Source organism: Camelus bactrianus, chromosome 4, assembly GCF_048773025.1.
Source record: "Camelus bactrianus isolate YW-2024 breed Bactrian camel chromosome 4, ASM4877302v1, whole genome shotgun sequence".
NCBI classification, from domain to species: domain Eukaryota; kingdom Metazoa; phylum Chordata; class Mammalia; order Artiodactyla; family Camelidae; genus Camelus; species Camelus bactrianus.
In genome coordinates, this window is record NC_133542.1 from 52,237,096 (window position 1) to 52,309,184 (window position 72,089).

The window sequence follows — 72,089 nt, forward strand, 5'->3', positions numbered from 1 at the left end:
AGAACCTCCTCTCAAATCTAGATTGTTTGACTCCAGATTCCACATAAATTTATTTGCTTACTTATTTTTAGTTGAAGATTCCACAAAAGTTTAATTAAGATTTTCCTTCACATAAGTAAATTAGTGATCAGCAGTGTCTAATGGCTAATACTTGATTTTCAATCAATAGCCCAAAATCTAGACTTCTAAATCTAACAGAGAATCAACATTAAAGGAACCTCCAAATTATCTTCAACCTTCTGTATTGTTTCTGGAAGCTGAGAGCTCAATATAAAGCAGTGGTTTTAACCTTGGTTGAATAATGGAATCAACTATGGAACTTAAAAACATAATCCTGATGTAGAGGCTGAATCCTTGGCTTAGTTAGCACCCAAACCTAAGGGTTATCTTTATTCTTCCCAAGTGATCCTGATATACAGCTTAAGTGTGAGCACCACTCCTGGATATTTGGTTTTATACAGGATCATCTCTGCCTTTTCATTAAAATTTAGAAAGTGGTTCTCAGCTTTCCATTCCTTGACTGTACCCAGGAACATACCTCCAACCTTAGCTCTCTAACTAAATGTTAACCAGAAGTAGCTGATCATTTTGTGATTTCTAAATTACTCCTGGCTAATTCACTCTTGTTTACTAATATTATTTATAATAATCTAGCTTCTCTAACCATTTTTTATGAATACCTGTTCTGATTTAGCGACAAATTTTATAAACTGAATGGTTCAGTCCTTGGAGTCCACTCCTCTTTTCACATGATTCACCTATTTAGCTTTGGCAGTCTTCTGGACTTAACTCCTTGGTTAGTGGACTCAGTGTGTATATCTGGACTCTGCTTCAATTTTGGACTCTGCTCTTGGATTAAGAAGTCTGGCCAGCTCTGTAGGTGCTGGTAAGAGGTCATGCTCAAATTTGATTTATTTCCTCTATAGAAAGAGAAATCAGTCATCACTGTAAAAATCATCAAAGGTATTGAAATGTCTGTGAGTCTGTTTCTGTTTCATAAATAAGTTCTTTTTTATATTCTACATGTAAGTGATATCATATGATATTTTTCTTTCTCTTTCTGGCACTTCACTTAGAATGACAGTCTCCAGGTCCATCCATGTTGCTGCAAATGGCATTATTTTATTATTTTTTATGGTTGAGTAGTATTCCATTGTACAAATATACCACAACTTCTTTATCCAGTCATCTTGCAATGAACACTTAGGTTGTTTCTGGGAAGGGGTAAATTAGGAGTTTGAGATTTGCGAATACTACCTAATATACACAAAATAGATAAACAAGTTTATTCTGTATAGCACAGGGAACTATATTCAATATCTTGTAGTAACTTATGGTGAAAAAGAATATGAAAACGAATATATGTATGTTCATCTATGACTGAAGCATTATGCTGTACACCAGAAATTGACACAACATTGTAAACTGACTATACTTCAGTAAAAAATACATATACAAAATGTAAAAAACAAACAAAAAAAGAGTGTTGAGGGTCTTTGGTGTTGTTGAGATGACCTGCTGTTGCTTCAGTGTCCTTCACCTACTCACCCTTACTGTATTGTGTAAACCTCTAATTTCCTGTGTTAGAACTCTTTCTACTACAAACATTTACTGTAACTTTTGCTTTCCTGCCTGAATCCTGACTGGTTCGATTATTTCTTCATTTCTATAATTGAGATATTGAGAAAAATTTTATTTAATGTTATAAAAGTAACCACTAATTAAATAAGGCTACACTTCTAAATTATGGAGGAGTGGGGATCAGAGGAGATGGGAAAGTGTTGGACAAAATTCATATATTTAAATACATATATTTAAATGCTACACAAACGTAATGAAGCAGAGAAGATGGCTAAAAAATATGAGGCTAATGCCCAAAAGAAGGACATCATAGATTAAAATCTTAGTATTAGACAGCTAAACACATGTCAAAATTTATTTGATAAGACTAATTAGTTTATTATATAATGCGGGAGTAAAAATCTTCAGTGATACCAAGTATCATTCCAAGTATTAGTTAATGTCATTAAAGAAGAACACAAAGTAAAATAAATGCATATATCTTAGGCATTATGCTATATGTAATATGTTTAATATAATATGTAATATTATTTTATATATTAATTATTATGTCTTATAAATATCAGAAGGCAAATGTATCATTATTTGGGGGAAGCATAGGGACTTGTATACCTGGAAATGTTAGATACATAAGAACACATTTTTAAAATGTAAGAGCTCATTAAGTTTAATAGTTACAAATAAATATGCAGCCAGTCATTTACCTATAAAGAAACAGTGGCATAAATATAATATAAAAATAGACTATAAAAAAAATGATATTATATATCCATATATTTTGCATAATGCGTATATTATATAACATATAAACGTATAATAGAAGAAATGATTCCATTCATGATAGCATAATGACAATAACATCAACACAACATAGTGGTATTATTAAATAAGTGTAATTCTCATATAAAGAAAATTGTAACTGTGCCACATTACTAAAACCTTGAATAATAGACATAAGCCTGATTTCTGATTATGAAAGGATATTAACTCTACCTTGCAATTTTTTTGAAATTTTAATTTAAACACATAAAATAATAAGCACAACAGAATTATTTTGAAATTAAAAGAATGTTAAATGTATTTGGAATTTAAAAACATAAATAGCCAGGACAATCCTGGAAGTTGTGGTACATAGAAAAAATTACAGTAATATTGATTGTAGACAGGAGAATAAATTTATACAATATTCTGTGAAGGCAATTTGGCAATATGTGTCAGTTTTTAAATGTAATTTAACCAATCTGGTAGTGGGGATTTATCCTTTAAAATTTTTTTTCATAAGTACACACACACACACACACACACACACGCACACTGCAATGTTATTCGAATCTGGAAGCAGTGGTTACAACAGATAGGTTTATCTATACAGTGAAATCACATTTAATTGTTAAAAGAAATAACTTGGTAGATGCATTAGCATTGACATGGGAAGTACCAGTATATTAAGAAGAAACAAGTTGCAGAGGTTAATTCTGGAGTGAATCGTTTCTTATTCAACTACATAATTTTATGTGTTTATTACATGTGTATGTTAAGAATTTGGAAGTAGATACATTATACTATTAACAGCGGATGTTTCTGCCTTTTACTTTCAACTATAGACTTTTCTGTATTATCAGAAATTTTCAACTATGCTTTACTTTTGTAAAAAAGTAAAGAAAAATCAAGCCATTTTTTAAGAAAGGTATAAGTTGTCTGTTAGTTTTTTCAGTTGATTAAAGGAAAAATTTTATATATCTCAGTTTTATTGAAGCTCAAGGTAGAGAAAATAGGAGAATACAATTACACAGGTACTTATATATACTATTGCTTTGTTTACCTTGTATAGTGTATTGAGATGGAGAACTATGGCTACAATGAAAATGAATCCTGTGAGCCAGTCATTTTGTGGATAGATTTATTTTTATGGTTTTCTTCCTGTTTGTCTGAAGGGGAAAAAGACATAACATGAGAATGGGAACAATAAAATATCTCATTCTGTACCTTCTTCTATTGACAGGTATAAGTAATACCTTATGTTTACATATCACCTATTTTAGAGAGTGAAGTATGTTTATGGGCACCTATTCATCATCAGAAGATTCCTGTGCCTGCATGCAGGGATCCACAAGCTGACCATCCAAATAAATTCAGTCAAACAATTATATAATGACAGCTATTTTTTTCAAAATCCTTTGTCAATTAGATCCAGTTAATTTATTTTCTCATTTCATTAATTGGTTGCCTGGTTTGATATTATGACCAAGTTTTAATATTGTGCAAAGTTGGGCTAAAGTAGAGTGAAACTGGCATAATCTCTCTATTTTTCAAAATATCTTTGGCATATTTAAGAATAATGAGTCACATTGATCCCCTAGTACAGGAAATTGTCCATAATTCCTCATTGTACAAAACCTGTTTGCCACACTTTTTAATTGAGATTTATGACCTTCTGGAAAATTTACTTTAGAAAAAACAGCAAAGTCTTAATCTCCCAGTCATTCTTTCATTTAATACTTAATAGAACCTACCGTAAACTTTGGACATGCAAAGATGAACACAGTCTTTCAAGGAATACAGTCTGTTGGATATACAAAGAGTATAATAAGATGAAAGTGAACATGAATTGGTAGTTCTAAGAAAAGTAACTACTAAATCAATAATAAGCTGAACAGAAAGGATAGAAAATGCATTGTAGTAAGCAGGACAGGTATCTTTTGGAAGAATAGTTAAATAGCCTGACAAAATCAGTATCTGTTGGTTGGAACACAAGTCAAGTAAGATGAGGTGACAGAGGATGCTGATGCTTAGTGGGTACTTTTGTATACAGTGTTTAACCAGTATCCTTAGGAGAGTTATTGAAACAAGGGAGTGGCTCATTCAAGTTTTGCACAGATTTGAGTAAAGAGAGTGGAATATTGTTAGTATCACTGAATAGTGTGACCAGATTGAAAATCATAAACCATTACCTTTAGTAATGTACATTTCTCAGAATTAATCCTGTGCAAGGCAGAGTGATAGAGGTTGAAATCACTGGCTGTGTACCCTAATCTCTTGGCTTTGCTGGGTACCAGCAAACTGTATGTCCAGTTCACATGATCACTAGGCAAGTCATTGTTTTATTCTCTCTGCGTCTTAGGTTGTTCATCTATGAAAATATTAGTAACAATAGTGCTTTGTAGGGTTATTATAAGGATTTAATCAGTGTATGTAGAACAGTGTAATATCTCAGTAAATGTTAACAGTATTATCTTTCTTCTCTAATTCTGCATTTCTAAAAGTGGTTTAGTCATATATCTTTCTTTATAGTAAATCCAACACTTTCTTGTCAGGGAGCTCCCTACACTGTCATGCTGCTTTTTTATATTCTTTTTCTTCACTCTCTTAAAAATGCTTTGTGATCCTGCGGTTAGTATTTTGTTAGTCTTCCACCTCATGTAAAAGTCTCATACTGCTAAAACTGAGTACTTTTTTCCTTCTGACTAGTGTAAGTGCTTGAGGAAAAGTGTGGTTAAAGCAAAACTGTTTTAGCTGAAACCATATTACAGTGGATCCTTGTTAGACCACAAGGGTGTCTTGGAGACTCATGAGGACCAGAGGGAGAGGGTTCTGACCCTAGGGACCCAGATAGTGTCAAATCTTAGCCCACATGATCTCAGCCAAAGGATGAGTTTATTCCTGTCCTTACTTCAGTTTCAGTCTAGACTGACTCAAGAATCAGTATAAATAAAGGACTTAGCGGAGAATCAGGGTTTACATTTAGGATGAGGTGGGTTGGGGGAGTGAGTAGGATCTTTAACCATTAGCTCGCTTACTCATTCAGACAAAAACTATTAAGTGCCTAGTGGGATTTTTTCACCCCCATCTTTGACAATAGGAATACAGAGAAGAAGCTGGACCAGTTTTGCCTTAAGATCTGTAGCTAGTAGGAAAAACAGGAAAACGAACAATTATAGATCAGTGCTGTAAGTGCTGAGATGGGGAAAATTCCCTGTTGTAAAGTCTCAGAAGACAGCCACACGACATGACAGCGTTTTGTACAGGTAACATCTGTTGCTGAAGTAGAGCTAATTATTCTCTGCTCTTTCTTTCCTTTTGCTGTGTTTGGGTGGGCCAGGACACTGCAAGGGTGAAGAGCAGAGCCTTGAAGATGTCTTTTGCTCCTGATTAAATGAGAGACTAAAAGTGAAACCTTCAGGGTAGTCACCTGCACACCCTTTGGACTGCTTAGATGAATGATAATGGATAAATTGAAAGCTTTAATACTTGCCTATGGTTTCAGTTTCATAAAATCCTGTCTTCTTATTAGGGATACTGACATATTCAAATTTCCAGTTAGGGCCCAAATGGAATATTGTAAGGAAAGAATAAGAAATGAAAACTCTATGTAGATTATTAAGCTAGCTTGCTAATATATATAATAAAGTTATTGTGCATATAGGGAGCCATTACAGGTGAAATATCATTATGGTGAATAATTTTAACAAAACTTTTCTTGTATATCTGTAGATTAATTATTCTCCTTTTACACTCCAATTGGGATTCTGCGTCTTCATTTTTTTTATTAGCTCCTTACAAAAGGAAAAACACAGGAAAGAATTGCATGACAAACATTTAGTTTCAGTTAAAAACTTACATGGATAGAATTCTGGTTTAATAATAATAGCTACTTTTGATATTTGCCAGATTCTATGAGGGAATCTAGTATGTATATTAGCCATTTTAATAAACACAACAACCTCATCCATCTATTTGGGAAACAATAGTTGTAAATATAGGAGGACATCAACAAACAAAACAGACCTCTGAGCAGCCAAAATAAATACTAAAATATAATGAATTGAATTTCATATCATTTGTTATAGGAACAAGGACTCCTTCCCTGCAAGAATTCCTATGTTTTTATAATATATTTATATATTCCTATATTTATATATCTTAATAACTGTTTTGTAAAATGTTCATTGGCTGAAAATCTGGAGAACTTATTTTATAAATGTTGCTTCCTTCCAGGAACTGAGGGACACTCTATTTAAGAGTTAATTTTGCACACAAAGAGATTAGTTTTAAATCAGTCATTCTGAGATGCAATTCATATATAATGTTAAACAAACATCCTACTATGCTATAGCAATTATTGCCCTATAGCCTCTAAATCTAAAGTCGTAAATTTTTGACAGTATTTTTGCCCAATACCTATTATTCTACTAATTTAACTCCAGTTAGGAAAAAAATCATGTTTTTCATTATTTACTTTAAATCTTTTTTTGTAAGAAATTTAAAAAAAAGAAAATTAGAATAATTCAATAAATACACATATCCTAGGATTGGTAATTTCTCATATATTGTCATATTTGCTTTATATTTTAAATTAATAAATGTAAGTATTACAGATAAAGTTGAATTATCTTTTGTCTTCATCTCTAGTACTGTCACTCACCTCCCACTACAAGGGGTGTATTTTGTTTAATTTACATAACATATGATATAGAAATTATTAATCTATACCTTGCTTTTTTCACACTCACTGTTTTTATTTTTTAAAAATATATTCACATTCAGTATATAGTTCTAGCTCAATCTTTTATCTACAATGTAGAATTCCATTTCATGAATATATCATATTTTATTTATCTATCCATTTGATGAAGGGTATTTGGGCCGATTTTTTTTTTCTGCCTTCTAAACTCTGGTAAAAGGAAATTTCTCTCTCTGCACTTGTGAAAACTTTTTCTAGGGAATCACATAAACAGAATTATTGGGTTTATGATTGTGCATTTGTAATTTACCAAGTACTGCAAAATTGTACTCTAAAATAATTTTTACCAATTTATACTCTCACCAGTAGAGTATAAGAATTTCCATTCTCCACAGTCTCACCAGCACTTTTTATTGTCAGGTTTTTTTGTTGTTGTTATTACCAAACTGATGGGTAAATAAGGGTATCTATAAGTCCATTTATATCTTAATAATTTTAAACAATTAAAAGAAATACTAAAACAAAATACTATTCTGAATCTCCTCCATTAGTGAAATAATTGGAATATGTCAGAGAGGATCTATGTGAATATATATCCTAGGAAGAATGAAACCTGTTTTTGCCAGAGAACTTTTATTATTCTGCTATTCTAGACTCTTTTTTGGAAATGCATGTTGCTGGGAAAAAAAAACATTAAAATGCAAATTTTTTTTACCTGAGGTAACCCTGAACAAATGAAGGCCAGATTAACTATAGACTTTGGTAAACATTAGTTTAAATTTATGAAATTGTTTATATGTAAGAAATAAGTATACTGGACAGCCCTACTCAAGCAAGCTCCCTTTGCAATACAGTGCTCCTAAAATAAGTAGAATAGTGCAGTAATGTCACAAAAATAGCAGTGCTGATCAAGAGAAAAAATGCGATGTCAAAAATAGATTGAATTACATATAAAAATTTAATAGAATAAAATAAACATTAAAAGCTTTGCATAAATTTAAGAGTTTATTTAATTAATAGCACTGGAAAAACTACTAGCTTCTCTACTCTCATTATCTTTCATTTTCCTCATGCACCCTATATTCTAAGTGTACTAAATTCTTCTGCAAACCTCCCAAGAACTTTTAACAACTCAGTACCATTGTGCACATTGATCTTACCTGTGTGGTAGGGACTGCTGAGTTTTCTCTTCTTTGGCACATAGATACTATTTCCCTCCTTCCCACATAGTTGAATATTCATTGACACTGAATTGCAGACAATAGAATGTGAGCAAAAGAGACATTCCATTTCTAGTTTTCACCCACAAACTATCACATACATGGTCTTTCTTGCTTTTCCTTTTCCGTCTGACTGGAATCATCAAGACCTCTCTTGAAGAATATCTACGTGGCACACTTTGATAGCCTCCCCAAATATATAAAATCAGATCTTCAGAGTATTTAAAGAATACTTAACTGCACATGATTGATTATAACATTGGACACTATTTGTTGCCTACCCGATTTCCATTTGCCTATTCCTTACTTAGTGTATCCCCCAAATAACATGCCCATATCCCTAGTTCCATAGGTGAATTCCCAAATGAATGCCCTCCCCACCAACCAGGAACACCAGAATTAAATAGTGATATAATTGAAAAACAAATGCCTTTTTGGCTTGAGCCGTTATATTTTTGGATCTATCTTGTTATAGCTAGCATTTCTCTAAGTAATACAATGTAAAAGCCCATCCCTCCATGTTGCATCAAAGAATTCAACTTTAACAGGAAGTTTCTGAGAGTCTTTACTGACTTTCACAAGCATAAATATTTAGTATCTTTCTCTAATGAGTTTTCAAATTCTATTTATACCTCTTTTAGAATGTTTCCCATTTTAGAATATTATTATGTGTTTATCTGCCTGACTCTCCATTTAAATCTGTGAGTACTTGAGAGAAGTAAACTTTTTCTATTAATTTTTACATCCGTGTTACAAAACACTGAGTTTGGTGTATGGTAAATACAATTTAAATAAAATCAACAAATAAATAAATAAATATCAGTATGGGTGGAAATAACAGAATATATCATACCATGGGAAGGACTAAATGATTAAATACCATGTAACCTTGGGTGCTCCAAGAAGCAGAATTAGAAGAAGTGTAAGAAATTTATTGGGGAAAAGTCCTATGAAGGATAAAGTGGGAGGGGACAGGAGTAGTCAGGAAAAGATTTCAGACCCCAAATGCAGGTCGGATACCTGTGAAAGGAGAAAGGGAAGAAAGGAGAAAATTGGTTAGGAATGGTTTCATTCTATAGTGAAGTTCTGAAAAAGTTTCAGTCAGGTCATTGGTGCTCCTGAGCAAAGCTTGCCTGCTGAAAAATTTCAACCCTAGGTAGGAATGGTACAACACTAGTACCTCCAGTATACTGGCTCAGTAATGGACTTGGAGTAGCCTGAGGGAAAGTGATAGTGGGTCCAAAGGGGTGGCAATCAGTTGTTAGTCAGCTAAGCTCTCAAAGCAGATTCTATAAGAAATCTGAGTGACACATTTTCATAGAAACCATGAAAATAAAATATCAAAACTTGAAACTAGCAAAGAAAAGAAATGATAGGTAATTTACCTATGAATGGTTATTATTAATAGTAGGCATTATTTCTCGTCTAATTCCATATTTTTATTTCCTGAATCCCATTAGTTGCATAATTATATACCTGTCTTTAGAGGAAGATACTATTTAGATTCACCCAGGATGATAATCCTATTTGTTTCACGAGTACCTCATTTAAAATAAATAAAGTGATCTAATTCTGGCAAATGATATAGAGGAGGTCTATTGGTGATTTTCTGACAAAGGTTTGTTTTCTCCCAAGAAATACATAGTGAATGAGTTGGCTCCTTTTCTTCTGGAATTTACTGCCTCTGGATGTGATGCCTAGAACTGATGTCAGTTTGAGACAACATGCTAGGGAGGGAGAAGTCACGATTATCACAGAGAAGCCAAAGTAGAGACCTGACCTTACACATCTGGTGCCTTTCTTATTTCTGGAGCTTTGGACCTTTTGGACTGTTAAGGAAGATACATGATTTCTTTATTATTTAAGCAAGTTTCATTTGTATCTATTATCTGATACTGAAAGTATCTTATCTGTTTAAATCATTTTATACATATATTTTAAATTATATGAAAACTAAAAAGCACCAATGGAGTATATACAATGTGAATACCACAAACTAAAAATAAGAATAATGACATTTCAAAAAGCACATGTAGAAAAGATGCATATGGGTACTCTTCCGACTACTGCAAGTAATCAAAGAAATGGAGTTATAGAGGCATAATTTAACTTTGATAAATTTTTCAAAACATGATATTCCATATTGGTATAAAGCTTCAGGGAAACTAAATAATTAAACATAATTTTAAAGCAGTCTAAACTAGGAGTTTATGGAAAATAAATTTGCAATAGATATTAAGAGTTTTAAAATGATCACAAACCTTAAGTCCAGTCATTTAAATTATAGATGTTTATCTTAAGGAAATAATTATAAAATAATGTAATCTCCCTGTAATGATGATCATTGTGACTTTTTTCTTAATGATGGGAAGATATTTAGCTACAGCATGATTACCTAACAATGATGAATGACTAATTAAAAGATGTTCTTTAACCATATAAAGAACTTTATATGGCTTTCCCATATAAAGCCCACTAATATAAGTTACATGTGACACTTGTTAAAAATGCACACTCCAGATCTCATTTCAGACTTACTGAATCAGAAGCTCTTGGGGAGTTACCAAGAATCTACATGTTTAACAATCATCTCAGGTGATTCTAATGATCAAATATTAGGTGGGAAATTGTGCTCACTTTTAAAATTATAACTATGAAGACCATACACAAGTATGAAAAAAATGTCATTTTATTGAAAGAAAAACATCTAAATATATAAAATATATTTTGTGCATTATAATTAGATATATCTATAAGTTTATAAATATATGGATAAATGCAGGTTGAAAAGAATTTGTTAAATGTGTATACATTACAAACTGTTTTTAAAATTTTACAATGTTAACACTTTTCTTTAAAGAAAGATATGACTGTAAATGATAATATATAACTGTTCTATATGTATATGGATAATTTATAAATCTAAATTATAAATATATAGAGAGATATGTATATTTTATATATATATTTACCCAAATTAGATTTGGCCATAAAAGTCTCTTCACTGTATTATACGAAGTTTTATTCATTATTATACTCACAGTTCTGATCGTTAGTTCTCAAGAACGAACATAAATAACGTTCAGAATGGAAAAAGCATTTAAAGGAAGATATCAAAGTCTGCTAGAAAAAGTGACTAATAAAATGTTCATTTATTATGAACGAGTGTAATATAAATTGTGAAACTGAAACATTTATCTGCTCACAAGCCATAAAAAATGTTACACTTTTGATAAACTAGAAAGCAATATATTTGCCACCTTTTGGATTATTTTAAACCATGATAAGGCGTTGCAGAAAGAACCAGTAATACTTACACTTATTATCTAAAAAAAATTCTTTAAATGGGTTTTGTTAATTTTTTTTGTGTGAAGCTGGATGTTACCAAGAATCAATCAGTCAAAAAATCATTATTTCAATCATTTATATAGTAATTGAGTTATAATCTTTTTCTGGTTCTGTCAGTATTACTGATGGATGGGTTTGTCTTGCAATCATTTCTCATTAATGTCTATTGTCAAGTTCCCTTCATTCCTTTGTTTTAAGATGGTGATACTTCAACAAAAATAGCGCAAATGAATAACAGTCATATCTTCATTTCAGGTTTTCACTGAAACCAGAAATTACCTCAGAAAGAAAAAATGGTAGAATAAGTTATTTATTGCAAATGGAACATTCGTGGCTTATTTAAATTTCTAAAATCCAGCTAATTTTTTTTAAAAGTCATTGGTACAGTTAAAAATTTAATATAATGTATTATACATCTGAATTTCTCCCATTTAACTATATCTGGAGAAGTAAAATGGTATACATTTTTTAATCCCAAATGATAAAATTTGGGATACTAAAAAGAGGAAAAAGAGGAAGCTACCACCAGTAATGTTTATGGTTTTTTTACTAAGTGCCAGGCTCTGTTTTAAACATTCTGGGTTTAATCCTCATTACCAGCTTGTACAGTAGTATTGTTATATCCTTTTTATAGATGAACAAGTTAAAATAAAGGTGGGTTAAGTGACTTGGCCCTGGTCCTATAATGAGTAAATGTTGGAGGCAGGATTCAAAGTCACATAGTCTTGGGCTTCAGAGCTCACACTTTTATCCACTGTACCATAGTAATAGAGTGATAGATTTAGACAGACCTGGATCTAAATTAAAAATTTACAAACTTCTATTCAATGTTAAAATCACTTAATTGCTGTTTTATTTTCCAATCTTTAAAATCCAAATAATACCAACATCAGTGAGAATATCATTTGGTTTCTTCTCTCCCATCTTTATTTCTTTCACCTGAATGTGAGGATTACAGTAATTTTGAAGACCAGTGCAATGATAACTTTTTCCCCTAAATTTATCATCCTCATAAAAACCAAGGAAAAGGGTTATATCAAGAATGCTTGAGACTACACAATGATACATATACCTGCTCATTAATTTACAATTTCAGTTTTTTCACAGAGTAAGAGCAAATATTATCTACATCTGCCAATAAGAAACATGATGCTACTCAATAAATTAAATGACTTGCACAAAGTCACACTGATTACAAAGCTAGATTCTAATCCCTGCTCTGCCCTGTGTAAGCTGTATAACCATGGACAACTCTATTCCTTCATCTCTGAAATGATTGATTGGTATCATATACTGCACAGGGTTTCTATGAAGAGAAAATGAAGTGATGAATTTGAAATACTTGAGAAAATATAATACAAACATTCTGATCAACCTAAATTTATTTAAGTAATAGTGTGCAGATTCTATTTTTAAAATGTATATTGCAAAACGTCACATTAACAAATGTTACATAAGAAAATATTTCACAGCAAACATACTAGTTCTGCTTTCTGTGGAGTCACAAGAATAACAAAGTAATCACTAGTATCACCAAAACCACTAGAACTACCAGTCACTATAATTAGCTAGTTAACTTTTTGCTAGGTAGGGGAGAGTTATGTACTCCACAAGCGATTATGTTTTAATACTGATGTTAATTAATATTACTTGAGATTATATTTGCCCCTTGTAGGTATTCATGTTTGAATGCTTGAAGAAATAGGTTTTGCTTAAATAATTCTTAGCTGTAATAATACCCTTGGTTGAAATTAATGTGACTTTTGTGTGTTTATCATTTTATCAAACCCTACAGTTATGGTTGGGAATTTCTCAAAGGCTTTTAGAAAGCACTTGGATGTGTTTCAGTGAGAAAGTCTCTTATTTTGTTAAGTTAAAACATAAAACTCTTTGTGTTGACAACTAGTGAAGAATGATTTGCTTGTCATTCGAAATGGTAGAGCTATAAAGTACTGACATGTGAAACTTACAACAGAAATTCAGAATGACCTTACCCTCAAATGATAAAAATGGAAACTTTGTAATAAATTTCTCCAAAGTAATGCCTTAACAATATACTTCAGTGTTTCAGCTCTATAGAGTTCTTCATAATATACTGGATTAAATCAAATTCACTATCAGGGACTCCTGAAATGGCTCAGTATCACCTTCTCCCAGATAAGGAAGGTTAAACAGAGCTGGAGTAGCCCAAACTAGATGAAACAACAGAGAAAAATTATATTCCCCTGCCTTTTTCCTCTTTAAATCCAATCTTCTTCTCTCCTATTTCTACTCCTATTTGTTCCTCCTTCACAAGCTCTGGACAGTATCACACTTCTTACCTTCACTTCTGTAATGCTTAGTGGATCAAATCTTCATTAATAAATGCATGAGTAATTCCATGACTACTAACTGATTTATGTTCAGTCTCATATTTTATAATCCACTATGTAATCTAGTATTAGTTTACTTTTTCTAAGGCACAGTCTTTTCCTCCAAGTATCTTCCATGCTAAAAGTTATTCAGTGTCTCCTTAAAGAAAGTATCCATTAATATATTTATTTATTCAATAAATATTTATTAAGCACCTCTGTATATTAAATAAAGGGCTAGACAATTAATGTGAGCAAAATAAACACAATCCCTGGCATCATGATGTATATTCTGAGTAAGACCTAGTGGGGAGAGTAGGTGATGAAAAATGAAGTAAACAGACAAAAATAGAGTGATTTAAAATGATAGCTAGTGTTATAAAAGAACACAAGGTTAAGTTGCAGAATACTAGAAGGTATTCTTTACATATGGTAGTCAAGGAAAACCTCCTAGAGAACAAGACCTTCAAACTGAGACCTGAATGATGAGAGTGAGCCATGAATCTACCAAATGAATGTGGTTGAAAAAAGAGACTATAATGGCAAAGATCCAGAAGTGTGAAAGAGTCTGCCATGCTTTGGAAACCAAAAGAAAAACAGTGTTACTGGAGCATCATAAGTAAAGGGAACATAACAGGAAATTAGGCTGTACATACAGGTAAGGACAGAATATGCAAGCCTTGGTAGAGCATTTGAGTTTTAAGTTCTACTAACCATAATTTAAGAGGCAACTCTTTAGTGTAGAATTCAAAGCCCTTAAAATATGGCCATAAGCATTCTGTGCCTTTTTACTCCCCTGCTTTCAGGTAATCTGGCCTGCTTTCTATTCCTCACTGTGATTTATACATTATCTTCTCTATCATGTTGCTGAAGTGGTATCCTCTACTTGTTATAGCTTTATTTCTTACCTTAATTCTGCCTACTAGTGGCTACATTTTTCAAAGCCTGAGGCAAAGTTCACCATCTCTCTAAGGCATCTCTATACGTTCTAACCATAGCACCCATGCCTGTCTGTCTCTCTCCGCTCCCTTCTCTCCTCTCTACTCACTTCCTCTCTTTCTCTCTCTTTTCCACCTTCCCTCTTAATTTCATTTTTAAAGGTTTTTACAGCTTAACATATTCATGTAAGATGCAATAATAAAGAAAACTATACTTTCATAGAGCTTTAGAAATTACAAAATGATTCACATATATGCTCCAGCTATGTGGTCTATTAACACGGATTTTAGAGATGAAGAAAACAAACAGCTATAAGTAATGGAATTCTTACTCGGTCCAGATACTGTGATGGTAAATCCCATGCTCTTAACAACTGCATGGGTGCTTAACACTTCTGCTTTTCATTTTAATTATCTCTATGACTAATGTTTGTATTGTTTAGGCAGGTCCTTGAAATGTGAGATCAAATCTTATTTGTAACTTTCTTCTTCTTCTTAATGTTTAACAGATTATCTGTCACATATGGCGCACTAACATGAACTTGATTAAATAAAATAATTGTCTTTCATGAATGCAAGGTGCCAACATACATCAAAGAGAAACCCTATCTTGGTTCCTTTCAAACATCAGTAATGTATGCTCAGAAAGCACTTATCTTCTCCATAAGCAGCTCCATTATTTACCCATTTTCTTTCTTGTAAGAATGTCATCAGCAGTTTCAAGCTTTCAGTCTACTTAGCTTTGTTTTTACTTAAATGAATTCCTTCATACAGAAAAGAAAGGCAACTAATTATGAACTCAGTCAGCTGCCCAACCTCATTTAGAAATGCGCCACCATTTAAATATGTTGTTAATTCTTTCTCTTCTCTTTCAATTCTTTATCTTTTCTAGTCCCAAGACAGTCTCTCCACATGTGCATTGATTCCCGTATCCTCTCATCCCTCCAACAACTTTGTTACATCAGTTTCACCAATTCACATAAATGTATTCAGTTTCTCTCTCTCTGTCTACTAAATTCTGCCTTTTTGTTTGCCTTTATGCCCAATATAATCACATACTAGGACAACTTCTTCTAAGTCTTATCTTAAATTGAACTAAACATTTAACTATTTGAAGCATTACTCATATTACCTTATTTTTCTTCCTGTAGTAGATTATGTAACTTACCCCTGTAGTACCTTATTTTTCTGTGTGGAGAACATAGAATATTGTTGAAAAATATAGTTAGCCAAGGTGTCACCTGGCTGTTGTCTATTCCAGGTCAGCAAAGCCAAGGTTAAAGGAACCAAAGGAATCTTAGTAAAGTTAAGCATGATCAACACTAATAAAGTTAACTGGAGAAAAAAAATGACAAAATGAAAAGGCAGTCAGCCTAGATTGCTGGAGGTCCTAGATCTATGAAAGTGATGGATGGCACTGCAGATTGGAAGAGACATATAAAATCTTTCATGTGTATCACTAGTGATCCATGAACCTGAAATGTTACATGTGTATAAATGAATTCAGTTTTTTAAAGATTTGATTGTTTTAGAAATGTATCATATGTTGTTTAAATTAGGAAACAGATTTAATAAAATACTCCTTTGATTTACCTAAATAAGCAAAATAGATATTTTTTGAGACATAAGTACATGGAGAAGCAAATTTAATCATCTCTATACTGTTTTTGACATGTAGGCATTATTTCCAGGTCAGTTTAGTCTATAGCTTCTAACAAAGGTGACATAATATAATTTTCCTCTTCTGGAGAACAATTTTTGTATACTTTAAATTATTTCACTTAGATATAAAAATAATGTCCATATGTAACATTGGAAAGTACAAAATATGTTAAAGATAAATAAATTATGCATAACTTTTTACCCAGAAACATTTATTGTTAACATAATGTTCTAAATACTTTTTTCTTACCCTAAGAATGTGTTTTTAAACATTTAAAGCCCATCTTGTTACACATTTTGCATCTGGATTTTATTTTTTCTACTGAATATAAATATTTTACTTTAAACTATTTTTACTTAATCTAAACATTATAGATTCTCCATAAGTATCCTTTTCAATGGTAGAGGAATTGCACATTTACTAATCTTCTATAATAATTACCACATTAATACTCATTTAGAATATCTGTCTTTTAAAATAATAAACATTGCACTGTAGACATGAAGTTTTATTCTATAGTTAATATCATTTCTCTTGTATAAATTGTGAGACAAGGAACTATATGAAGTCCAATTGATATTCAGATTTTTTTTTAAAATGGGAAGTAATTAGTTTTATTTATTTATTTATTTATTTATTTATTTATTTATTTATTTATTTATTTTTATTTATTTATTTATTTATTTATTTATTTATTTAATGGAGGCACTGGGGATTGAACCCAAGACCTCATGCATGCTAAGCGTGCACTCTACCACTGATCTATACCCTCCACCCACTGTTCAAGTTTTGACCATTTTAACTTTTGATGCATTACTTTCTATTTATCCCAAGAGGAAACTCACTATCAGTGTATCAAAAAGTCTGTTCCTATGCCACAACTGATTGTTGCCATTAATGAACCATCTTTACTGAATAAATAATTTGAAAATAACATTTAATTATTTATTGATTCTGCATTTTATGTATTGCTAAAATGGCTAGGAAATTCAAAAATTTCATTCATCATTGCCATTTCAGACTTTGTTAATTTTGTCATCATTTTAGGACTCATCTTCAGGAGTATCGATTACTAGAATTACTGGAATAGTGTTGTTGTCTTCTATAGCCCTTAGCCTACTGCAATGCCTTATTCAGTACATACTAATCGATAGATATTTTTGAATGATTTGCAAGTAAATTGATTAATAAATAAACTGAAAAATGCATCAATTCAGCTATCAGTCTGGTTGGCAAAAACATGAGAATTTTTTAATCCTTGTGGAAACACAGTTCCATAAATGGCTGGCACTGGAACATTTCAAGGCATTATCAAGTGTTTATTTTTTCCAAGGAAGATATTTTCATGCCCATCTTATCTTATGATAGTTTTTATCACTTGACAAGAAATGACAAAAACACGCCAAAGACATGAGTAACTTCCCCCTATTTCTAGGGCCTTCTTTTTTCTTTTGAGATGTTGACATCTTGAGAATCTTTCAATATCTGATGAAAAGCACTTACAGATCCTCACATTACTAGCCATCTCAAGAGTATGGCTCAGATCTCCTACCCAGCATCAATGTATCTATAGAATACCAGCATCAATACAGCTGTTGAATACCAGAATTCTCTGAATAACAGAGGCAAGTTATTACTTGATGGTCCAGTTGATAAATTATTTAGAGGTTGCTATACAGGTCTTCTTCCATAAGGTCTTCAGACCTGCTGTAGTGAAACCTTCTGTGCCTTTGTTCTTTCAGCCTCCCCTATTGTTGCAAAAGCAGTATCACTGTCCTCTGACTTTCCTTACTGTGGCTGGATTCAGAATCAGAAGTGAGGGACTCTTGATCATTCTAGGTTGTAATAACATCAGAGTCGAGTCATGCTAATGGCTGTCATTGGGAATTACATAAAAATGATAATCTGTTTTTGAGCAAATGCACTGCCCCTTGGTCTTTTCTTGACCAAAGGGAGAAGGAATTAGGAAAGAATAAGTGGATAGAATAACTAACTGTAGGAGTAATGACTTTGCTTATGTTTCTGTTAGCTAATAGCAGGACCGAGTTGATGTGACCTAGGGAAACCTCTATTATACAAGGATAATCTGGGACATGTGAAATACTATATTTGCCTTGAGTTAGTCAGGTTATCTAGGAAGCAGACACTAAGACAAAATTAAATATGAAAACAATTTTTGAGAGAGCATACCCAAGAGAGAAGAAAGAGAGGAGCCCTGAGAGCCTGCGAGGGCCATCAGAACGCAAAGTGCTGCAGGTATGGCTGAGTGAAGGAGAAAAGGAAAGAATTAAAGTTAGGTGGAAGCATCTGAGAATGCAGGGCAGTTGTAGAGAGGATTCAACAAGGCTTTCAGTTATTCTAGAGTCAAAGTTTCCCATCACAGTAGTTCTTTGTCTCCCAGTAAGACTTAGAGTATCTGTGCCATTCTCAACCTTTGACTAAGAGAGGCAAATAGAAAGCACAGCTTTGGCAGGAATGTGGAGATGAATTTCAAAGCACAGCAGCTGGAGCCATGAGTCAGTTATATTTTCTGCAGTGAGAAATCTTAGAGGTACATTCTCATAGCTGCCGTAATCCCTGAGGTGTGGTCTTTGCAAGATAACTAATTGTCTTCTATAGAACAGGAATGAGAAATGACAATGCATAAATCTCCTCTTAAACCAAAACCCCCAAAATGCTGTAACCATCAGTCAATTTCTAATTGCGCATTAGTGAGTAAATAACAATAATATCTTTTAGTTCTGGTCAGTATGGTCAATGCTCCTGATTTAAATTTCTTCAAAGTTAAAAGAAAATCTCACATGAATTGGTTCACAACATGTTCACTAGAGAAAACATTTGCTGTATACCAATAAATCAGTTTTCCCTAATATTATTGAATAAACGTAGATAACATAGCAAAACAATTTATCTTATCACTTTCCACAACAGAAAGTTTCTGCTTATTCCTCACCTCTACACATTTTAAATAAATTCACTATAAAGAATGACATTCTGAAGCCATTTCACATCCATTCAGTTGTTCATACATCCATTTGTTAGAGTGAGTTGGGGTTTTTTTCTTTTTAATTCACCTAAAAGACCAAATTTGAATAGTAGATACAGATGCCCCATCAACAAGTAAAAACATTTTACACCTATAATGAGCACATTTAACAAGGAAAATGCCACACACTTTAATATCCCTAAAGCGTAATTAAGATCTAGTCATTGGTTACTTCAGCAAAGGTCAGTGCTGTATTTTCAGCCAATTTTCAGTTTGCTTGTTATGAGCCTGGGGTACTTGCTACAGGCTGACAAAAAACAGTTGAGAAAAAACTTATTTATACATTTATTATAAATGAGTGCATCATATAAAAGAAGCTTATGTTCCATATCTTATCTTTTTCTCAGTAAATTCAGTGGCCAAAAAATGCACAATACTCAAGAGGTTTTGTTTGTTTCCAGTAAAAAATAATTGGCTTTCAACTGTGATGGTACACAAAGGGCATAGTTATAAATTGTAATGGAATCTAATAAAGCTCTTACTGTGTCTCTGCTTTGTTCTGAGAAAGTCAAAAGAATGTAATTTTGTTCACATTGTGTAAAACATAGAGCACATCTAGCAAATGCTAAAATTTTGATTCAGCCTTAGTTAAAAATAAAATAACTATAAAAATAAATTATATTTTATATGGAGGATTACTGTGAACCAATTCATGGGGCCCATATGTCTGTCTTCCTTTCTTCCTTCTTCCTTCTTCCTTCCTTCCTTCCTACTTTCTTTCTTTCTTTCTTTCTTTCTTTCTTTCTTTCTTTCTTTCTTTCTTTCTTTCTTTCTTTCTTTCTTTCTTTCTTTCTTTCTTTCTTTCTAACATTTTTTATTGATTTATAATCATTTTACAATGTTGTGTCAAATTCCAGTGTTCAGCACAATTTTTCAGTCATTCATGGACATATACACACTCATTGTCACATTTTTTTCTCTGTGAGTTATCATAACATTTTGTGTATATTTCCCTGTGCTATACAGTGTAATCTTGTTTATCTATTCTACAATTTTGAAATCCCAGTCTATCCCTTCCCACCCTCCAAACCCCTGGTAACCACAAGTCTGTATTCTCTGTCTGTGAGTCTATGTCTGTCCTGTATTTACGCTTTGTTTTTGTTTGTTTGTTTGTTTTTGTTTTTGTTTTTTAGATTCCACATATGAGCGATCTCATACGGTATTTTTCTTTCTCTTTCTGGCTTACTTCACTTAGAATGACATTCTCCAGGAGCATCCATGTTGCTGCAAATGGCATTATGTTGTCGGTTTTTATGGCTGAGTAGTATTCCATTGTATAAATATACCACTTCTTCTTTATCCAGTCACCTGTTGATGGACATTTAGGCTGTTTCCATGTTTTGGCTATTGTAAATAGTGCTGCTATGAACATTGGGGTGCAGGTGTCATCCTGAAGTAGATTTCCTTCTGGATACAAGCCCAGGAGTGGGATTCCTGGGTCATATGGTAAGTCTATTCCTAGTCTTTTGAGGAATCTCCACACGGTTTTCCATAGTGGCTGCACCAAACTGCATTCCCACCAGCAGTGTAGGAGGGTTCCCCTTTCTCCACAGCCTCTCCAGCATTTGTCATTTGTGGATTTTTGAATGACAGCCATTCTGACTGGTGTGAGGTGATACCTCATTGTAGTTTTGATTTGCATTTCTCTGATAATTAGTGATATTGAGCATTTTTTCATGTGCTTTTTGATCATTTGTATGTCTTCCTTGGAGAATTGCTTGTTTAGGTTCTTTCTTTCTTTCTTTCTTTCTTTCTTTCTTTCTTTCTTTCTTTCTTTCTTTCTTTCTTTCCTTCCTTCCTTCCTTCCTTCCTTCCTTCCTTCCTTCCTTCCTTCCTCCTTCCTTCCTTCCTTCCTTCCTTCCTTCCTTCCTTCCTTCCTTCCTTCCTTTCTTCCTTCCTTTCCTTTTTTTCTTTTTTCTTTTGTCTTCCTTTCTTTTCTTTTCTTCTTTTTCCCATCCTATCTAAATATTTAGTCAACCAATTCCTTTAGTAATGTTGAAGAACAAATATATTTTGTGACTTCAAATTCTGGGCTATTTATTAAATATCTCAATGAGATAAAACGGAAGTTTGGAGACCATATGTAATTCTGTGACCGTAGGAATATAATGGACATAGGAATATAATGCAGACACTATTTAGTTAGGGTAAAACACTTTAAAAATTTTAAAGTTACACTTGCTCTTTGTGTTTGTCATAATTACAGTTATTTCCTTTATGTTTACAATCAGTGTGACAGTCAGTAGTTCTGCAGTGTTTTATTTAATCTCCTGGGAATGGAACTGTCAACTCTGAAGTTTATGATAACCATAGAATTGTATAAAATGCTTATTTTAGCAAGTGTGTTTGTTCAATTAAACCACCATAAGACGTATTTACTGGGTGATGAAATTTCTCCCTTAATCTGTAGGTGTACTTATTAGCTTTGAGTTGATCAATATACTACTCTGCAAATACACTTAACAACTTGATGCTAACTAACTCTAATCTGGTAGTCTGACTTAAATCTGCAGTCTATTTGAAATAAATATTGCCTCTAGCGATTGAGATGATCTGTCTAATTATAACAAATATAATTAGAAGCAAAAAGGAAAAGAAAAAGGCTTTGATTAAACCTTATAAAGTGGTCAAGACAACTGATGTGTAAACACATTTACATCTGTAATGGAAATGATTGATGATTAGGTCTTCAAAATCAATGCAAGTCCAGATAGCCCCTGTACTGTAACAGCTTTCTTGTCTACATCTCTATAGATGTAAAGCTTGCCCATTTTGCTCAAACATTTTCCACAAACTTTCTGCTGAATGCCACAGCAAGAAATAATCACTGCTTCATGTAATCAGGCTTCATGGTTATCTCTTATATTCTTAAAATATCTATTGGGATCAATCTTGAAGTACTGCAATATTCTAAAAGCTCATTTTCTAAAGAATAGTTCTTAATTTTTTTTAATGCCTTACTAATTTTTCTCAAAGGATATGAAAGGAATCTAAATTCATATTTTGCAGCATCCAGGATATAAATTTCCTCTCATCTCCTAATTGTATATTCTCTTAAACTACTCTGTTGCATCTCTTTCTAAAACCCTGAAATATGTCATTTCATATCCTTTCTCTGACATCCTCTACCATATGTCTATTTCTTTCATTTTCTCCCTTCCTTTGTCCTTGGTTTTTTAATTACACAGATGATTTAGCCTTTCTTACCTCTAGAAATTGAAATTTTAGAAATTGAACAAAGTTTTCTTTTTGCCTTGACAGGAAGAGAAAGGTGGATGCCAATGAATACGTTGTGCTAATATCAGTCTCTTATTATTGACAGAGTCAATATGAATGCTTATTGGGAGCCTAATATGTGTCAGGCCTGGTATCAAGTAGACACTGGAGATTTAATAGTGAACAATAGAGATATAATGATGAATGTCATGTTCTGCTTTCCTAAAGCTGATAATGTCATAGGTAATCCAGACAAGTAAACAGGCAGTTTCAAAACATTATAACTATTTTTATAAATATTTCTGAGGGAGGTATGTTGATAGGGCTCCAAAGCACAAATGCAACCTTAAATATTCACACGAGACTCTTTCCTACAACTTCTTAGAGTTCTCCCTGCTTCGTAAACCCTATTATTACATAATGATGAGGGGAAAAAAAGCATTCATCATTTTCTTACATTACATGTGAATATTACTTTACACAAACTCTGGAATAAATTATTTTGTTTGTGTGTGTGTGTTTTCCACTGACATTTCAAAAGAATATAGTTTGGAAAACACTACCTTTCTAAAATAACCACCTTAAAAATCTGAAAGATGCCATGTTTTAATCAGGGTTCTAAGTACTATGAAAGTCCACTATTTAAAAATTTTCACAATAGAGAAATAATAGAATGGTATGAGTTGTTTGTACAGAGTCTAGGTCAAGTATTTATCATAACCTTCTTGTGAAAAGGATATAATGTAGAAATTTTCAATAGCACTCTTTTACTTCACAGAACATTAATCAGTCACCAAATCCTGTCAATTATATATCTGAAACTGCTTTTCCATCTCTTCTCCTTATCATTCCCCAATTCCTGTAGCCATTTTAATTTCTATAGATTTTCCTTAGTCCTGACCATTTCCCTCTAATGCAGTTTCTGCAGTATCCCCCATCTGATAGCTTGCCTCTAAGCTCCACCCTCTCCCATTTGGCATCCACACGCCAGTATGAGTTATCTTTCTAAAGTATAAATTTGGTTGTTCCAGAATTTATCCCAAGGTCTTTTCACCCTTGCTTAGACAAAATTAAGTTCAATTTTGTGAACTAATTTAAGGCTATAACACCTGACACTGTTAACCTTTCCAACCTAATCTTTGCTGATTCTCTTTCTCCTATTTCTAACGTACACTCGGACTATCCCAGGATCCATCATCCTGCCATGTGACTTCCAAATCCATGCCTCTGAGCATGTTGTTTCTTCTGCCTTGTGCCCTATAAAGACCAGTTAATACCCCTTCCTTCAAGGAATACTTACTGACATTTCCCAACACAGTGCAAATTTTCAAGCCTCCATAGATACATTTTAACTAGTATACTTCCTGCACTATTATCACGTTAACTGTTGATATGCTTACCTTTTCCTGGTTAAGGAGCTCCTAGAACAATGACTGTTTTTCTTTACAACTCTATCTCCAAACATAACATATAGCCTATTACATAGTAGAAGTCAGAACATTGGACAACTTACTATGGAAACTGTTCATTCAAAGCCAGCCCAATCATAAAAATTCCATTAAGTTGTCTAAGTTCTAAACATCCTTTCAAAATTTATTACCTATTAATCAATATTTTTCCCTTAGAATGTTTTTTCCCTTTTAATAGTGACAGTAAACTTTTAAATAATCACATTTCTTGCGCTACTTTTTATAGCCCTTTTCTTGATGCATTTCATTTGTCACTTATTAAATGAAGCTATAATCTGATTTTACCCTCTCTCCTTTCCTCTTCTCACTTTACATACTCTCCATGGGCAATCCCACCCATCCAGCTCATTGTTTCATTAAGCATCCCCTTTCATGTAGACTCCAAATCCATAAATCCATCTCTGGTCATCCTTCTCTATCTGACTTAATTTCAATTACTTCCTAGATATATAGGTTATTAAGGTGATCAAGCAACATTTTAAAACAAGGAAAATGTGTCCCACTTCAAACTTTTATCTGTCACTGAAATCAACTCATTTCTTTCTGGGAGAGAAAAACAAAACAAAAATAAATAAATAAAAATTTTGGAATCAACATTGATCCTCTCCCACATACCTCACTTCCATTTTATCCTTGATTGTTATCTCTACCTGTGAAATACCCCTTAAATGTATTTCCAAATTTTAATTCTCAAAAAAACTCTGATTTTAAACTCACATTACTCTTCAACTGAAATATAAGAGGTTAAGATGGTCTTTAACTCCCAGTTATTGGTGTTAATCCACATTAGGCATTACCCACATTATATTTCAACTGAAATATTTTTCCAGTCTCACCCCACTTTCCAATGTAATTTTCGGTTCATATTTGGGATTTCTGTCTATATGAAAAGATACAAATATTCTATAACTTTTTGTAAGAAAGTATACAATATTTTATGTATAAATATATACATATATTTATAAATACTTTATATAATGTATAAATATTTTCACAACAAAGTGTTCACATTTTATAACTTTTACAAGAAAGTGTACGTCTTACTTTTTTTTTTAATTAATAGATATCTTCAGGGTTTACCATAGAGAATTTCCAAAACAATAAACATTTATAGATAATTGTAATGAAAGTTAAATTACCTAGAAAGTATAAAGTGCACACCATAGTCCTTAACAAAAATATTGCATCGCTTGTTTTCCTTGGTAATCTCACTAGCATGACATATAAGGTATTCAGAACCTACAGTCCATCTATATTTCCACTTTTTTTCTAATACTTCTTGAGACTAAGTATAAATATTTTTTCTACATCTTATTTGTAGCATGGATCCCTTGATTTTATTTGATTTTTTCCTCCAGGCAAGCAGTAGTACCCAATTAATTGAGATAACTCAGTATAAGTTCTAGTAAAAAAGCATGACTCAGTTTATACAATAAGAAACTTTAACCACATCGACTCAGAAGCATGTTTTTTTGTCATTTTCCCTTTTCCCCTCAACTTTATTGAGGTATAATTGACAAACAAAATTGTATATATTTAAGGTGTGCAACCTGATGATTTGATATACACATACATTGTGGAATGATTATCACAATCAAGATAATTAGCACATCCATCAGCTCACATATTTACTACAGGGGTTGGGGGCGAGTGAGAACACTTAAGATCTACTCTCTTAGCAAATTTCAACTATACAATACAGTATTTTTAACCATAATCACTATGTTGTGCATGGTATACATGTATGTATGTTTTGATACCCAGAACTTATTCATCTTATAATTGAAGGTTTGTGTCTTTTGACCACATCTCCCCATTTCTCTCACTCCGTAGCCTCTGGCAACCACCTTTCTACTTCTACCTCTTTGAATTTGCCTTCTTTGATTCCCTATATAAATGAGCTTATGCACTATTTGTTTTTCTCTGGCTTATTTCACTTAGCACTTAGCACAATGTCCTCCATGTTCACCTATGTCACAAATGGCTAGATTTCCTTCTCTTTATGGCTGAATAATATTCCATTGCATATGCATGCACCACATTTTATTAATTCATTTGTTGATAGACACTTAGGTTTTTTTCCCCCATATCTTAGCTATTGTAAATGGTTTCATGAACACAGGAGTTCGAATATCTCTTTGTGACCTTGTCATTGTATTTCCTTTGGATATCTACCCAGCTGCATTCTGAAGTAGGGGCAACAGGCCCAGAAAAGGAATGTCAAGACCTAATGGATCTAAACTTTATCATGTCTCTGGATAAACTCCAAAATAACATTTTTATTCTTTAAGATTATATTTATTACTGATGAAAACAAGAAAGATTTATTCATTCAACTGACACTGTTGAGCACATATTGTGGGCCAAACAATATGATAGACATGGGAAATATAAAAATATATATTCCATATGCATTTTATAGAGCATACAGTCTACATTTCAAATTGTACATTATAGTCAATATATTAAATAAAAAGAATGCATATTATTATGTAGTATGTATGGACATCAGTGGACAACTCACAACTATGAGAAATATATCAATGTCTAGTCTAGGATGGGAATAACAATATAAGTGTATCTCTTTCTGGCTTGAAAAAATTCTTCTTGTGTTTTTACCAGTTATTTCTGTGTCCCTGATTAATGTTCATTTTCCCTCCACCTTTAACCTCCCATATTTTGTTTGTTCATTGTTGTTGTTTACTTTTTTTTTAGTTTGAGCTTCTAGAAATTAATAGTGCTAAGGAATTACAGGATTGCTAACTATGCACCTTTACCCTATCCCAAAAGGCATTGAAGACAAAGTCACTGTCTGCTTAAATGGGGAAAGAGGACCCTAACTAGTTCTCTGTCCATGCATTCAGAAATTTCTGAATCTGGTATCACTTGGGCAGTCTTGTAACATGCAGATCAGACAAAACTCAGAGATTTAGAACAAAATTTTCCTTGTCAGCAAGGCTTTACTTAACCCTGAGCTCAAATATTGAACATACGTGCATCAAGTCTGCTATGTGCTGGTCCTACCAGCATCTTGACCTGGTTTTCCAAATTGCTTTGTTTCTTTAGACCATTTCTGCACCTCCAGTAACCAGCTCCTCTAATTGGAACATTGACTCCATACCCTTGGGAATGTGCTGATGGCTTGCTCTCAGTAGAAATTCTACAATCTGGAATTCAACCTCAGATCTAGTCCAAGTCTACATTGTCATGACTCCCTGGGCTCAACACTGAAAATGTCAGTGTCTGCAGACCAGACTTCCTCTAAGCTTCCTGACACCTCCTCCTGGCCCTTCACTGAGACCTTTTCAGATTGCATTTCCTGCCCCATCAGTTATGTCTTTACTGATTACTAAAATTCCTTTCACTGTGTCTAAATTAGTCTATTTCTGTTGAGTTGTTCCCCATTATCAAAATATTTTATAAGCTGAAATAGTAGATATCTAACAAGGAAGTTGAGAGGAAAGAGAAAGTAGCATGGTGCCAGGAAACAGTGAATTTATGGGGCCTTGAATGTTGAACATTAATTAATTCTGGACAATTTTGTATACTGCACTTCACTAATAAAATATATAAATTTCTCTCTCTTCCACCATGTTTGACAGCACTTAAGTTGTTTTTCTGACTTTAGACTCATCTTTTCTAACCTGAATTCTGCATAACTGTCCAATGATCTTTCTAATTAACTTTTGCCCTTATTGACAAGATAGGTTATATGAAATACTTGTATTGGTCTATTAGTTTAGTGATGCATGACAGAGAGAAGGGAGGGGGAAGCAATAACTAAGAGAAAAATATCTGCATCTTTCAGTGTTTATTTTCTGTACTGAAGATCATAAAACATCTAGAGCTTATCCTTGAGAAGCCCTAGAACTGACCTAAAGTCCATGTGGACCCCCCCAAATTGCATAGACTTTTAATCTTTCCAAGGAACATCAAATACAATTTTTATTGCTCTCTCAAAGATCATAACAAGTATCCTGGGTGATTCCTGTCATCTGGTAATATATGACATGTCATGAGTGAGTGTAGAAATACATCAAAACTTTGCTGTACATGTGTTTCCAGACATGAATGGGCACCTATACAGTGTAGTATTTTGTCCTGACAGGGAGACAGTTTTTGAGAAAAAAGATCCTGATGGCTATCATGACACAGTGCCCCTTTGACTACCAAGATTTTGCAGATGCCACTCCTTAATATATCCCTCTTGCCTGATTTCCTCGTGACCCTTCACAAATTTACCCGTTGGGTTGACTTGGAACCCATTAATATATTCATTCATCAAATAAGTATTAAGCACTTACTATATATGAGGCATTCATCTAGGCACTAGAAATTCAGGTGAAAAGCCCTGCTTTCAGAGAGTTTATATTCTATTAGAAGAAATACATTAAAAATAATTAATTAAGTGTGTGCTAGAAAGAGAGGATCATCGTTTAAGATTTAGGTTAGGCTTCAACTTGTCTGGGAAGCCTTCCTTGATCACCCCAGCCTGTGTTCTCTTCCATTTACAGATCCTCCTAGTGGATGCTTCCCTCCATTCAAGCAACGGCTTCGCGTTGTATCAGCATCTCTTTATGTTGTCTCTGACACTAGACTCCGAGAAGGTAGGTACCATATTTTCTGCATCTTTTTTTTTAAAGTGACTAGTCCAATTCCTGGGTCATGGTGTATATAATAAAAAGTGCTATAATTTATTGAGTCCCTTACTCATTTTGGGTACTATTCTAAGCCCTTTTCATGTAAAGCGTATTTTCTTTTCTTGCATAGCAAATTACCATAAACAGTGGCTTACACACACACATTTTTGTTACCTCATAGTTTCTGTTGATCAGAAGTCTTGGCACAGCTTAAATGGGGTTCTCTGTTGAAGGTATCACAAGGCTGTAGTCAAGGTGTGTTTTTATCTGGAGACTTGGCTATGGAAGAATCTACTTCCAAGCTCACTTAGTTTGTTGGTAGTATTTGTTTCCTGTAGCTGCATGACTTAGGACACTGGCTTTTTAACAGCTGTTGGCTGGAAGCTGTCCTCAATTCCTAAAGGCCAGCCACAAGTTCCTACCGTATGACTCCATATGTGGTTCACAGCATTATTGTTTGCTTCTTTAAGGTTACAAAATGATTCTCTCCTTACAGTCTGATAAGACAGAATTCTCTTTAAGGAAATGTAATCATGGGAGTAACATTCCATCATCCTTTCTGTATTCTCCTGCTTAGTTAGGAACATGTCAGAGATTCCACTCATTCTCAAGGCAAGGGGATTTCATAAGGGCATGATTCACCAGGAGACGCTTTAGAATGTACTGCCATACCATGTATTCTCTTATTTAAGCCCCAAAATTCTATAAGGCTTGTGCTAATATTATGAAGATAAAGAAGCTAAGGGCACTAGCCAGCTAATAAAATGTCAAGCCAAGTTTCAAGCCACACAGTACTACTCTAGAGTTTAAACTTTTATCTTGCATTATATTGACCCTACTGAATACACATCACTGAATTTATAAATGAAATAGTGAATAAACAAATGATGACTGAAAAATTGTACTGTACACTAGAAATTGACACATTGTCAACTGACTATAACTCAATAGGAAAAAAAAGAATGAATTAATGCTGATATAGTTTTTCCCTTTATAGAGGATATGAAGCGTATCTAAGTATATAATAGAAATACACTCAGCATAACATGTTGCTTAAAGTAAGAATTTGAGAAAAGATTAGTTTATTGGGTAGAATGGAAGAATGAATTTCCTGGGCTATTTAACTTTTATTTTATTTCATTTTTTTCATTCTTTAGATTCTTTGTAGCATTTATATATTTCAATTCTATTATTTGAAATTTCTGTGGCACTAATCTATTATGAAGTCATTAGTAATTACTGGGTAATATTATATCATGTCATATTATATTGATAGAATGATATATTTATTCATTCATTCATAGTATATTTTCCCTAACTGGAATATAATTTTTGTAAGGACAGGTCTTATCCATTTTTAACCACTATTGTATCTTGATTCCCTATAAAATAGTAGGCATACAGTAGGAACTCAGTAAATTACTTTGAATGATTTGACTGAATTGAATAAAATAATATAGTAGAAAAATAAATTCTAACCTACTATCATTTTTTCTTTTGCTCTAAAATTGTTGTTGTTGTTGTTAATGTTTATATCTTAAATATAAAGTATCCTGAGAATAAAATAGTGGAATTAATTCTCAAGCTTCACTTGGCATTAATACACAATCAAACAAAAATGTATTTTGAATTTTTGTTCCTGTTTAAACATCATAAGTATTTAATTAAATTTTAAGTAGCTAGCATTGGAAAGAATGTCTCACTCTGCCAGAACATAATCCACATAGATTTAAAAGAAAGTTGTGTTTTCCCATATGGGCTTAACTCAGAAGGCCTAACCTATAAAATGTTGCTCTGATCTCTGAAGACACACTCATTTCTATGATATATATCATATAATCAAACTACCTAAATGATTTTGGAAACAAGATTCCAACAGCATTTTTTCTCCCTTTCACTTTCAGCTAGAAAATACCCAAATCATTTATCATGAGGTAGATCTTTCTTGTATCTTATAGTAATAAACTCACGGCTAACATATGGTGTTATTTAGCTGTGTAACAGAAAAGATTAATCAGCTGACAAAATGTCACTATAAAGGAAATATTTTAAACTGTGATTTTCTTTTTTCTCTCACTTACGGGCATCCAGCCAAATTCATCTGCAGCTGGCTTAAAGAATGACATGAGGAAATAAAAAACCAAACCCTTAAATTATTTTGGCATTTATTATATTTGAGATGCCACACTGGAGGTCCATTGGTTGTGAAATGTAAATGTTTCCCTTTAATGAGAAATTACATTGCTGTTTTAATTGTGTGTGTGTGTGAGTGAACTTTTGAGGGTTCACTGAAATCTTTATCATCACCAACATTACAACAGCCATGTTCATTCACTTGGGTTGTTGGCTAACCTAAGACTTACAGTAAATGATTATATATCCTAGATCTCTTTAGAAAGAGAAGGTTTTAACCCAGGAAAACTCATAGGAACAACCTTAATAAACATAACTTCTTCTGAAAGAACACTTTGCATTATTGAATTGCTTGATACGTTAGGATGATCCTATCTTTAGGGAAAATACCCACTGACAGGAAAAATAACACCTTATTAACAATATGTATTATCACTTCTTCAAAGTCATATAAGTACTGTAATAAATAAAATTCATTTTAAGGTTTAAAAAAAATAGTAACCTTTCATTCATTGTTTTAAATTTTAGATTAAGCATAAAAACAGTGATATAAGGATTGAGGATCCACTACTGCTTTTGCTAAGAAATCCTTATACTTTAAAATGTTGACAGCCACTGTATTATCTCATTTATTCCTCATAAGATTCCCCATTAACACCTTGAATTGAATAAACTAACATTAATTGTGTGCATAATTTTAAATAACCCCTTTACTAATAAATCTGAATCATCCTGGGAGGTAGGCACTATTTATCTACAGGTAATAGATGTGAATACTGATCTGTTTTATTTTAAAGCCTTTGCTTCTCAAACTGACCTGTACTGTGTTTCTGGACCAACTTTACATTTGTCTTATCTATATAGATATCCTGGAGAGACTATACATTTTAGCAGTTTTCCAGAATCAATGAATGGTAACCCCATTTTATGTGGGTTCCATCGTGCCACAACTTGTTTCTTCACTCTGGTTGTATATTTACACATTTGCATGTTCACTATATAAATCTAACAAAGAACGCATACCCATAACTTTCTCAAAACCTGCTGGATATGTGACACATTAATTTGGAATACATTTGTATAAATTAACATGCTAAGTATCCAAACTGAAATTCAGACTAGCTAACAGTATGAACTCTTCTTCATTTAAATTTGCAGAGCATGAATTACATTTTTTTCCATAATAGGACAATCCTTTCTTAATGAGTTCTATCTAAAAATAATGAATACTGTGTTAAACATGAAGTCACAGAGTTGTTTACACTGGTACCTATTCATAAAATTAGTATTTCTTTAGTTCCCAGGGACAGTAGTTAAATTGTTTATTAGCAGACACAAAAAAAATTAATCTGTTGGAAGGATACTAAGCACAATATCCTTTGACATTTTCATGCACAATAAACACTGGTTTATTCTGCCAAATTTATACTGAACATAAAATAATACCTAGCCAAATTAAATCAATATACATTGAATGCTTGCCATTAACATGTTACTTCACTAAATGTTAAGGTTCTAAAGATATCTAAAACACAGCTTCTGGCCTCAAAGGATATAGTGTCTTTTAGGGAGAGTAAGACAAGAAATTTTTCAAGTGAGTCTTAAGGGTCTAGTATTATAGATTCTATAAAAATGATTCAAGGTGCTATGAGAATTTAAAGGAGAAAGAACTAACATTGAGTTGGGGTGATTAAGAAGAGCTTTAAAGAATTGCTGCAGTTGAGATCTATCTTTAATTATGTGTCTTTATGATGTGAAGGTAGATAGAAAGGTCATTACACTAAGGGTGTATAGCTTGAGCAATGATATGAAAATGAAAGCATTCATTATGTTTTGGGGAATAAGTATTCCCATTTGACTACCGAACAAGCCATTCATTCTTTCACCAATATTTAATGAGTACTTACCATGTGTTAGGCACTCTTTTCAGGAGTGGGAATTTAACAATGAACAAAATAAGCAAAAATCTTTACCTCTGAGGTTTACTTCTTTGTGATGAAAGATAATAGACCTATAAAAGTACAAGTAAGTGAATGAATTATATGAAGTAGGGCTTTAATTTCTATAGAAGATCTCAGTAATAAGGAGACTTGAATGCAGCTCTGGTTGTTGTTTTTAATTCTGTTTTGATTTAATACGTTGAGAACTGTGACTGATAGTATAGGCTCTCTGATATATAACAGTTAGCATGTGCCTGAGTGTGATGCATTAGAATTGAAGTGACAGAGAATCAGGAGGCTACTGCAAGTAGTTTAGGTGTAATGTCACAAAGGAGTAAATTAGGGTAGTGGCTGTAGGAATGAAAAGAGAAAAAAATGTGTGAACTGCTTTAACATGAAGAATTTGTAGGATTTGGCAATTGTTTAAATGTATGAGAATGGGAAGAGGGTTAAGTCTCAAAGACCTAGTCTAATATTGAGGAAAATCTTAAGCGATTATCTACAAAGGCAAAAAAATTCAGTAGAAGATCATTTGAAAGAGAAGGTAATAATTCTAGTGCTCATGATTTGAGAAATGATCAGAATATACCAGTGATAATGTGAAGCAGGCACTTAGAAAGTTGGACTTGCAGCCATGGGTGAGGAATCAAAACTAGACATATAAAAGATTTAGAATGATTTTCATTGAGTTAGTAATGCTTTTGGGTGCCACTTGGGAATGAACATGGAGGAGAAGAATGAAACTCCTTGGAAGTATCTATATTTGAAGAATTGAAAATAGGTTAAGGTTAATGTTAGATAGGATATGGATGAGATTATGCTTTGAAAGTATTTTTATTCTAGAGGATGGATGGAGGAGAACAGGCAATGAAGCAGACAGAGAGGAAACAGTGTACTGTAGAAAAAGCATAAGGTTGATGGCATGAAGAAATGCAGGAAGCAAGATTCACAATGAACCTTTTTGTAAAGATGCAAGAAAGTGAGGGTGAGGAATATGTCGTCTATTTGTAAAATTAAGAGATCATTTTAAGGTAACTTCATAGAAAGCCAGATGCTAAAAGATGCATACTGTTTGATCCAATTTAAATGAAGTTCACAAACAGGGAAAACTAATCTAATATGGTAAGGATTACAGTATTATTGTTGAGGGAAATATTTACTGGGAGGTGATATAATGGGAACATCTGAGGCCAGAAATATTTTACATCATGATCTAGGTTGTCACACTGCTGTATACATATGTAAAAATTAGTCAATTTATATACTTCAAATTTGTGCACTTAACCATCAATAAGTTAAATATTTTGAAAAAGTGAAGATAAAGAAAAGAACGAAGGAGGAGTAAAAGGGAGGAAGGGATGAAGTCTGACCCATATTGACTTTATCAAACACTGGATCCATTTTCATATAAAATCAAGCATAATTCCAGATCCAGAGGTAATATTAGTCACTAAACTGCTGTATTGTTATTGCTAGTTAGGGCTATATATTTTGTTATTTGCACTATAAAGAGTCCTAACTTGTATATATTTAGATAAAGATTTTAATGTCATTTAGTTATTTGAATTATAATTACAAAAGTGTATAATGTTTAAAAGTTATAATAAAAGCAAAATAAAATACAATTTTATAATATGGTGTAGTTTGTATAAGTAGATATTTATTTATTGTAATATTCAATATTTTGAGTATTCAAACTGTAAATTCAGAACAGATATGTATTTTGTGAATTCATCTTACTATTTTATGAATTCATTCTTATTATTCATTCATTCATAAGCAGACTTAATACATGACAGTATCTGAGTTTAAGGATAAATAGAAATAAAGCTCTAATTATACTATGTCATTGTCACTAACAGAAATATACAAAAGATAAGTTCATGTTACTGGACAGTACACATCTACATAAGAATTTTTAAAGTTTTATGTTAATTAAAATATTTAGTATAAATGAAAAATGCAAAACAAAACATGTAAAATTATACATATATGGATGAATGTGTATATATGCCTATGTATGTGGATAAAATTATCAAATTAACCTATAAATTTAATATATTCCAAAGAAAAATATGCATATGGATTCTGTGGAAGTTTATAGAGCTAATTCTAAAGATCCTTACGAAATTAAAATATATAATTATACTCAAGAAAATACAGCAACGTGGAAATAATGAGAGAAATTTCTTCAAACTATAACAACATATAAAGCTACAATATTTAAATAAATATGGTATTAGTGTGGAGAATAAAATCAATGCAGCAGAATTAATCATTTTAGAAAATACTAATTTACATGTAGTACATTATTATATATGTATGTATTTCAAATTAAATTACTAGAGTTAGTAAATTGGGATAGGATGAGTTTTATTATTGTTGAAGGGACCTAATTAATACATCTATTAGCACCATTTAAAGAAAAAATATAAATTTAAAACCTGTTTTCTGTCTGTATGTCTATAACTTTGATTTTTTCTTGAAGTAGAAAAAAAGCACAAGTTACAATGCAGCAGTGACAAAATTAATCACCTTAAATTAAATATATACATATATATCCAACAACAAACATCATAAACAACTTTTGAAAGCATTGACTACATTGATATGTATGTGCACATGTGTGTGTTTGCATGCCTATGAGCTGATCAGGCATCCAGACTATGTAAAGACCTTTTACCAATGCTTAAAAACAGCAAAATAAAACCAAAATTAAATCAAAACAATATCTCCTTTTTAAAATTGTAGTACACCAAAATCACAAAACGTCTGAAGAAATGTAATGCCAAGAAAGAGAGCCAGCAAAATCAAATATTGAAACTGTGACTCAATTAAGATGAAATTATTTTTACATTTAACTTAATATGAAAAAGGCTTTTAAATAGTGTTTTTTGCAGTTGCTTAAAACGTTAAATAGTATTTTGGTGTCTACTTAGGTTGTAGAAAGGTGAAAAGTATTGTTATACGAGATAAAATTAAATGTTACCTCTAGATGAATTGCAAAGCTGTGGTGCACTGAGGGTAATTAATCATAGTGACCTAAACCTGAATAGATTGACTCAATCATAGTGACTCAAACCTCCACACTATTGGCCACTAACAGAAGACATGTGCCCATTTCCAGGGATAAGTACACAGGATACCAAGTTTATTTGTAAGTTATAATAATACAAAGAAGAGAATAAGGAAGAAGAAGAATGAGAGTGCGAAGAAGGAATCCAACACATTGTCTAGAGGCAAAGCAATCAAAGGAACCAGAGTCAGGTATAACACAGATAATGAAACTATCAGGTAGGGAATATAAAACAAGTATACTAAATATGATAAAGGCTCTAGGGGAAAAGATTAACAATATTCATAGATGCATAAATAGCATTTGATAAAATCCAGTACCATTTTGTTAATGATTAAAAACTTTTGGTAAACTAGAAACAGAAGGAAACTTCCTTAACCTGGGAAAGATCATCTGTAAAATTCTCTTGCTTAAATCATACTTAATGATGAAACATTGAAATTTACCCCCACCATTGAGATGTACAAGGCAAGAATTTTCACACTAATTACCCCTCTGTAACATCATGTTGGTATTTCCAACCAATTCAATAAGAAAAATAAAAGAAATATAAAAAGGCATACAGATTAGAAATAAATAAAATTATTTTCATTCACAGAAAACATGATTGTCTGTATAGAAAATCATGAAGAATCTTCAGAAATCTCTTAGAGTTTAGAGTGAGTTGAGCAAGGTCACAGGAATGCAAGAACACAAAAATATGTATTTCTAGTTCTATATGTAAATCTATATTTCTGTTATTTCTGTATACTCACAATGATCAATTAGAATTTAAAATTTAAAAACATTATCATTTACAAGAGCAACAAAAATCAAATACTTATGTATAGATATAACAAAATATGTGTAAGTTTTATATATGGAAACCTAACAAAACAGTGCAGAAATACATGAAGACCTAAATAGAGAATTACATATTCTTCATGAATTGGAAGATATAATATTGTTAAGATGTGAATTCTCCCCCAAATTGATCCATCCTACAACATAATCACAATCTCAGCAGGTTTTTTTCTTTAGATATTGACAAGCTAATTCTAAAATGTATGTAAAAAGGCAAAGAAACTAAAATACTCAACAAACTATCAGGAAGAGAAATTAAGGATACAGCCTCATTTACTATTGCATCAAAAAGAATAAAATACCTAGTAATAAACCTACTTAAGGAGGCAAAAGACCTGTACTCCAAAAACTATTAGGTGCTGACAAAAAAAAAAAAAAACTGAAGGTCATACAAACAGACGGAAAGATATAATGTGCTCCTGATTGGAAGAATCAATATTGTTAAAATGACCATACTGCCCAAAGCAATCTACACATTCAGTGCAATACCTATCAAAATACCAATGACATTTTTCACAGAACTAGAACAAATTTTTTTTTAATTTGTATGGCAACACAAAAGACCCTGAATAACCAAAACAATCCTGAAAAAGAAGAACAGAGCTATAGGAATCATGCTCTCTGACCTCTGACTATACTACAAAGCTACAGTAATTAAAACAGCATGATACTGGCACAAAAAGAGACACAAAGATCAATGGAGCAAGACAGAAAGCCCAGAAATAAACTCATACACTTATGGTCAATTAAGCTACAACAAAGGAAGCAAGAATATACAGTGGAGAAAACACAGTCTCTTCAATAGTTGTGCTGGGAAAACTGGACAGCTACATATAAAAGAATGAAATTAGAACATTCTCTAACACCATATAAAATTATCTCAAAATGGATTAAAGTGCTATAAGTAAGACCAGATACTCTCAAACTTCTAGAGGAAAACATAGACAGAACACTCTTTCACTTAAATCGCAGCAATAATTTTTTGGACCCATCTCCTAGAGTAATGGGGGAAAAGGCAAAAATAAATGAATAGGGCCTAATTAAACTTAAAAGGTTTTGTACAGCAAAGGAAGCTATAAACAAAATGAAAAGACAACCTATAGAATGGGAGAAAATATTTGTAAACAATGGTACCTACAGGGGATTAACTTTCAAAATATACAACACTTTATACAGCTCAATATCAAAAAAGCAAACAAACCAATTAAAAAATTAGAAGAAAACCTAAATAGACATTTCTCCAAAGAAGACATACAGATGGCCAATAGGCAGATGAAAAGATGCTCAACGTTGCTAATTATTAGAGAAATGAAAATCAAAACTACAATGAGGTATTACCTCCCACTGGTCAAAATGGCCATCATCAAAAAGTCTACAAATAATAAATGCTGGAGAGATTCTGGAGAAAAGGGAACCCTCAAACACTGTTAGTGGGAGTGTAAGTTGGTGCAGTCACTATGGAGAACAGTATGAGGTTCCTTTAAAAACTAAAAATAGAGTTACCATATGATCCAGCAATTCCACTCCTGGGCGTGTATCCTGAAAAGATGAAATCTATAATTCAAAAAGATACATGCACCCCAATATTCATAGAAGTGCTATTTACAATAGCCAAGACATGGAAGCAACCTAAATGTCCACTGACAGATGAGTAGATAAAGAAGTTGTGGTATATATATGCAATTAATACTACTCAGTTATAAAAAAGAATGAAATAATGCTATTTTCAGCAATATGGGTGGACCTAGACATTATCATACTAAGTGAAGTAAGTCAGACAGAGAAAGATAAATACCATGTGATATCACTTATATGTGGAATCTTAAAAAATTATACAAATGAATTTATTTACAAAAGAGAAACAGACTCACAGACATAGAAAACAATCTTATGGTTACCAAGTGGGAAAGAGGTGGGAAGGGTTAAATTAGGAGTTTGAGATTCACTACTATACATAAAATAAATCAGGACCTACTATATGGAACAGGGAACTATATTCAATATCTTATAATAACCTATAGTGTAAAAGAATCTGAAAAAAATTACATATACATATATAGATACAACTGAATCACTTTGCTGCACAGTTAAAACTAATATAACGTAAATCAACTATACTTCAATTAAAAGTTTGTTTAAAAAAACAATTTTGAGGAAAAACAGAGTTGGGGAAATCATACTTCCTGATTCAAGATAGACTATAAACTACAGTTTAAGAAGAAAATGTGGAATTGATGATAGATAGATACATAGATAGATAGATAAGAAAAAAACACTCTATATACTACACAAATGTTGTCAATTGATTTTTTTAAACTCATTATCTCGTTCACATCTGTTGTTTGCTTTTTGATACTTCTGTATTGCTTATCTCATGCTAGAGATTGTTAGGCAGTGATTTGGGCAAAGAAGATTGCAGAGAGAATAAAGAAACTTTGGGAAAAAGCACTCATAGCAGAGGGCACTAAATGTGTTATAGTATAGCAATATGTTAAGCCACAAAAAAAAAAAATTTCTGGGTTTTGTGAGTAATACATTGACTGGAACATAAGGCACATCTGTAGGCATGCCAGGTAAAAGACGAAAAACAGTTAGGAGTGAAATCACTAAAAGCCTTTTTGGCTTGGAACACCATGGGGAGCTACCACAAACTTTTCAGCAAATGGTCATAGGCACTATGTGCCTGTAGTTGTAGAGGGTAAATACCAAAGGTGAGTACATTGAAAGAGCAGAAGGCAGGGAGCCCAAGAGTAGACATTTGAAATGGCCTGTAGGAGAGATTGTATGATTGAAATGCGAGAACAGAAGTATAAATTGAGAACAAGGAGAATGAGTTTAAGAGACTTTTTTAAAATTGATGTTTCACATTACTTGGCAACTCACTGAATATGGGGGTGGGGACAAGAAAGCAAGAGTAAGACTGTCAGGTTTCTGACCTGTTCAAGATGTTTTTAATTTGGCAAAAAATTCCATTACTGTATCTAGAAGACACCAAAATGACAGTCATTGGATGATATGAATGGAGAGGGCATGTGATAATTACATAAGTTTTGAACTTAACTATGTTTTAGGGACAGGCATGGGGAAAATATCAAATAAGCTGTTACAGGTCTGACAATCAGAAAGAAGATGTGTACTGGCAATATATTTTTAGTTTATTCAGATCATTCATTAATTCAAAAAATATTTTAGGACCAAATAGGTCTTGGCCTAAATATGAATTATCTACATATATATATTTACATATATAGTCATCTAATTGTTCACATCAACTGTATGAAGTGCTGAGTCCGTAGAAATGGAACAGATGGTTCATGGAGTGCAAAAATACAGAAACTCAATAGTGCTGAGGACACTCCTTTTATTATCTCCAATTTTAGGTGAAGGTTGAAAAAGAATCAATCAACAAAAAGATACTATTTTAGGAAAGGTGAGAGAATGATAAAGTTGAAGCTGAAGGTGCATGGTTTCAAGAGGAAGGAATGTCTGAGGAATTGAGAGACTTATAAAGGGCTAGATAGAATAGGAAATGAAGAAGTCTTTGGATTTTCCAATTAGATGATTATGTGTGAAGTTTGGATTTTTTCATTAGTTTGTGATACTTGAGGCAATAAAATGAATCAGTAAATTGGAGCTAGAGAAATTAAAGACCATCTGTATAGAATATACATTCAAGCTGCTAAATTGGAGAGACGGGTGAGAGAATAAGAAACTCGATAAAGAGATTTTAGTATTACCAGGTATACCTGGGCATATTTGTAATTTAAAAGAAAGTTGATAGTACAAAGAAAGGAATAAGATTAAGTGGAAATATAGATTCTAGATTAGCCAAACAGGATCAGAAAGAGAACTGAAAGCTTAAGAAGAGTAGGATATGTGTGAAAGCAGGAAGTATTTTGGGAGTGGTAGGTAAAAGGAGAGTCACAGCTAATGCAAACCCAATTTCCAGTCCAATCTCAGCATTTAATTAGGAAGTCCTTAATAGCAAAAAGCTTACTTCCCATATTTTGCAGTATTTTAAAAGAAGCATATAAGATAAATCCTTAGAAGTATTAAATTAAGTTTTTAACATATGTTCAAATAAGTTTGAAACTTGAAGACTATACTCTTACTCTTTGCAGGTAAAATGAAATAGTGTAAAATTGTTCTTAAATCTAGTAGCAAATATGCTTCAATTTACTACTAAATTATACCTAGGTAAATTTTACTTCAATTAAATGTTCTGTAGAATACAGTGCATAAAATAAGAATATAGTATTTGCATAGAATAATTTATTTACACCTTTTAAAGATACACAGTTTTAATTGTAATTGAGTTGTGGGATATGAGTGAATTGTTTGAAGAAGGCTGTTCATTAAATGATCTTTTGAGACTTAATTATAGAATCACATCTTTTAAATTGTAAGGAAAGATAATTTGCATTAATTTCTTCAATTAGGCGATTTAGTATACTTATTTAAGTAACTACCTTTCAAGAATGAGATTACCTTACAAGAATGAGATTGAGAAAACTCTGCCAAGCGTTGCATTTCAGTAGACTGTAAATCACTCAACAATAACTTCCAAAGTAGGCTGACACTCTGCTAGAGAACAAAATCATGACTTTGTGCAGTATAAGCATATTTTAAATACCTGTGTAGTAAAAAACACAAACAGCCTGGAAAAATATTAAAAGTAATGTTTAGCATCAGTTACCAGGAAATCACGAAGGACAGATCAAGGAGACATTCTGAACTTATTTCCACACATTTCACAAAATAATTCTGATTAAGAGTAATGATACTAAAAAGTATGTGCTTGTAAATTGAACATACAACATATCATTTATATTCACTGTTTTGTAATAACATAACATTCTTGGATTTATAAATGTTAAAAATCTAGTGAATTTCCAGAACTCCTCTCTAGTTCACACATATTAAGAAATCTCAAAACTTAGCCAATCCAAATACATAATATCTCTAATAATTCAATAACTCATTTGCATTCTCTATTAATTGTAGATCCACTTAAATATTGTTCACTATAGAAAATAATTCAGTACAAGATAAATTATATCTGAGAGAAGAGCAGTTCCATTTATAATACATTTAAGGTAATTTATTGGTATATTGTTCCCATATAATTTCCATGGGAATTTCCTGCAAAACTTAATTTTTGAAATATTCAGTATACTCTGTAAAGACCAAGTGCTATAATTCTGTGTGTTTGAGAAGTGCTGTATTTTAAATAAGTTGAGGTATAAATTGCCAGCTCCACTTTTGTGCATGTAGACTGAAGACAGTGAAGATTCTGTCAGAATAAAAAGCCAAATGATTTTCTAAATTTTTAAAGAGTTTCAAGTCTGTATATTTATACATATATATATATATATATATATACACACACATACATACATATATATATACACACACACATACATACATATATATACACACAAAAATAACTTAATTAATTCAATCAATCTGCCATTTTAAAGGGGAATACATAGTTAAATAATTGATATAATGTGGATTAAAAAGGTAGATGCTTGCTTGAATATTTTATGTTTTAATCCATGTTTATTTATATCATAAAACATGCTAATTGAAATATATATCTGCTATTTTCCTATATTTATTTTTCTTAATTGCTTTTTAAAAATGGAAACCATAGACACTTGAGAAAAATAATGACTATGTACTAGTAGCATTATAAACAATTAACATTATTAATTATTCACATTTACATGGGGCAACATAGAATTCTAGTAATATCTGGATTTGAAAATTATACAATTACTAACCAAAGTTACTTACCTTCTCTAAGGTTAGAGTCCTGAAAATTCACCTATGATTCCATGGTTTTAAACATTCTATGTATAAAAATAAAAGTCTTACAAAGTCTTTCCTTTTTTTTCTTTTCCCTTTAGCTCCTCCCTCATATCAGTTTTTCAAGATTCAGATCAAATACATGGAAAAACCTCTCAAAATATCCTAGAAAGTGTTTTTATATGTTGTGCTCACATAACACTTAGTTAAAATAATTTTTAATAAGGAATATAATAAAACTCCATTGAAGGACCTTTAAATTATATAAAAATATAAAATAGATGAAAATTGCCCATATTTTGCCTTTAATAGGGGAAATAAATTTTTGGACTTTTATAAAGAGATGGCAGCTTGAAACAGCATCACACACACTCTCTCACATGATTTATTTCATATGATTACAATAAACAAGTATGGTTACAAACAGAGGAACCTCAATGATGGTGTAAGATGCTAGGTAGGATTGCATCTAAATGCCATTAATTTTCAGTTGTGCCCTTTGGATGCACAGTAAAGATGCAAGAAAATAAAGAAGAGCTCCTTAGCTTGAATTTCTCAGATTTTTTAAACTGATCAGATATTGTGAAATTGTAAACAGGTAGTAAACGTATGTTCCTGTAAGCAGAAAAAAAGAGCAACATTGAGATAGGACATATTATTGAGCACTAAACCAGTTTTTTTGGTTTGGGGACAGTAAACATCTATTGGCTGTTTTAGTCAACCATCGTACACAGAAATTTAGGAAAGAATCTGTTTTGTCTGGCTTGGTTCAAATCCTTGAGCATTAGTGACCACTTCAGACAACTTAGGTATTAGTGAAAACCACAGACTCTAGAGCAAGACAAGATCCAAGCTTTGTTTATTCCCAATAATGGGAAGTTGGGCACGGTATTTCTCTCTCTTTAACTTAGTTTCTTCACATTTGAAATGGTGATAATAATAGTAACTACCTTGTAGTGCTGTTGTAAGGATTAGAAGAAACAGAACAGTGCCTGGCACAGTAATAGTTAAGCACATGGTAAATTCTAGTCTTATTGTTAGTCTATGAAAGGAGTGCTCTAGCTATAGTACTTTCTGTTTGTGTCTTGAAATGCAGGATTGTATTCATGCCTTTTACTATAGCTTGTTCCATTCAACTCGCTCTTATTATACCTATTATGTCCAAGCAGATTATATAAATAATCATTTATTTATTTTTACATACATACATATTTTGGCACTTCAGCCAGTCTAATCTGATACTACATATTTAAACTGTGTATTTTACCTGGAGGATGGACCTATATCCAGCACTTCTATGGAAATCATCCAAATTGGTTCCTAATGAATTCATTAAGTGTCAAATAAGAACTCAATAACATATGATGTATACCACGTATAACAGGAATATGTCTCATTAAGATGGGAGACAGAGGCAGATTTGTGGTTTTTCCTGTGTAGATAGTAATAATCACATCAGATCATTCTTCAGTGTCTTAATAACAATCTCATATGAATTCTTTAACTTTGAAATTTTTGAAGTGACAGTACAATCCCTTGAGAATTAATGAGACTGCACAATTTACTATAAATGTATAGAATGACATTTTAATTTTAAAAATGTAGGACCTAACAGACCTACAGAATATTCCTCCCAACAACAACAGAATATACATTCCTCTCTAGGATAGATCATATATTAGATCACAAAACAAGTCTTAAGAATTTAAGAAGCTTGAAATCGTATCAAGTTTTCTTTTCCAATCGCAGTGAAATAAAAACTAGAAATCAAAAGCAGCAGGAAAACTGGCAAGTTCAAAAGTATCTATATTTAAACAATACACTTTTAAACAACCAATGGATCAAAGAAGCAACCAAAAGGGAAAATAGAGAATGTCTTGAGACAATTGAGAATAAAAACAACATACCAAAACTTATGTGGTGCAGTAAAGCAGTACTAAGATGGTAGTTTTAAAAATAAAAGCCTACAATATAAAGTACAATGATCTTAAATAAACAACACCTCAAAGAATTAGAAAAAGAAGAACAAATTAAGCCCAAACTTAGTAGAAGGAAAAAAAATGATAAAGGTTAGAATAGAAATCAATGAAATAAAGAATAAAAAACAGGAAAAAAACAATAAAAGTGAGTTATATTTCGGAAGTGATAAAAATGTGAGATAAACATTTTTCCTGCTTTGACAGATTATTTACTAATATGGCATTCTAAACATCACATAAATATAGCCCATATACTAGAGTATCAAACGTTGTTCCAGTAAGAATTTGAAGAGTACATTTAGGGCTGTTTTAAGAAATATGAATACTTTAGCTCTCATTATTACATCAGGTGAATAAAATGATTCAAAAAATGGTTCTCATCTCCTGCTATGATTAACAACAAAACCAAGCAGAAAGTTAAGAGAGTGTAAGATACTGAATTTATAGTTCCCTGTGCTATACAGTATAAACTTGTTGTTTATCTATTTTATATATATATATATATATATATATATATTATTTAATATCTGCAAATCTCTAACTCCAAGTTATCCCTTCCTCTCCTTACCCCCCACCCCCCAGTAACCATAAGTTTGTTTTCTATATCTGTGAGTCTCTTTCTGTTTTGTAAATAAGTTTATCTATGTCTTTTTTTTTTTTTTTTTTAAGATTCCACATACGAGTGATATCCTAGGGTATTTTTCTGTGTCTTTTTGGCTTACTTCACTTAGAATGACAATATCCAGGTCCATCCATGTTGCTGCAAGTGGCATTATTTTATTCTTTTTTATAGCTGAGTAGTATTCCATTATATAAATATTCCACAACCTCTTTATCCAATCATGTGAAGTTTTTTTTAAGTAAGAGCAATAGTAAATATACTTGTTCTTTTTTGTCCAGATCATAAGCCTACAAAACGATTATTAACAAATGATACATGATATATGAAAAGATGTTCAACATCACTGATCATCAGGGAAACTCAAATCAAAGCCACAATGAGATATCACCTCATACCTATTAGGATGGCCATCATTAAAAAAAAATCAATTTCGTGAGAATGTAGAGAAATTGAACCTTTTGTACACTGTTTGTGGGAATGTAAAATGGTACAACAACAACAAAGAAAAATAGAAAAACCTTATGAACCATCAATCTCACTTCTGCATATATATCCAAAAGAATTTAAATCAGGCTCTTGAATAGATATTTATACTCCCTGTTCATTGCATCATTATTCATAATAGCCAAGATGTGAAAACACCTGAGTGTATGATGTTGGTTGAATGGATAAAGAAAATATGATATATATATATACAATGGATACTATTCAGCATTAAAAAGAAGGAAATGTTGCCAAATGTCACAACATGGATGAACCTTGAAGGGATTATGCTAAGTGAAACAAACTAGTCACAGGAGAACAAATTGTGCATGATATCGTTTATATGAGGTATATGAAACAGGCAAACAGATTAAAGCAGAGAATAGAATATTGATTGCTAGGGGTTGAGGGGAGGGGAGAATGGAGAATTGCTGTCCAAAGGGTATAGATGGTTTAATTAACTTTTGCAAGATGGTTAAGTTCTAGAGATCTGTTTGTACAACAATCTACCTATAGTTAACAATACTATATTGTGGACTTAAAATTTTGTTAAGAGGGTAGATCTCATGTTAAAATACATACTAATCTCATTTTAAATCAGCTTTATCACTAAAGAATTTGTGAAAACCTTTAGTGTATCAGATGAAGAGGAAATTCTAGTATAATTTAGATTTTTTTTTTTAATTTGTAAGGTTACTAGTACATAACCTGCATTTGTCTTATTCTCTTTATCATCATAGAAAAGCAATTTATTCACTACAGGGTACTTATTACTTGGGCCTATTCTTTGCCAAGTCACCTTCTTGAAGTATATACCTTTATATCTTTATGGAAGTTTTGATCCCTCCAAAATTGTAAATGTGTGAATGATATTTCTAGTCTGTGTCTCTAGTTTATGTAGCCCATGTCTTATACCATTGGCAGCTGTGTTGTCTCTCCTGCAGCTAGCATTCTGAAGCTCTCTGCTGACGTAGTAAGCAGAATATTATGGTAAGAATTGTTGGAGCCTAAGATAAAAATTAATTGCTTCAAGGAAGGTATCAATATCACATATTGTGCATACTCTTCATTTTATAAATTTGAATCAATAAAAAATAAAGAAAATTTGAAGGTCTGTCTCTATAATTTGTCAATTAGATTTTGCTAAAGTTAAAACAATTACAGTATCTCAGTGGCTTAAAACAACAGAGGTCTGTTTCCTATTTTGTTTCCTCATAACTATTCCTACTTACCTTTTACCCAACTCAGAATCCCCAAAACTCTGACCAAGGCTTTTTCTGGGTAAACTGATCAAATCACCCTCTATGCTTTTGCATAGTTTTTCTCTTGTTGCATATTTGTAAACATTGTTCTGCTCAATTTTTCAGACAATTGGTATATACCTCTTCTGTCTTTTTGAGGTGCTGGTCATATTTAAAACCTCCTTGGTTTTAAATTTTACCCATATAACTTATTACTCAGGCAGCAGTATTAAATTCTAGACCATAATCAGACAAATCCACTATACTCAAGGGAGAGAAGTGATCCAGCTGGCAACACACAAAAGAATCAGTAATAAGAATCAGTGAGAAGCAGTTCTGAAAAACAAACGGGCTGTTGTTAACAGAAAAAAAGTAAGAATTGTGCAGAAAAAAAAGTAGGAATTATACTCAAACTATAAATATTCATCATTGTGGTTGTTAATGAGGTAACAGTAATATAAGCACTCTCATATTATTATTAATAAAAATGTAATCTGGAATAAATTTTTATGAAAAGAAAATTTGCAATTTTTAAGCTTAAAATTATTAATATTTCTTACCTAATGTTTCCTTTTAAAAATATAGCCTGAATAAATATAGCCTGAAATTGGGAGGGACTTCTGAAATGGCAGTATAATGATCTTTGTAATTACCCTCCTTAATAAAAGCAGTGAAAACACTGGCCAAAAGAACAGTCAAAATCAACTTTTCCAAAATTTGGATTAGTAAAGATACCCAATAATCTAAGGACTCTGTAACATATAAAAACTGCTAAGCCTCAGGAAGAGCAGCAGTGTTTGTAGCTTTTTAACTTGGCCTTATCTAATTCTCTACATCCCATCTTCATGGAAAGCCAGCAGCCTCACAACTATGAAGTTATGAAGACCATCAACTTTGCATTTATAAGGAGTGGTGGGATTAGAACTCCTCAAAAAGTCCCATTCCCAGAGCATTGTTAATAGTTTGGCTTATCTTGGAGCTCTGTGGAAAATCCCCGTTCTCAGTAGTTGTTATTATTTAATTTTTCTTGGAGCTTTCTTGTAAGAATAGCCCTAGCCCAGGGCATTTATTGAAAACAGCTGACAGCAATTGTAAAATATCATAGTTATCAGAGTCCACAATAGGAGTTGGGCCTAACAGGATCCTGGTCAAAACTTAAAGATCTGAGAAACAAGATGCCCACAGGGGGCTTTGGAAAGTTCTGCTATTTCTGAGTATATAGAAGGTCCTACACGTGTGCAGGTCTTAATGCATACACAGAAAAAAATTGAGGGAACCCACAATGACAAAATCAGTGAAATTAAAAGTCACTTGTTTGAAAAGATCAACAAAACTGACAAATCCTTAGCTAGAATGATGAAAAAATGAAGAATAATCAAATTGTTGAAATCAAGAATGAAGGAATTGACAGTTCCACTAACCTTAAGAAGTAAAGAGGATTATAAGGGAATTTTTGAACAATGGTATGCCAAGAAATTAAAAAAACTTAGATGAACAAATTCCCAGAAAGGCAAAACTACTGAAGCTAACTCAAGAACAAATAGAAAATCTGAACAAACTGTAATGACTTTGAATTGTAACTAAAAACTTTCCACAAGTAAAAGCTCTTTTACTAGTAGCTTTATTGGTGAATTCTACAAACTTTTAAAGAATAATTAATCCAAATTTTCACAAACTTTTCTAAGTAAGAAAAGAGAAGGAAATATTACTGAAGCCATCATGTGAGCCAGTGTTACTCTTACTATTAAAACCAGACATAACACACACACACACACACACAAATAGGAATCAATATCCAAAGTGAACAAAGATGCAAAAATCCTCAACAAAATGGTAAGAAGTCAAATTCAGCAACAAATAAAAAGATTTATATACAATAACCAAGTATGATCTATCCCAAGAATGCAAGTCAATATAATGCACTACATTTATAAGATAAAGGATACGAGCTATATAATCATTTCCAGTGATGGCAGATAGAGCACTTGATGCACTCCAACACTGTCTCATGATAAAAACATGCAACAAACTAGAAACGGAAGAGAATTGCCTTAATCAGATAAAGGACATCTATGAAAAACCCAGAACTAACCTTATACTTAATCACACTTCTATTCAAAATTGTACTGTAACATATAAAAACTAATATTTAGGGAAATTAGATAAATAAAAGAAATAAAAGACATTCATATATTTTAATTGAATTTAAGTAAGTCATATTGTAGGGAAGATATATATCACAATAATCCATATAAATAATATATAATAATCCATATAAATTGAATTGGTTAAATTTAGTAATATTGTAGGAGTCCTTTTTGTGCAGATATTCAAAAGTGATAGTGTGGGAGGTGGAAAGTGGAGTGTTCACTAAAGGTTGACTGACTAAAAACAGCTTGGTTTATATTTCTCTCTTATCAATATTTATATTATATTTAAGGCTTGCAGTACACACAAGATGCCTATGCATTTTGAGGCTGACTACATTTTTATTTTGAAGCATTTAATGATAAGTTGCTGTTGGCTGAATTTAATAGGTTCTTGAGAAAATGTGGTTGTAACTCCAGATTCATAGTATCACACTAAACCAGATTTAGCATTTTATTATAGAAAGAATGGAGTCAGGAGTCACAAATCTGAGACTCTTTTGAAACAAGACAGAAAAAGCCCAGAATTAAAATGGTGATGGAAAAAGACAATTTATTTTCCTCTGCCTGTCTGCATAGAAAATAAGGGTATATTTAACCCAGAAAAGAACAGGTGAACTGTATTTATAATAGTCAGAGATAAAATGTTGTATTATTCAATTCTTCTATTAATTTATTTCCATTGCTCCCACTGCCACAAAGTGTACTTAACATATAGGTGAATTAAATGAAAAGAAAAATGATACCATGTATGTAGTATATGATTTATGGAAAGCTATTTATTTCAAGTTTACTTTGAGGTATTTTCTAGTTTGAGTTCACCTACTGAACTCAGCCTCAAGGAAACGCATACTATTAGATTTTAATTTACTTATAATTTTTAGTACAGTATGTTGGTTGTTGAAAAGAGGAGCCACTAAGTGTCATCTTGATAATGTCATTGGAATAGAAGTGCTAAATATATCTATCCAGTAAAAAGAGCAAGGTGGGCAAGATATAGGAAGCATAAATTATTATACCCTAAAAATTTGACTCTGAATGAGTGAGACTAAATAAGCTAAATAATTTTGCTTTGAAATATCTTAGATGATTTCATTTTTTAAGTTAGGTTTGGTATTTTTCAAATAGATAATTAGTAGAAATGGAATGGACTATACTTTTGCCTTCTGTACTAAACTGTACATTTTAATTTGATTTTGTTCTGATCTTTTCCATGTCTCTATCACATAGGACAGTATCAGGAGCATTGATGAAAGGTCATTTATATTATGTTAATAAAGATAGGTATGGTAAAAATAATCCACCCCATAGTTAGGTTTTCACTACCAAATCAACATAAATTGGGCTATAGATGTAAGAAAATAAAACAGCCTTCATGCACAAACCATATGCAAGAAGGTTATCAAAAGTCAAATATATACACATATTTTTGCATAGAAAGCAGTGTTTGGTAATTATTTTCATGTTAAGCAGTCATTTGCTTGATTGACAGCTCCTTCACTAACTACCCATGTGGGCTCGGTAAGTTACTTAACTGATTTGAACTTCTTTTTCTCATTTGTAAGATATAAGAAAATGTGATATAAGAAAACATAAATTTAGATTCCATTTTTCTTATTTTGAAAGAAATATATTCCCTGGGAATTGAATATTTGTTAATCTGTGATCAATGCAATACTATTAATTAATACTTGTTTTAGTATATATAATCCTAGATACTTTACTGTATCTCAAAATACATCATTTAAATTGCATCTAGCTTAGATGCTAAGTAATTATTCTAACCCGACCACTATCACTCCAGTTTACAAGATAGAAATTAAGATTCCCAGAAGTGATTGTTTTCAAGTCGCAAAATTAGCTATTCAGTCAAATATGCAAGCACAATTCCATCAGAAGTCTAGTATCTTTGTGTAAACAAAATGAAGAAATGTCAGGATATATCTTATAGCTCCGTTTTGCACCTAGTTGTCTTGTTAGCTATGAGCATGGTAATTTGAATTCTCATCCTCAGCATAAAGCTTCTTGCATTAAAATGATGATTTCCCAAACCTTTTTACTTATGCAATGTTTGAGCTTATCCTCTACCTACCTTTTTATACATACCTCCGCACTGAGACTATAGGCAGTAAATCCTGTGACACTTATGGTAGTGGGTAAAATATGGTGCAGATCACCCCTCTTCTATTCAGTTTGTCATGGGAAACATAGATAATGGGATATGTCTTACCAAATTGTACTAGAAGTATGAAGTAAAACTATTATCTTCCTAAAAGTTTCAAATTATTAATTAACTGCTAGTATACGGAAAGGGGGATTTTATGCTGTATTATAAAGATGAATATAAAACAGACAGACTGAATATATGAAACACAGGAGTAGTACTGACATGACTGAGTATGAGTTAGAGGGAGATCAGTTTTAGCTCAGGATGAGGATGGCCCTTCTAACAGTTAATACTCACAAATAATTACAGCCTTTTGAAGTAGTTACTGAAGAGGTTCACATAGTTGATTGACATCTACTTTGTATAGAAGATTGAACCACTGATTTGTATAGAAGATTGAGCCACTGAATGAGTGCTTTGACTAGATGATGGCCAAGGACACTTCCACTCAAGACTGAAATTCTGCAATCTTCACAGAATAATAGTAGACTATGGACAACATATTGAGACTATAGGCAATAACTCCCTTACTTACAGGATGTTAGTAGTGATAACAGAAGTAAAACAACGAATGACAATTGTAAGATGATTTAAATTGTGTTACATAATGTTTAATTCTCACAGTGACCCTGTATGAGAATTGTTACTGTTATTCTTTTTTTTTTTTTAATTGAGTTATAGTCAGTTTACAATGTTGTGTCAATTACTGGTGTACAGCACAATTGTTTTTTTCAGTCATACATGAAAACCACAAGTTTGTAGTTTATGTCTATGAGTCTGTTTCTGTTTTATATTTAAGATCATTTGTCTTCTTCCTTTTTTTTTTTTTTTTAGATTCCACACATGAGTGATACCATATGGTATTTTTCTTTCTCCTTCTGGCTTACTTCACTTAGAATGACATTCTCCAGGGACATCCATGTTGCTGCAAATGGCATTATGTTGTCATTTTTTTATGGCTGTTATTCTTATTATAGATAAGGAAACTGTAGCTCAGCAAAGTTGAATGACTTGGCTATGGTTAACTGATAAGGGATGAAGATGAGTCCTAATTCAAAACTATCTTTCCAAATCTGTCTGTTCTATTATTTGATTATTTGATTATAATTGAGAACAAATAATTTAAAAGTTGCCTGGGTTTCCTTTGCCTAAAAAAAAAGTCACAGTAAAGATTTTAAAATCAGTGAGAATTTGTGCAAGAGTGTTCTAATACTACACCTTGGTTTAACTTCCTAAGGAAATGTGTGCTGTATGGCATTTCCTGGTCTGTCATTATCATTAAGACACGCCCCTGGGAAAGGTCCCAGTCTGTTAAGAAGATACAATGTGCTGTGGCATCATGCCCCAGTCAGAATCCGTTTCTGAAAGGGTCAGTCTCATGAAGATCCTCAGGGAAAACAAGAGAGCGGGAACTGCTGATCTGTCTATTTTGCTTTGGTCGCACTCATCTTCTGAATTACGAACGCAAGGTTATTTTAAATGTGCTGCTTCAGGGCTTCCGGTGAATCAGAGTTTTTTAAACTCCTTATGAATCTCATTTTGTACTGAGCTGGTTGACACCATCCAATGCCAGTTCTGCAGTCTCACCAATGGGACAAAGTAGGCTTCTTTACACTGTTTAAGAAACACTTGGCTAAGGATACATTTTGAAAGTAGGCCTATTTGATTTGCTGATGGGTTGGATTAGTCATGTGATAGAGAGACATCCAGAATGACTTCAAGTTTTTGGCCTGAGCTACTTACCATTTACTAAGATAGGCAAGAAGATGGCCTGAAACCTGCAATTAATTCTACAAGATTAGAACCAGTAAAATGTTTGCCCACGTGAATTTGTTTTTAAAATTAAAGTTCTGTAATCTATAATATTCCTTTCTATGTTCTGGTCATTATAAACAGAATTAGGTTTAGTAGTAGTGTAATTCCTCTTAGGAAGATTTTTTTTTTTCATTTTTCTCTTTTAATTTTTGATTCCTTTTTCAGTTGTGCATTTATTCTTGAAATACTTGTGATTTTCATCCCAAGTTGCCTCAAATACAGTTTGAAATTAATTAGAGCAATAAAGAAACATAAAGTAATGTTTCCTGTAGTTGTGTTCTTCCAGGATTGTCAAGGAAACATACTATCGCCTTGAAATTCAGTATATTTTATACAATATAATTGAATATAACAGAGGATTAAAATTTTATATTTTTTCGTGGCTATAAGCCCATGAACAAGAGTTTTTACATTTCTATTATAAAATATTTTCTTATATTAATGTATTTTGTAAGTGAATTTATTTCATCCAAGCATTGATGGTTTCAGAAGTAATTTACTATCATATTTATATCAAATAGTATCTGAAAAATATTCAAAGAAAATATGTCTCTGTTATATAAGATGCTACACTATTACTTAGCCAGATTATAGGAAAGGCACGCAGTAGTTGAGTCTAGGGATGCTACAGAGCATCTCTTGACATAATACACACTGCAGTTATAGTAAGGGTGTCAGGTATGAGACCGTCAATAAAACAACATTTGAAATCGATCTGAAATAAAATGTTGCTAAGCCTTATTACTCTGAAGAAGAAAAAAGAGAAAGAGACTAGCCTCAACGTATCTTTAGCAAAATATATGCTATAATATGTATAAATATATAATGTAAAATATAAACATTAACACATTTTTTTACATGAAGATCCCAACTTAACTCTAAGCTTGAGAATTAAAGATACTTCCCACTTGTCTGACCACTTGGGAAGAATTCATATAGAGACTTGTAAAAGTTAGAAATTGAGATTTCATGAACAATCTTGAAAATAGGGCATCAATCTATTTACATGTATAAATTTTATTGTAACTATTATCTCAATATAAAAGATACCTAACAGAAAAGTACATCATTTTCTACTTATGTACTGAAAGTAAGTGATTTTATTTTTTGTATAATCTTCTTTGGTCTTGTCTATATGCATATATGGTTTATATCCTTATAATTAGTGTATGTACTTTATATTCTATTTTTTCACATAGCTTTATATTATAAGCATGTTTACATGTCCTTACATAGCTTGTATAAATTATAATGTATTTATTACAGAACAGTTGAGTGATTCTGTAATGCATTCATTAAGTAAATTTTTTTGTTAGACATTAACATCATCTCTGTTTTGCAAATGTGGACAATGATCAAAAGAGTATATCTAGGTATATATTTGTTTTTTTTGATTTAACACAGGATGTCTAAATGAAACATAATATACATGTTATAGCATAATACTATAATACTTTTCAAAGTTTGTGCTTTTACCTCTGCTGATAAATATATATACACACACACACACACATATAAGTATTTGCCATTTTTAACATGCCTGATTGGACGAGAATCTTTTTTTTAAGTTTAATAATTTAATAATTACAAAACATTTTATTATTTAAATTGTTTTCTACATGTTACTTTACTGGCAGTCTAATAAGTTGTCATTCTATTCCTTTTGCATACTTTTAACTCTAATAATTTTGACTCTCCAGTAGCTATGCATTTTCTCATTTCCCCAATGATAAAGATTTACATGTGAACTTTGGTTTAATCTGTATACATCTTCATCTAGCCTTTGCCAGTAAAATATCCTAGGACAGTTAACTGCTCTAAGTCTCTTTGGCTGAGATATTAGTCCTTCTAAATCAAAATAAGACATGGTTTAAATTTCTGTGAATGACTGATTGATACCCTGCTGATGTTTAACAGGAACTCATACTCTTTAATTAAAAGTGAAAAATTTCCTTCTCCACACCTTTTTTAGTATAATTACATCTAGGAATTGCTACTGTGTTTGCTAAGAACTTGCCCAGAAGACACAAATGGGAAATGTTCTGTATAGAGCACCAGATCCTAAACTGAGACTAATGTTCATTCTGTTACTGAACTAGCCTTTGTAGAGTCTCTGCTGGGTATAAGCCCAGCTTGTTTTTGCTAAATCTCTAGTGACCAGAGGCAATTTACTTAATATCATTTTATTTCAGGTTTTCCATTGGCAAACAGGGGTATTTTTCAAACCCTAGTATCTTTGCAGATTGTTTGAAATATCGTTTAAATCCATTTTGTAGAAGTTAGTATAGTCTAGTTTGTGCAGCAAGAATACTTTCTGCCTCCATGTTGTTGTATAACATCATAGAAGATGGTACAAATTAAATTTCTTAATGTAACTGGGCCACACATACACTGAGTATGAGAAATGTTTAAGGCACTGATTGTAATAACTTTTGGTTTTATTATTTATGTATACAATATGATATGTCCCTGGCAACACAAAGTAAATAGCTAAAAGGAACCGTTGGAGATACATGCCCAAGGCTGGGACAGGTGTCCAAATACTTAGCAAATGATACGTGTTATCCCTAAGAAGAAAAGAGAAAAATCATGACTACTGATGATGTCTGAAGGAGTCTAAGTCTAAACTCCCACAACTTCATTAATAAAATTATTCTATAAAAAAGACTTAGAAAGGCAGTGGGAAAGTCAAGCAAAAGCTGAAGTTTTAGGAAACAAGTCAGTTGGGTGATACCAGGGAGGTGTGCTAAAGATTCTGGGCTTCCAACAAGTTTCTTGTCCTAAGGAACATGATTGACATAAACAAAGAACAACCCAACTTTTAGCATTTGAGTCCCTGAAGGATATTTAGAGCAAAGCTTCAGTTTTTTTTAGAAGGTTTTGTGTTAGTAGGCAGAGTAACGGGGCCAGAACTAAGGCAAAAGAATCCAGGCAAAAGCACATTCCTGGAAATCACAAAGTAGGAGTGGGCTTCATATTTGGAGCTTCCTGATTATTCAGGCTTCAACACTGGTTGAAGTTTAGTTAGTTTAAAGTTCTGGGTTTGGTTGGTGAGAAGTAGCTTATAATTTTTCATTATATATAAATGAAGGCAATTACTAGCTGAGCCTATGGACTTTCCATATTCCTTTTCTGATAGTAGTTATCATGATACCAATAGTAATAGTTAACAATTACTGAGAAATTTACAATGCCATGGATACTCTTCCAAGCATTGAACATGTATTAACCCTATTGTTCCTCATAATAAAGTGTGACTTAGAAGCAACTATTTTCGCCATTTTATAGAAGAAGGAACTCATGCAAAGTACTCAAGTAACTTTTCCTAGATCACACAGTTAGTGATAGCGCCAGGACACTAATCCAGAAAACTGGATTTCTGAGCATTATGGAAACAAACTTTTTTTCTTTAAGTGTCTTATTTTAAATCTTCACTAGAGATAGAGGAAATAGTTTACTTAATCTAAAAATCAAGGTATACCATGGCCTGTTATGGGATTAGGAAAAGAGAAAAGGAGGATGTATAAACAATCAGAATGAGATGTATCTTTCTAAACAAAGTATCCATGAAGAAAAAATATGGAGAAAGGAAAATACATATAAGTGTTTGGCAGTAAATTTTTTTCAAGAAAACTGATTGGACATTTAATTTTTTAAAGAAATCAGTGAAAGAGTTTTTTTTTAACATTTTTTATTGATTTATAATCATTTTACAATGTTGTGTCAAATTCCAGTGTTCAGCACAATTTTTCAGTTATTCATGGGCATATACACACTCACTGTCACATTTTTTTCTCTGTGAGTTATCATAACATTTTGTGTATTGTGAAAGAGTTTCTGATCTTTTTCTCGTTTGTGTTGTGTATACTTAATAATCCTTTTGCCTTCATATATTACTATTAGATGTGGAAAAAAAATCCTTTGATGCCTGTTTATTTGGTTTTCCCTACTAATTATCTATGTTATGTTTTTCTTTCAAATATTATATCTCAAGTAAAAAGTATTACCAATTCTACTGATCTTGTCAGTTTGTTCACTGTGTGTCTTTTTAGAAAATTCTCATTTTTCACTTTCTGATCGTGTTTCTTTTTCAAGTCTTATGCCTTCCTTTTAAGTTCACAGTTGAAAGTAAAATTCTTAGGACATTGCCTCCCACAAAATAAGCTCCTAATATATATTATTACTTGATCATTGTTGCTGCTGGAAAGGAATGGGTAACGAGGGTAGCTGCTGGATCTGTTCACTAAATTGCCACTAGAGGGAGGGCTAAATATGTTTCATGCATCATGATAATTGACACAGTGTAGGCAGTTTTACATAAGGAGCTGGATGGGAAGAAGCAAAATAAGGAAATGGTGAGAGCACAAGAGAGTGGAGGATGACAGTGCCAGGAAGCAACAAAGAAGCATTGCTGGTGCCAACCCAGTGTATTTTATGGGGCACACAGTAGTTGTCAAAAACTAATAGAACCATGTATTAGGAATAACAGGAGATTTAAAAACAAACAAACAAACAAACACTCTGGCTTCTAGGTATAAAAACCTGGCCCTTTTCTCCCCATTTTGAAATCACTGAATCTGATAATGTTAATGAGATTTTGAAGACTTTTAGCCTTAATGAGTGATCTATAAACTCTAATGTTTGTTCTGTGTCAGCTTCATTCAATTATTTTTCTTTCTCCAACACTGTCCAGCAAAATGATAGGAATTCCTAGGAATGCTGGGCAGAATATGCCAAGTAAAAGGCACATTTTTTAAAGATACTTTTCATCAGGAGGAATGTTAATAATAACCTATGAATTCCCATAAGGAAGAAATCTTTTCAAGAAATGACTGGCCATTCTTACTTCCTCCACCGCCCTGGACAAGTTAAAAAACAAACAAGTTACCTTACTGTAGTGGTTTTCAAACTTGTGCATTCATCAGAATCACCCAGAAAGCTTAGTAAATAAATCACATATTACTGGCCCCACCCTAGAGTTTCTGATTCAGGAAGTCTGGCGCAGGGCCTGAGAATTTTCATTTTAACAAGTTCCCAGGTAATGGCAGTGGTTTTGCTAGTTTGTGGGTCATATTTTTAGCACCACTGTCCTATAGGCTGTTCTGTGTAAATCAGTTCCATCAATTAAAGCAGCAGTCTGATAAATCATAGGCTTGATTATAAATTTGGCCAGGGGAGCAGATTCTAATGTGTTCTTTAACAGATAAGTACAATTGGTTATAAGGTTGAGACAGAGAGTATGCTGGACAATTACCAGTCAATAACCACTATTTTAAAAAGAACTCAGTACACGTGCTTTATAATTACGAATCAATTTTATCATCTTCACACAGTAAAGATTATGCGTTGTATTGAATTAACTCCACAGGGCACTAATACCCAATTGTTAGCTGAGGTATTAGGGTTTTCCTTTCAATTATTTCCCCCTAATCTCTGAACAGTAAATGTTTTCTTTCTCCTTTTTAAATAAAAATTCTTTGTCATTCTTTTGTCATTTCTGCATCTCTGCCACTTTCTCCACTTTAATGAAAATAATCTAAAAATACTGCATAAAATGTATCTCCTGTATTCTTCCCCAAAATAAGTTTCACTGATATTTTCAGCAGATATTTAGTAAGTTTGTATAATCATCTTGAAAATTAGGCTTTTGTTTTTATCATTATTTTAATCGTGGACTTTATACTGTGTTTGTTTTTAGTTTGTTTTTTTAAATACAGTTATTACTGAGTTTCATTTTTCCTGAATGCACAAACCCAGGGTTCAGTTTAATATTATTTATTTCGTATACTAGACTGCTGTCAAGTCCTGTTTCTCTTTTTGCAGTTGACCTATAATATTTCACCTCTCCTGTTTTTCTCCAAATACTTTTCAACCTTATCTAACATTACTCATAATGGAATTCCTTTCCCTAGTTCCTCATGAAGTTAGGCACATGAAGATGGTGCCAGTGTTTCAAAAGCACTTCTTAAGTTTGATCAGTCTGTTGGGGAGAAATATCTGTCATATTATTAATTAGCACCATGTAACAGACAGGATTGTTCAGAAGAGTCCATTAATTTTCATCTGTTTTTTTTCTGACATTTAGAATATGACTGTAGCTTTACTTTGATTGAATCGTTCAATCAGTTTACATGTAAAATAATACATGTGGGGGCAAAAGTTAATTCCAATGCTGTCATTGGTATATAATGTCTTCAATTCCAGTTGTCTGGATAAACTCCAAGCCATGCCTTCTAAGTTTTAAATGTTAATTCTTTAGTTCTAGTAACAACTATTTCTAAAACATAATTTTTAATAAAAAATTCCAAAAGATAGAAAGAGATACTTCATCTTTAAATATATATATATATTTATCTAAATTTATCTTTATTTTACTGCCTAGCAGCCTGCTCAATGGAAAGCAATATTCACTAATTCATTTTATCATATTTAATTTATTTATTTCATCATATTAAATTGCCTGGTTTATCCATCCTATCTTGTGAGTACTTTATCCCAACCAATTTAATAGTAATAAGTAAAACATCATAGAAGTTATTTTTAATTGTGCAGGAGATTATTGTATTTACTTATTTTTAATAATCTGTTTTGAATTAATTTCAAACTTTCAGAAAAGTTTTAAGATGCAAATCTTCCCATATGTCCAGAGTCCCTAATTGTTAACATTTTACTCTTTCTCCTTTTCTCTGTCTTTCCATATCCATTATCCATAATCAAGTTGTTGACATATTGCCCATTATTTCCAAACATGCCAGTATGTATTTTCCCCAAACAAAGACGCCCATACCTAACATCTCTTCAGTCCTCCCAATCAGGAAATCAACATCAGTAGCACACCACCATCCAGATCACAGAACCCAGTTCAAAGACACCGACTGTCAACTACCTCTCTTTTCCCTTTATGGTTCTGGAACCTACCCAGGATTGTGAATTGCATTAAGTTGTGTGGTCTCTTCAGTCTCCTCAATCTTGAACAGTTTCTCTCTTTTCCTATCTCTCACAGTTTTGGAAACTACAAACATTTCATTTGGTAAAATGACAAATCAGCCACAGTCCATCTGATGTTTCCTCATGACTCATCTCAGGCCATTCACCCTGGGCTGAAACACCGTGGAAGTGATATGCTCTTCTCAAGGTATCACCTCAGGAAGCACAACATGTTAACTCATCCCATCACTAGTTATGTTAACCCTGATCACCTAGTCAAGTTATTATCTGCCAGGTTTCTCCACCATAGAGTGACTGTGTTTCCTTTTTAATTAAGGATTTTGTGGGATGATATTGTAAGACTCTTTTCCTCATCAAACCAATCTTCCGCCCTTAGTGTCCACTAACAACTCCTGAATATTTTACCATTATTATTGATGGCAAATAATAAAGCACATTTTGATGGTCATATATAGCCCCATATTTGGTGAGTGAGATCTCTTTAAAGATGGCATTTCCTTATTTTTGGTCCAGTATGCTCCAGGTTCATCTTGTTCTTTCTCTGACACAGTCCTAGAATCATCCACTTTTATAAGGAGCGCTGGTTTCTTTCAATGGAGGCTGGCATTTAGAAACAGAAATCTTAGTGCTCAGTGTGCTCATTGCTACTGAGGCACCATTGCTTCCGGACCTTCTGAGCCTATAAAGAATAATAGAGTTAAGAAATATATACATATCTATATTTCCAAATCTATCTTTAAATGTATCCTAAAAAAAAAAAATTTCTTCATACATCTACCTTCATTTCCAATTCAGCACCCCAGAGTTCTTTCTGTATTTGTAAATACCTTCCTGTCCCCTATCATTTTCAGTATATTTACTTGTTTATTTCCTGCTAACCCACTGATACTTCTTCACTTGTCAACCACTCTGTAGCCTCTCTTGACTCTATCACCACCACCATCTCCACAGCTATTAGTCCTGCAAACATCTCCATTGCCATTTCCTTAGCTTTAGAGCATTGCTCTACCCAACCCCTACAACCATCCTCTACCCTGTATCACCCCTGCTTCTTCGGTCATCCTGTCACCTCTGTGTGCTCCTTCCCTTCACTCTTCTTAGATATTTGACAGCCACTTTATTTTAATCTCTGTATAGCAAAGAATGCTACTTACTGTAGCATTACTGTGAAAATGTGAACATACTTACTGTGAAAAATAACATGTTGTGAGTAGCACCAAGGCAAAAGTTATTTCAGTAGATTGAGCAATTAAAGATGATCTAAAGATGTTTTAAAATAGCTAGGATCCTGAAGTTAGAAACTTTATGGCATTCAGTTTCTGCCCCATATCATCCCAAGTTAGCAATTCTCTTCTGTGATTTCTCTCCAACATGCATACTTCATTGACTGCCTGTCAACAGCATCCAACACTGCTAACTAGTCCTTTTTAGAAAAACTTCTTTCTGTTACCTTCTATGCCACTGCTTTTGATGAGTAAAGAAATCAGGATTTTTTCAGCATAGCACAACATAGTGCTGGAAGGTGACAGCATGCTGTGGATGATAAAAAGATTTCTGAACGCTGAATTAATTCCATAGATGCATGGACTTGAAGTCAGAGAGGATAAGAGAAGACGTATCTTCCAAGATATGCCTGGATGGAAGAACTCCACCTAAATGATTGGGATTTGTGCCAGTTCAATTATATATTTATATATGTTTATATTTATATAATGTTTTCTGTCTTTAACTTTGAACCTAACAGTGTTTATGAAATTTGTTTCTTATAAATAGCATATAGTTGGTCCTTGTCTTTTGTCAAGTTTGACAATCTGCCTTTTAGTTAAAGCACTTAGTCCATTCACATTTAATGTAGTTATTCATATGTTTTAGCTTAAGTCTGTCCTCTTGGAGTTTAATTTCTCTTGGTCATAATCTTCATTCCTTTTCTCTTTTCCTAACTTTTCTGAGTGCTTTTTTAGAACTCCATTTTACCTTGTCTTGACTTTATAGTTATGCCACTATAGAGTTATGCCTTGTGTGATGTATGTAGTGCTTGCTCTACAGAGCACAGTATGCGTCTTTAAATGATCATTATCACCAGCTGCCTCAAAAAATATTTCACCTCTTCATAAACAATTTAAGAATATTACAACAGTTCATTACATTTTCAAACATGATCCTCCCACCCTTAGTCTTGCTGTCATATATTTTACACCTACATAAACTATAAACTCTACATTATATTCTTAGTATTCTTAATTTAAACAGGTAATAGTTTTTAAAGAGATACATTTACATAGAGAGATTTTTTTAAGGGCCTCTTTGTTTCCTATCACATTTACTAGGTGCTTCCTGGGGTTCTCCATTCCTACCCAAAATGTCTGGTTTCTATCCACATAATTCCCTTTTCTTTTAATTTCCTTTGGCATTTCTTTAGCATGTTTTGTAGTGTACATCTCCTAGAGACAAAATCAGGTCTTGTTGGTCTAAAATATCTTTATATTGCCTTAAATTTTGAAGAGTATGCTGCTTGCTATGATGCACTAGGCAAGAATCTGTTTCCTGGCCCTTTCCAATTTCTGGGGGCCACCTGCATTCCTTGGCTCATGCTCCCTTTTGTCTTCAAAGCTAGCAACTGCATTAGTCCAAATGTCTGCTTCCATGGTCACATCTCTCCTCACACTCTGACTTTCCTGCCTTCCTCTTTTATCTATAAGGATCCTTCTGATGACATTGTTTACAACTGGATAATCTAGGATAATCTTCCCATATTGGTATCCTTAACCTAATCACATTTGCAAGTTCCTTTTGCTATCTAAGGTAACATATTCACAGGTTCTGAAGATTGGGACTTGGATATCTTTGGGAGACCATTATTCTGCTAACCACGGATCCCCTGTGCCTGTGCTCCTGAAAGGTCTCTCTCATGTTTCTGTCTCTGCCCAAGCCACAGAAGTCCTGCTGCTATACATTCAATTCAAGTGTCATGGTGCCTATGGGGTTTCTCAATTTTCATGACCTTTTATGTCAGTAAGCCCCACATAACTGTGACTCAGGCGCTTCTCTCTCAACTCTCCTACCATTCTCCATCTGTGCATGGCCATGTTTTATACTCACTGAAAAACCCGGAATGCCTCTGTGGTTCCACTCTATTACCTGAGCTCCTGGACCTCATTGGGAAGTCTCTCTCATCAGCCCTCCTATCACTTCTCCAGATACAGGTAGCCAGCACTTCATACTCTCTCAAGGCCTGGAGTGCTTGTGGAGTTCTGTTAATTCTGCAGCCATCAGCTTACTTGGCTCACAGGTGCCATGAGAGTATCTCAATTTTCCTGCCTCCAGTCTTTCAAATGTGTGCTTTGTTAAAGCCCACTAGAAAGCATTGTAGGTATGAGCATGTTCTCCTGTGTCTAGGCCTCCCAAGGGTGGTTCACAGACATGTCAGCAGATACCCCAGACTTTTAAAAAGTTAGGATTTTATCTTCTTACCTCAACTCTAGCAGCATGCTGGTCTTCCTTCCTCTTCACCAATGATGAGTGCACTATGAGTGTTTTTTCCTAAGAGGAATTTGTCACTTTCTGAATTTTAGTTTAGTAGGTTTCTTTGATCTCACTTCTCTGATGAAATTTTTAAAACTGTGATTGTATAGGTTTTCCTACTTTATCTCATTAATAGAATGAAAGCAACATTCTGCTGTTTTTTATGCATACATACATTCTAAGAAGAACAGAATATTTTCAGTTTATAATTGGAATATTGAAGGTCAGGGTGACCCAGCTAACATACAGGTTACAAACAGAGCTTGCCCAGGATTGTTTTCAATTCCAGTGCTTCACCCATCTGCATCTCAGACTAAATTACTGCTCAGGATTTGATCAAAGATTTTGTCCTCACAAATGGCTGCCAAATTATTTGGTGAAAGGTGAAGGAAAGGTGAAGGAAAGACTAAACTTACACAGTATTGATAGTGTTAATTCACAGAATAACACCTTAAAATCAAAAGAATGTTTTAGAAACTTTTCTTACTATAGGAGCTTATAGATATACTATAAGCTCTTATCTTGGGTATTCTTGGTTAGAAGTTCCGATAGAAAGTGTGGTATTTGTAGTTGCTGAGAGTAATTAACTCCAGATTTTTCCTAAATATAGGTAAGGAAAAACCCTGAAAGAAAGCTGGCATGAAAGCATGATCTATTGACACAAACTTTCTTTTAGAAGCTTTTGCAGGAAGAGGATAGGAGGTCTTTGATCAAGATATTGGGACTGTTCAGAATGTGTATTTTACTTTATCTACTGATAAAGAACCCCTGGGGCATAGACTTCTATTGTAGATAAACAACAAAGCAAGTGCTGAGGCTCCTGGTAGAGACCACATGCCATCTGAAACTGAGGATACCCTTAGCAACTTCATTGCCAGAAAATTGTGGCTAGACTATGTCACAGAGATTTTATAATACTGACAGGACTGTGAGGCAGGGCAGTTAAAAAAACCGTCAAGGAGCCACTCAGGCTTGGGAGCTATTTGCAACATTAACACAGAAAATACTTTGGGGTGTGCAAACTGGCTGCTGAGCAGAATCAAATGAGTACTAGGTAAAATGGAGAACATCTGCCTGAGGTGTACACAGATCAAATTCTGACATCAGGAAAAAGAAAAATCTCCCTCACATGTGTGTGAGACATTTTGAAAAGAGTTGGATACAAAGCAGCTACTTTGCAGAAAAGGAAGAATCAAGCTTGATTACAGCAAATAGCAATCAGACTATAGTAAAACTCTCATAGAAAACCTCATTGGGCATGGGATATCTGCAGGGATCTTCCCAATCTTCCCTGCTGTAATTCTCCTTTTTGGTAGGAAAGGAAGAGAACGAGGTAGCACAGGCTGCCTCGGGAACAATACAGGAAAGAAGCCATTAGGACAGACCCAACTCAGAGCCAGAGCGTGGGAATTGACAATCATATGTCATAATGCAAATTCATTATGCTTAAGGCTTCAGAGGAGTGAAGATAGGATCCTCCCTCCTAGAAAAGCTTCCAGAGTAGACACACAGCCCTGACAGCAAATTAATTCTACTAATGTGCTCCTAAGGTAGCAGATGGTCACAAACAAGATAGCTGTGACAAATCAACAAATTACCTCCTGAGACTTAGCAAATTAGCATGTCTGAAGCGGACCCAGGAATAGTTTTAGCAATGTGACTCTTTACCACCAAGGGCCAATATTGGAACATGATCACAGATAGAGCTGAGAATATCTCCTAGCAGAGATGTTAGACAGAACTGGATAAAAGGTGCTCCTGAGGCTAAATTCCATGACTTGGTGAAGCTATGCTTATGGGAAGGAGGGACATTACTTGGCAAACTTCACTATAATGAAAATTGAGCTGTGGTGATGGGCTAATATAGGTTTGCTTGGGAAGGATAGGGAAAAAATGAGATGTAATCAGAGATAAGCCTTTATGAAAACAAGCTGCCCACTCTACCTCTTAGGGCAAAGACCCCAGAATCAGAGAATGAGAGTAGTATGCCATCAAAGGGTGTGTAATCCCAGCATGCAGAATTAAGGACACTAATGTGAGCTGGGATTCAGAAGATAGAAAATGTGTGATAGAGCAGTGATTCTCAAACTTTAGCATTTATATGAATCACCTGAGGATCTTGTTTAAACGATTCTGATTCTGCATTTCTCACAAGCTGTCATGCGATGCAGGTGCTTCTGTCCAGAGACCACAACATAAGAAGCATGGAGACAGGAGCTCCAGTAGGGATAATCACCCAACTCTCTGACCTAAACCTAAACACTCCTGATTTTAAAAAATATTTTTTAAAGAAGGCAGTATCTCCAGAGTCCTTGATTCACTGGTAGTTTATTTTCTGCTGCTTTTGTTCCTCTGCTGTAGTCACGTCCTTGAAATTCCAGAAACAGCCAGGCCGCCTTAACCTACTAAGGCATGGTCAAGTTTCCCTGGGTCCATAACAAAGACAGATCTGGAGCCCAAGAATGGGAATAGTTGCAATCATGACCTCACTCCTATTACTGTCAGTTTGGGGCAAAAGCATTACATTTGGGAGCTGAATTGGGCAGGTTTTTGCATACAAATTACATAGGTGAACATACTACACAAGAACATTTATCTTGACTCATTAAATTCAGCAATCATTTCTTACTAGATAGTGACAAGTTTAATATGAAAACTTGACCAGAAAATAGTGTGTAAGAGATGTGGTATGTTCCTTAAAAAATTGGATTTGTACAGAATGGAATGCTGTTGTGGATCTTATGTGTTATATATAAGATACTTCGACATAGATGCCAACATGCATCTGAACATGAAGGTAGCTGCTCCAGATGCTACTTTCAGCCGGTGCAGCAAAAAGGCTACAGATTTTCCCCAGACTGTTCCTTGAGCAGGTGTTATTAGATAACATCTGCTTTTTCCTGCTCATAAACCTATAATTGAAGTCCTCTCTACACTAACAGTCTAGTTATCTGATACTCATTTGGGTCAGGTTTGTTTGAAGCTCTAAGAAAGAGACATAAACCAGTTTAGGATTCAAAGCCATCCTTGCTAAGAAATGGCGAGTAACAAGGTAACTATCGTAATTGTAATCTTTAAAGAAGATGCCCTTCTTCAGTTGTTTTTTTTTTTTTTTTTTTTGCAGTCAAATAATATTTGTAAACTCGTCTTCTCTAAGAAAGCAATGGATAGGCAGCCTAATGTACTGTAACAGAGGCTGGAAAATTAGTGAGCTTTTTCCACCCACTTAAATTCTGTATAATTTAGTTTAAAGCAGAATTTCCCAGACTTTAGGATTCATGAATTAAAACAAATTTAAAAAAATAAAAAATAAAGGACTGGCATATGGTTGCTAACTTTTACTTTGCCAGTTAAGATTTTTTTTTAAAAAAGAAAAAGTAGTCTCAATCATTATCTGCTGTCATTGGTAATTTCATAAGAGAAACAATATGCCAATAGTAAATACAGAAAATAGGAAGGATATTCTTCCAGAAAAAAAGCACAAGAGGCTCATAGGCACCAGACTCATTAAATCTGATTGATGCCCCAACTCTGTCATTTTACTAGATTGATCACCTGGGCAAATAATTACATGTCTGAAATTCTGTTTTCTAATTTGTGAAATGGTCACAGTAATGTCAACCACATACCATTTATTGAGATAAGATATAAAGAATGCCATTTATAGTATGTGGCTCAAAGAAAACATTCAGTGCCTACTAAGTCTTAATGATAAATTTAATTGTAAATTTTTGAAATTATTATTATATATACTTACACATTCTTTTGAAAATACTCTGTTATTATCTACTTTCCCCCCTAGACTGTGGACTTCCTTGAAGTAGAGATTGTGCTTTATTTATGTATCTCTAGGGAACAGGTCAGCAAATTACATTGTGTTGGTTGAATTACTGATCTCTCCTGTACCCTAAAACACTGTGATCTACAAGGAAATAACTTATATTCAAAAGACACCTGAAACAGAACCAGCAGTCACTGTATACTTTTTTAGGTTTCTTTGGGGATCACCCCATGAAAAGGGATATTCAAATCTCAGGGAATGCTCTCTGGGGTACACTCTTCATTCAAGTCAGTGTTAAATTAATCTTGTCTTTTCTCATGGTATCACACCACAGTAGACTTCTCCAGGCTCTTATTAAAGACTTAAAACTGTTTTGTACTTTATTTTATGGCCACTAAAATGCTGCTTAATATTTTTATAGAGTGTCACTTCTGATCATCTTGCTAAATATCACTGCAGTTATTAAGAAAATATCTTGCTTTTAAATATTTGATAAAATGCTTAAGCATAAACTGTTGTTTCTGAGTTGTTTCTCGATAAAGATTTGAACCTAAATTAGAATTTGTTATCTCAAAATGGCACACTAGTAAGCAGGTAAAATATTTAAGGGCAAAAGCACAGCTGCAATATGAATAAAATATTATTAGACATGTCCTTGATCTTTAGCTTTATTACAGGTTGGAGACTTTTAATTTTTAATAAAATTCATTGCAATGACAAATAAGATAGATTGTTCCCAATGGTGGGTCACATCAAAGAAATGATATAATATGCCTGACTACCAAACATACTGATATGATTAATTCATTGAATAATTACTTCTTTTGTTGCATATTCATGTATTTTATTGAGAAAAAAATTCCCTGAAGATCACTTCTAAATGGAGAAACATAATGAAAATAAAATGAACAAGATGTTTAAGATGAAAAAAAGAAATTAGAAGATAGTATTATAGAACTACCCAGTAATGCTGGTTAGCATATGATTTACAAGTTAAGCAAGGGGTTAAATATTTGTTCAAGATAAAGGAGGGAGTAGCAGAGATCATCATTACATTGTCATTGACTTGAAAGAACATAGACATAAATATTGCAGCAAGTTACCTTTCTGTATGGTAAACTAACTTTTCTAGCTTATTAAGAAATAAGGCAAAGGCTTTCGGGTTATGCTGGTGTTTCCTCTTTATCTTTTCCTACTGAACCACTCAGATAAACAACAGATGGAAACACACATTTGCAATAGCATTAGAAAGTGAGTGTATTGATTAATTATCTGCCAGTACCGAAGAGAAGTATTCACTAATCAAAGTGAAGCTGGAGTCCTGAAGCAGACCAAAGAGTTCAGGGAATACACATTAAGACATTTTCATTTACACCTTTTATAGCACTCTTTCCTATATGTACACTTACCAGAGCGATAGATCCATGCATCCTTGACCAAAAAGATGTTTTTTGTTTGCTTGTCTGTTTTATTCTGTTTTGGTTTGTTTTGCTTTAAGATTCTTTCATTACCTCACAACCTCCCCCACCTCACTGTGAAAAACACTGTGTGGATTTGCGGACTATGATGCCCAATTAATGCAACTTAGTGAAAGCAGATGAAAGTAAGTAATGATAGATTATTCCCTGGAATGTAGAGTAAGCAATAGAAACATCTGAGGGAGAAGTATAACTTGGCTTCTATACTTTAAGTGTTGAAACTTTATTGTCCAGTATGGTAGCCGCGGGCCATATGTGGCAATTGAGCACTTGAAATCTGGCTAGTCAAAATTGAGATGTGTTGTAAGTATAAAATACACAGATTGTAAGGAGTTTGTATTAAAAAGTGAAATATCATCAATATGTTTAATGTTGATTGTGTATTTTAGATACGTTGGGTAAGGTAAAATATATTGTCAGCGTTAACTTTACCTATTGTTTAATGTGATTACTAGAAGAATTTCAATTACATATATGGCTCACATTTATGGCTCTCATTTTATTTCTATTTGATAGTCCTGGTTTAAAAAAATTCCTTCCATAGAACTTTTGAAAAAATATAGAAATATATTTCTCCATATGTAATTAGACAACTAGGCAACAGAGTCAGGATTCCCCTTCTTTTTTTTTTTTCATTGAGGTGAGACTAGATAAAGAATTCCAAGTGCTTGGTAGTACTTGTGAATGTCCAACTTTACCACCCTCCTAACCTCATCCTGCTTAAAAACTGAGAGTTCTGATAGCAAAAGTATATAGATGGGAGACCAGAAAAACATCATCCACCTTGTTTATTGAGATAAATAAGATGTGGACATCCAATCATTGTGCAATCTATGAACAGATATAGTAATCATTTAATAACAAAACATAGGCCTATGAAAATATTTTCCATTATAAGAGACTTAAAATATTCATTGTACTATTGGGGGCAGAGGGTTGACCACCAGAGTAAGAACTACCTTTTAGGACATTTTTTATTTGTTCTCAATGAAATTCAAGAAAGTATGATTTTATGAAACAATATGTCAAAATAAATTGCCTAGAAAATAGACCAAAATACAAATAGAGCTGACTGTGGAAGACTGAAGAAGCTGGATGAGACCTCAAGGAAATATAGCACCTTGAATAGAAGCATCCAATACCTTTATACTCATTTCCACACTGAGCTAGCCAATGGAATGCTGAAGTCAAGGAAAAATTGGGAACAGTGCCAACCACATTCTAGAAATTCTCAACAATATCTAGACATAATACAGATGGGAACAGATAAAAATCAGTCAAGAGCTAACTCTAAAATCTCATTTATATCAAGAATTTAGTTGGGAAAATCTGCTTAAATTCTATTAACATTCCCTAATTTGAAAAGGTAAGAGTTTCATTCAAAAATGAGCTATGGATCATTCAACGGATAGCTACACATAATTTTCAAAAAGAAAGGAATCAAGATAAAACACTTAATGTAAGGTTATAGTTGAGATAGCTAAAGTATTATTCATGAATGGGGAATAAGATAGTGAACTAAGAAAATTATTGGTAAGATTAAAGAAAGCTATCTGATAAAACAGCAAGACTGAGTTCAGAGAAGACGGGTAGAAAATTCCAGTAATAATATATCAACCTTGGTAAGATAATTCAGCAACTAAAATCAATGCCTGTGCTTATTGGTAAATCATTGTATGTGTTAATAACTATAGTCAATTATAAATATTAAAAATACATTGAATAAAACTGTTCAAGTTTGAACAACTTCAATACTACACTCCATAGATCAAATTCATCTTGAAATTGTGTGTCTCATACAATAATTGTCTTTTTCTTGGAGCACAAAATGCAGCTATCTTATTATTTGTGAGAGGGTTCCTTTCTTTGACATCTCTAAATCAACCATGACCTAAGAGCCAGTGAAGAGGTAGAATTCTTTTTTATCTTTCCTCTTTCTATTTCCTTTTTTGTGATTAGGCAACTGGTGGTGGAATTAAAAAAAGAGAGAGAGAGAAACAATATAAAACTAACTAAAGCAAAAATGGCAAACTCCTATGTCTTCAGAGGATACACAGGTAACATAAATGTGGGAAATCACTAAATATTTGACAAAAGAATGTGGTCTTATCATGATAGAACTGATGTTTGCCACTCTTGTTCTAAAAAGGAAAACTACCTCTACATTTAATTTGGTTTTATTCTTAAATTCAAAAATATTTGACTCAAAATTGTCTGTTAAAAGCAAAGCTAAGGAAATCAATTAGAGTTCTAAAATTCGAATCTATGCTACTAAGCCCATTAAGAAATGAATCAAAACACATCTTTAAAAGTGAAGAATGATGACTGGCAGTTAATATGGGAATCAGATAAATATTAAGATATATTGAAATAATTGTGGTAAATATTATAAAATATAAACACATTAAACAACATATATATGTAATATAATATCCTATATTATACAGTAAAATCTGGAACTATGTGGAGTACTTCCACTAACTGGAATTTTCACAAGCATTTCAATCACTGGCTTTTCCATGTTTTAGTCGAGCTTGCAGAGATTGCCTATAATTATTTTCCCAGCAAACTCATTTTTTTTAACATTTTATGATTCAGCTCACCTTTAATCAAGTTTTATTTGCATATATCTTGACTGAAAGTCATTGACATTTCTGGCATTTGGATTTCATTCTTCAGATTCTGCTGTTACGTCATGAAGTATTTATTGCAAACATTTTTTTTAATTGAAGAGTTTTAAAATTTATATAATGAATAAGACTTAAGAAAATAGTTACTTTTTTATATGTTTATTGAAGATTAGTCAACTTATATTTTGTGTCAGTTTCTGGTGTACAGCACAATGCTTCAGTCATATAGGAATATACATATATCCGTTTTCATATTCTTTTTCACTGTAAGTTACTACAAGATATTAAATATGTTTCCCTGTGCTATACAGTATAAACTTGTTTATCTATTTTATATGTTAGTTAGTATCTGCAAATCTCAAACTCCCAATATATCTCTTCCCACCCGCTTCCCATCCGTAAGTTAAAATTATGCACTCAGAGAGGAAAAATCTGAAGTGTAAAAAGAACATGAAAATGAAAAATACAATGACCAGTTAAGAACTTCAAAGAAAGTATTAAACAGAAGCCTGGATAATGCAAAAATTAAAATCAGAGGGA